Here is a 72,089-nt window from a genome sequence, read left to right on the forward strand (position 1 = left end):
TATATATAATTTCGCACTTCAAAGTAATTGGCTAACTGTTAGAACATTAATCTCTCAAATTATCAATCAACCGCACAAGAAAAAATTCACTTTTTAATGGGATCGATCAAAATTTGGTACTAATTGATGGTTCTTGGAAAATCAGTAGGTTGGATGATACGGATTCCACTGATGTGTCGGACCTAAAAAAGAATTGACAAAAGTCAGAGGAGACCAGGGTGACCGGCCACAAATCCTCCGATGATGAAGTTAGTTTCTTTCTTCTGGATATCTGAAATTTCAAGATTCTAGGAATATTGTCTAGAATGAACTTACCCTTCTTCATAGGAGTAAAAGTGTTTATATAGGTCGATGTAAGCAGTTATTCATCTCATAACTCCCCCTATTATTAAGGAGTCCGTAGTATTTGGAGTTAACTCATGTAACTGCCGTGGGAGTTATGTTTCTTGACTATCGTTTCCATAACGAATTGTTGGAAACGATTCGTCACAAAGAGGCCTAATTTCCTTTGTTCGTGTAGAGCTCGTCCGTCCAAATGCTTCTAAGGACAAACAAGTTTCTCAAGGAAGCCTAGGACGAACGCTACATACGCTTGGTTCGCCCTTGTTGGTCTTTCCTTTGGACGGCCCTAATGGATGAGTATGGAGTTTATTTTCTAACACCATCAGTTGCCCCCTAGTCCATAGGTCGTCTAAGGAAATGTATGTTCTTAGATTACTTTTTGGTCAAACGCATTTATGTCAGTGATTGGACGTGCCACGCGTTATAATTCTGATGGCTATTGGTTGTGTCGATTTATTTTCTTGAGGAGTACGCCATGTGTTATCTTTTGGTTGGTTTGTGTCGTTTCAAGTGCCATGTTGGGCTGTCTATAAATAGTGGAATTTCTCCCCTACCCTTTCATATTTTCTGAAATTTCTTTCTTGACATTTCTCGTCTAGAGCCTCGTCTAGAAGCCCCTCTACGCCTTAAGTCCTCTTCCATCTAGAGCCAGGTATTCTCCTTTTTCCCGTCTTTAGGTTTTGAGTTTCCAAAAAATGTCTGAGACAATTCTTTCTTCGTCTAGTAATAGTATAGAGAAAGCTATAGACAAATATCACGACGACACCAATTATAGTGGTTCTAGTGATGGTAGTCATAGTAGTGAGGGGAATTCTACAGATGAGGGGTACACTTTTGGTGTGCCTGGGTTCCCTGTAGAAGTTATCCAGGAACAACTTAGAAAGGCTTCTGGTACGGAGAGAGTGGTAATGCTACTCCTGCAAAGGATGAGACTACTGCTCAAGATGCAACTGCTGTCCAGGACATTGCTGAGAGTACTACCCAAGATTCTGCTACTATCCAATTGTCAACATGAGTATATAAACAATTTATAAGTACAGTTCAAACCTAACAATAGATTAAATCAAAAGTAAGAACCACTGTTTAAAAACATGTTCTATTATATCATTAGAATAACTTGATATAATTTATTTTACAATCTATTGCAATAACAAATATGGAGATATCATTGCAATAACCTAAAATCAATTATTTTAATGAAAAATATGAAATAATTATCTACTTCAATAAAGATATCATTGCAATAATTTGATTGCAATAAGATTTGTAAAATAATAGTCTATTACTATAAGATATCTGAAGCAATAAATTGTTTATTACATGACATATATATTATTGCATTAAAGTTATCATTAAAATATTTGAATTTTATTGTGTTAATTTTTAGACCCTTGAAAACAATGTGTTTAACCTAATTTAATAGCAAAGTTGTTACTTAGGTCAATTATGTAGATATAGGTTAAACATTCGTCATACATAACATGCAACGACAATATAAATAAGACACAAATATGATGACCTAGGAAAACCAATTAAATAAATCAGTTATTTGGATTCCTTTCATTGTTTAGTTGGGAACAGAGAGCTAAATCCATTTCCCTGGAATTTGTAATCCATTTTCTCAGCCACTCTCTCTAAATCCGTTCAACATCTCTCTCTCTAAATCCATTTCCCTCTCTCTCCCGCCTCACTGGTTCTCTCTTCAACAAGTACTGAGGTACACAAGGATCTCTAATGTTGTGGAGGATTTTACATTTCTATTTAACATGAAGCTTCTTCATTTTCCCAATTCATTGTGTATGATTTTTCGAAATCTATGTGTGCATTAACTTTATTTTTATTAATTAATGAATATAGGTATAATGGGCAACTCTGGGAAGTGCATCCATTACAGCGAAAAAGTGGCAAACATGACCAAGCATGTTCAAGAAACCCATGGTTACACTGCCATTACGGCTCAAAAAAAAAAAAAAAAAGAGAGAAAAAAAAAAAGAAAAAGAAAAAAAGAAGTCATATTATCCTCCCAAGAGCAATGGCATGTAAAGAATAAAATAAGAGATTAAATTGGGTCAGGAGCTGGCGTAAAGGGTAATTCTGGTGCCACACCCTCTCTCACAACTTTTTACACAACTTTCACATGTGGCAAGCCACCTCACCACCTTGGGCCCACCAACATACCACAGCACTTAACTTTAGCTGTTTCAAATTTTCAATTAAAAAATACCACGTGACTTTACTCCTTTCTTCTTCTTCCTCCCAAAGCGAAAAAGCTTCAGCCCCAAAACAAATTGTAGCGGCTGGAGTACGGTGGTGCGAAAATGGAAAACTCACTCCGGAAGACACCATCCCATGCCAGAAAATAAAAGCCCAACCTTGAGAAACATTACCTCTCCTCAGAAAAACCAAAACCCACTACTCCTTGAATCCGCGAAAAGCATCGTCCGTCTCAGATTTGCTTTGCTGGAGTACTGGCACGGTGGCTCGTAAACGGAAATCCCAAGCCAGAAAACACCATCACAAATCGGAAAATGAAAACCCATTCTTGTAAAACATTAATCCATTGCCGAAAACAAAAACCCATTGCTTAATGAGCTTACAAATTTTGTTTGTGTTTTAAATTCCATCCAATGGGTTTTTGTAAGCTCATTAAGCAATGGGTTTTTGTAAGCTCATTAAAACATAGTGGGTCTTTGTAAGCTCATTAAAATTAATTATGTCAAATCTGAGACGGACGATGCTTTTCGCGGATTCAAGTAGCAGTGGGTTTTGGTTTTTCAGCGGAGAGGTAATGTTTCTCAAGGTTGGGTTTTTATTTTCTTGCATGGGATGGTGTCTTCCAGAGTGAGTTTTCCATTTTTGCACCACCGTACTCCAGCTGCTGCAATTTATTTTGGAGCTGAAGCTTTTTCACTTTAGGAGGAAGAAGAAGAAAGGAGTAAGTAAAGTAACGGTGGTATTTTTTAATTGAAAATTTAAAATAACTAAAGTTAAGTGCTGTGGTATGTTGGTGGGCCCAAGGTGATGATGTAGCTTGCCACAGGTGAAAGTTGTGTAGAAAGTTGTGGGAGAGGGTGTGGCACCAGAATTACCCTGGCGTAAAAGGTGTGTTTTACGCCAGCCAATCCTGACCCAACACATCAGCAAAATAATTAAAAAAAAACTTTCTCTCTTCCTCTTCCCATCCCCCTCACTTTTCCAGAGGCCTGAAGCAACGTTGAAGGAGCCACAATCTCTCTTTTTTTTTTTTTTTTTTTTTTCATATCTTCCTCTCTTGTGCAAGATCCTCTGAAAGAACTGCAAATTTTACAAAGAAATCCTAGCAAAAGGGCTGTTCACACACCCAAACCAACCATCAATGGAACTCACAACAAAATACAGTGAGAAACCCATGCCACAAACTTAGATCCACCAAAAAAAAAAAAAAATCAACCCAGCAGTTTCAACTAGCAATTTTACTTCAATCTTGCAATACCCAAGCCACAAAGAACAATATAGACAACAATATTACTAAAAAAAACTCAAAACCACGATATAAAGTAATTTCACTTCACAGGCCTTGCAACATAAAACCTTCAAATGAGTATTTGAATAAAGATAAAAAATTAATTTAAAAAAAAAAAAGATAGAAGAAAAAAGTAACCTGTGAATCTTGAACTAAAGAAGAAAAAAAAAGGACCTAAGAAAAAAGACGAAGAAAAACTGGGTGCTGTGATGAGAGGCGTGAGAGATAAACTAAATCCAACGGAAAACCCATATGAAAAATCCAACATAAACCCACATGAAAAACCCAATGGAAATTAGTCAAATTTGCCGCCGTTGCTGCCACCGGATCTGCCTTGCTGCCGCCGCCGCATCTGCCTTGCTGCCATCGCTAGATCCAACCCAAATGGACTTAGATTGACATGGGTTTGTGTTGAAGTGAAGTTTTTTGGCTTGTTTATGGAGTTTTCTGGTATATTAATGGAGTTTTCCGATGAAGAAAGGAGCAAAAGAAGAAAACTTGACCAGTGAAGAAAGATGAGAAAAAGAAAAAAAAAGAAAGAAAATTCACCGTGTGAGAGAGAGAGTATAGTGTTCAGAAAAACAACGTTGCTTCAGGCCTACCATGTTTCTGGAAAACTGAAGGGGATGGGAAGAGGAGAGAGGCAGAGCGAAATTAGTTTTTTATTTTATTTTGCTGACGTGTTGGGTCAGAATTGGCTGGCGTAAAACACACCTTTTACGCCAGCTCCTGACCCAATTTAATCTCATAAAATAATTAGCATTTTTAGTTTCCACGTTATCATAAAGTTCTCCTCAGCAGCAATAGTAGTCTTCCCACTTGTTTGACTTGCTCAATAAAGAGAGATATGTATATATATATTTTCTTAAATTAAAAAAAAAAAAGTATTGAACCATGAAAATGAGGATCCAGGGAAAGCTTCTTAAATAGTTGTATAGATATAGAAGTGTGTTAATTGTCCCAATAGTTTCATGCCACGTCTTTACCTTTAGATTTTCAAAAGATTCTTCAATCAATCCGCTTACTCAGGCCTGATTGCTAAAAATTTCATAAATAGGACTCAAACCCAACAATAGATTATATCAAAAGTAGGAACCTAACCGTTTGAAAACATGTTCTGTTATATCATTACAATAACTTTATATAAATTATTTTACAATTTAGTACAATAACAAACATGAAGATATCATTGCAATAATCTAATATCAATTATTTTACAATTTATTTCAATGACAAATATGAAATAATTATTTGTTTCAATGAAGATATATCATTGCAACAATTTGATCTTGATTATTTTTGTCAATTATTTGTAATGTATTGCAATAAGATTTGTAAAGTAACAGTCTATTATTACAAGATATTCAAAATTGTAAATTGTTTATTGCAATAACATATATATGATTGTATCAAAATTTTCATTAAAATATTTGAATTTTATTGCAAAAAAAAAAGGTTGTACATAAAGACTAAAACCTAGATAAAGCTAGTCTCAAACACAAACAATTAAAATTTTCCTCTTGCAATTTTCTATTTCTCAATGCATGGACAATATTTTGACCCGTTAACATGATAGATTGCTAGTGGAAAATAATATATATATATATATATATATATATATATATATATAAAAGTTACCAACTCAACAGCAACATATATATATATATATATATATATATATATATATATATATAAAAGTTACCAACTCAACAGCAACAACAAAAAAAAAAAAAGTAAAATTACCCTTCAAAATAACCCATTGATAGAAGACTTTTTCATCTAATAAAAATAAGAGAGCCTATTTTTATTTGAGAAACGTTTTAAAAATTTTATTGAAAATATAAAAAGTTTCCACCAAAAAATATAAAAGTTTGTTAAAAACAATTAAAATATAAACTATACTATACTAATTATGAAATATCGGTCTCGACTATGTTAATAATGACTATTTTAATGTTTTTTTTTTTTTTTTTTTGAGAATAGACTATTTTAATGTTTGATTACTTATTTCATAGACACAAAAATCATTATTCTAATTTATTAAACCAACTCAAGCAAGTAGTAACTTTTATGGCTAAGATATGTGCAATAATAAAAAAATCAATAACGTATTAAAAAAAAGTCATAATGGAATTAATAACACGTGGGTTTAAACAAAAAAGAAATTGAAAATAATAATTTTATATGGTTCACATACCCCACAGAAACATGTTCTTAAACAATTAGTATTTGCTTGGCTACCCCTGTATGATCTAATATTCAAACATGTTCTTAAACATCTGTCTTCTGGACTTTGATAATTTACAGGCTTATGCTAACCTTTAAATTCCACTGCAGGTTTATGTCACTAGAGGTGGGCAGGAATTGACAGGTCAAAGTGCTTATAGGCAATACCGGAAGGTACATCTAAATACCCCTACATTCATGGTTTTGGTTTTCACCAAATGTCAGTTAAATATACATTGAATATACTTGGTTTCAGGAGAGTGGAGCAGGGGGGTTTAGGAAGTCAAAAAAGTGAGCTAGTACCAAGAAGAGAAAAGGCTGAAGCACAATACAAGGATTTTATCCATTTATTACCTGTAACTTGTAGAATGTACTTAGAGGAATTGTAAGTGGTTCTATTCATGAAATCCCTACTTCACTGTAGAAAATCTTTAAATGTAATACTGCCTTTTACTGGAAAATTGCTTCACAATGTAAATATGTTTGAGATGTGTGCCAAAAAACCACATTAGACCATTCTCATTAACAATGCTATAAAATATAGTATTTAGCATCTAAAAAAAGTTACTTTATTCATTTTAACAACTCACTTTACAATACATCTAACATCAAATATTCTATTATTTTATTATTTCATTTAAATATTCTTTTTTTATTACACAGTGGACTGACTTGCAGTGAAATGGTTGCCCAAAAAACATGCATGTCTGAAGAATATTGACTAGACTCACCTCATTTGCCCCACGTGTTTCATTAAACCAATATATATATTTTTTAACATCTTGTTACAGTGGGCTACTAGATATAGCTAGTTGTAAAAATTTATAGCATCTAGCACCTTTCATGTAGTGTGCTTTTTTAAAATTAGATGTTAAAAATAGCATTTATAGCATTTGACATTTTTTATGAGAATGCATTCTTACCGAATAACATTCATTTACTCTACACCAAACCATAGAGTGAGAAATCCATTTTATGACCATTAGGGTTGTTCAACTCTACAAACAAATTGTTTGGCACTAGTGAAACCACACCGAGTTGATCGGAAACAGCAGATTTTTATGTTAGCTGTGGTGATCAGCCATTGATTATTACAGTGACTACCTTCCCCTCCCCTCTATCCTCTCTCTCAAAAAAAAAAAAAAAAAATAGTGTCAATTTTGCAAAATTCATGTACATCATCACGCATTTTAAAAATGTCATGTTACAACCAAAACCCATAGCCAAAATCAAACCCACAGACAAAATCAAACACCAAACCAACACCACAATTACCAAACCACCACCAATATAGCCACCAAACCACCATTTCAACCATAACCTATTGTCACAACCAAACTCAAACAAAATCAAAAACCAAACTACCACCATAGCCACCAAACCCATAGAAAAAAATAATAATAATAATTCAAACACCACCACCACCACCACGGCCATATCAAGAGGAGAGGGAAGAGATGGAGATCGACGAAAGGGGTGGAGAAATTTGGGGTGGCGAGGTGGGTTTGTGGTGGCTAGGCAGGCGAGATCGATGAGATGGGTCGGAGCTGGGCTGGCAACTGGGTTGGCAGTGGAGGAAGAAGAGAGAAAATGAGGAAGAGACGTCGAGTGAGTTTGTCTGATAAATGAGAAACAAGGAGAAAAAAAAACATAAAAAAAGAAAATAAGTTATTTAAATATCACTACTAGTGTGAACACACAAATATATATATTACATTTGAGCTATAGTGTATAGCCAAAAGTAGCTGTGTACTGTAGTTGAGAAGCCCAATTTTGTTTCTTCTCCACCAATGCTATTACTATTATAGAGGGCTTACCTTTTCAAAGCTTAATGAATGGTTTACGTGCTGCTTGAGAGGTGAGGATAAGATGACAGAGTTATTGAGGGAAGTAAAAGATTTGATAGTTGGATGTTAAATTTCTATGAGATGTTGATAGTTTTTAGAGGCATAGCTTTTATTTGGAAATGTAATTGGCATGTAGCATTTATTCTGATTGTTTTGGATAAAAAAAAAAAAAACAAAATCAACAGCTTGTTCGATTGCTATGACATCACCATTTATTCCAAGAAATTACTATTATTTTGTTTTTCATTTACTGTAGTTATTTCATGCCACTGATAATTTCACACTTCTAAGTAATTGGCTAAATGTTAGAACATTAATCTCTCAAATTCTCAATGAACCGCACAAGAAGAAATTCACTTTTTAATGGGATCGATCAAAATTTGGTACAAATAATTTCAATAGTTCTATAATATAAAAAACAAATTCAGAAGAAAATTAAGCAGCATATTTTAAGTAATAGGTAACTCTTCAACATTCAGCTAAAAATATAGAAAGCAACTCTTGAACATTACCATGAACAATAGTTTACGTTAATTTTTTTTTTTTTTTTAATTTGTAAAATACTTATAGAAAGAAAAACCAGCAACTATGAACTAGCTACAATCAAAGCAGAAACTATGTCTTGCTGCACAGAAGCTACAAAAGAAGCGGGACCCATTGACTCAATGCAACATAATATACGTGTACTCAACTATAGAACAAAACGGCATATACATTTCTTTTTTTTTTTTTTTTTTTTTGGTATAAAGGAAATATATTAGAAACTAAACTGAAAACAAAGGAATAGGACAGAGCCTGTTTACAGCCCTACCACAGGCATCATCCTCTATAATATGCAAAAGGTCCACAGGCGGACTATGCAACTCAACATAATCACTAACAATGGACAATCCTAATTTAGCTAAAAAATCGGCACATCTATTAGCTTCTCTATAAATGTGTCTAACTCTGAAATGGGAGATTTGTGTAGCTAAATGTCTGCAATCATCCATAATGGAAGATATAACAGTATTGGAATAGCTTTGCATGGTAAAAGCATCAACAACGGCTTTTGCATCTAACTCAACACAAACAGCTTGTGCTTGAATTTGTAAGCAAAGCAGAAGACCATCCCGAAGAGCCCAAAGTTCCGCCATGAAACTAGTAGTTGTCCCAATCTTTCTTGCAAAACCAATAACCCAATCCCCATTTTCATCTCTGATTAAACCTCCTCCTCCTGCCATCCCAGAAACTCCTGATGCCGAGCCATCTACATTCAAAGTCAGCCACCCCTCTCTCGGCTTCTCCCAGCAGATACTCCTCAGGACCAGCCTTTTAGCAGTTAGTTGATTAGAAGCACAGTAAAAATATTCTGATGCTCGGTCCAATATTTCTTTAGCCAGATCTGGATTCAGATTTTTACTTCTAAAAACAAGCTGGTTCCTCTCCTTCCAAATCAACCAAATAGTGAAGAGAAAAACCTGACACCACGGAATTTTTGATGACCCAAATTGGTGCCCAGATTTTGCATTCAACCTGATCCAATCCCGCATGTTCTGGTTGGAGAAGAAAGCATCTGTCGCTTGCCTTCCCAGCTGCTGCCAGATTCTCTTGCTAACAGGGCAATCACGCAGCGCATGAAAAATGGATTCAGGATCTCTATGGCAGCGGGGACAGCTGGTTTCAACATTAACACCTCTAGCTATAAGACATTGATTAACTCCTATGCTATAATGCATACATTTCCAAACAAAATTTTGGATTCTCGGCATGGTATTCAACTTCCAAATCCAATCCCCCATGAAAGGAGCATCCCCTCTAGAAGCAGTGGTTAATAAATAAGCACTCTTAAGATCAAACTCTCCTTTCGGAGAAAACTTCCAAGCAAGTCTGTCATTCATTCTAGTGGTTAGAGGGGTTGGCGTAGCTTTAAGCTCACTGATAATTTCACTTGGGAGAGTCATCTGCAGAATATTCCAATTCCAAGCACCTGCACAATCTACAACATCCTTAAACTTCAGCTCCGAAGCTTGCCTTGACAAAGGGCCATGAATAACCTTCCTAAGAGGGCCAAGAGTAGACCAACTATCTCCCCAAAAATCTAGCTTGCTCTCAGAACCAGGCAGCCATCTAATACCTTTATCAAAAATATCTTCACCATGCTTTAAGCCTTTCCAAGTTCTGGAACTTGATAGCCGGCTAGCATTTCTGGAGCTTAATCTTTGCCGGGTACAATATTTAAGCCTAAGAACTTTAGCCCAAGGGGCCTTATCTTCAGTGTGAAATCTCCAATTCAACTTTGCCAAGAGAGCCGTGTTTCTTCCTTTTGCGGTTTGTAAACCCAGCCCCCCTTCTGCCTTCGGTCTGGTTACCTTTTGCCACCCCACCCAATGCATTTTTCCCTTGCTTTCATCAGAACCCCATAGAAAGTTTCTGTTCACCCTATCAATTCCATCCAAAACTTTTGCAGGCAGCTGGTTACATTGCATCACATAGGCGGGCACCGCAGAAGAAGAAGCTTGGATTAGCACTACCCTTCCCGCCATGGATAAGAGATTTGCCTTCCACCCCGCCAACTTGTTCTTTACTCTATCCAGCACAAAATTGAAATCCTGGTTGCTACCCCCTTTATGCTTGATGGGAAAGCCTAAATATTTCCCAAAACAATCCGTTTGTTGAAAGCCTAGGATATCACTAAGAGCCTCTTTATCACTTGGGTCGATATTTGGAGAAAAATAGACCCTAGACTTATCGTCACTCACAGTTTGTCCAGATAGACTACTAAAGGTATCAAGCACATCCCTAATGGCCATACAATTTTCTGCATTGGCTTTTGCAAAAAGCATTAAGTCATCCGCAAAAAATAAATGTGAGAAGGAAGGACCGCTCCTAGAAGCTTTGACCGGGTTCCAAACTTTGGCTTCACATTTTTCCTGAATAAGCTGACCCAAAAAGTCCATGCAAAGAATAAATATGTAGGGGGAAAGAGGGTCTCCTTGCCTTATACCTCTGGTGGGGTAGAAAGGCTCAAGGCTTCCCCCATTGAATAGAATCGAGGTAGAGACCGAAGAAATGCAACTCAACACAAGCTCAATAATATTGTTTGGGAAGTTGTATCTCATCAACATACACTTTATGAAACTCCATTCAAGCTTGTCATAGGCTTTCTCTAAATCAATCTTGATCGCCATGTACCCCACTTTTCCATTGGCTTTCCCCATAGTATGGACTAACTCCTGGACAATGACTGCATTATCCACACCCCTTCTACCTGGCACAAAGGCCGTTTGACACGGAGAAACAAGCTGGTCCAGAAAAGGTCTTAATCTGCCCACTAGAATTTTGGAGATAATCTTATACACCGAGTTACATAAGCTGATGGGCCGAAAGTTACTAATGGATTCAGGTCCTTGCTTCTTCGGAATGAGCACAATGTTTGTTTTATTCAGATACTCTGGGATTTTCCTATCCCTAAACACTTGCTTCACCTCATCTTTGACCGACCCGCCCACAATGTGCCAAAACCTTTGGAAGAACCCGGCATGCAAACCATCAGGCCCGGGAGCTTTAAAGGCTTTAAGAGACCAGATAGCTAAGGATATTTCCTCATCTGTGACTATGTGACTAATGCTTTCTTTCTCAACATCTGATAATTTGGCTTGCCATTGCTGGTTGTATACATTTCAATTTCACGCCAAAATGATATCTTTAGAATTCTCTAGCACCACCTAGGTTCGATCCAGCCACATCGCAACTTTTCCCTCGAGCTATAAAAGTCAACATCGTTACCCTCAAAGGAATGAAACTTCTTTGTCTCTAGTGAGAAGAAGACCAAACTTTGTCCACAGAATATAGGAAAGTAAATTTTGTTTTCCATTCCAGGAGTTTTTGCCTTCACAGAAAAGGATGATGAACAACTCAAATAAAACATATGATTTCCCAAATTTTCAACTCTAATCCAGGTCATTTTAGATTCATTCAATTTGAAAACTTGTACCCATTTTCTCATATTACCCACAAATACCGAAAAGAGCTCGCCATCACATTCCACTAGATAATTCTGGTCATAACCACTCATGCATGGTGGTTTAGGTTTAGTAAGAACTTCCCAAGTATTCTCACCATCATCGTTTAACTTCAGAATTCCTAGGTTTCCTTTTTGACCCAAGCAATAAAATGCTCCTCTGTAGAAAATCGGGCTATTGTTATTAAAGGAAAAGTCTGCATCATTAAACTCATTTTCATGCCAATGGTCTAGGTCCTCGTCCAGGTCCTGCCCCAAGCTAGAAGAGTACTCTACAACAAACTTCGCATCAGATTCACGCTTACTCAAATTAACAACCACGCATTCTGAAGAGGGTGGGGAGGAAGAGAAGCCAATGCAAGAGAAATCCAGAGCTCTATCCATATTCTCTGCCAACGGTAGAATGGCTTGTGTGAATGGATTGAAAAAGAAAGTCAATTTTTCACCTAAAAAGAAATGTGATTTTTCCGCTATAGCTACTAGCAACCAACCATCCTTTGAGCCGCAAATTATACCTCCTTTTAGTACTTGTGGCAAGTTGATGATATACTTGTCACCATGTTTTGGGTCAATGAAAGCACAAACACTTTCGTTCTCAAAAAACACCAGCCATGGAGATAATAAAGAAGGGTTTTCCACCTTCTCCATGGCAATCCTCCATTGGATCGGAGGTGCTGCAGAATGAAAGATTTTACAAGTAGTACGAAAATGCAAATAATCAACTAAGATGAGACGCTCGGCAATCACTTTAACCATGTCAAAATGAAGGATAGATATATCATTTGTGGACTCCATGTCCTTTAAATCATTCTCTCTTCCATAAACCTTCCCACTCTCTTGTTCTTCTGTATAACTTTTGTGCTCGTCTTCTTTTAGTGTATTTGTTAACCTATATAAGCACGAACTTATATCAGCAAGGAATAGAAGAGAAATAAATAGATAAAATCAACAAAATCTATGTAGCAAATAAATCACTCAAAGTGTTCAAACATTCAATAGATATAGATACCTTACAAAATTGCTGTTAGTAATAAAAGCATGTGCAGTTTTTTTTATTAACAATACTACTTGTCTTTTCCTTTTTGGATGTTTGTCAACTTTATGTGGTAAATTTTAAGTTCTTCAATTATAAAACTAGTTTGTACGGTACTCATCATATATGAACTTCCATTAGTAACCAAAGATTATTGACAAACAAGTATAGAGTTTGATATATATAATTTTTTTTCCAATTATGATTTTCAATGTGCAAAAATATAGATGTTGACAAACAATTGGAAGTTTCGCAGGTGAACAATTACCTGAGATGAGGCATAATCCAAACCGGACAAGATCGCTGTAGTCTTGGTAGATTTAGAAAAGTTGAGGAAATCGAAATTGTTCCATCTTCTATGTTGTACGAGTACAATTTTTTGTAAGTATCATCACCATTTAAAGTAAAATATACACGATTTGCCACATCCGGGTCAATTACAGGGATGGAAAACGCTTGCTGATCAAGCCTGTCCAAAGGCAAAAAAAATGCGCGGTCCTTAGCAGTTTCTACCTGTACCCACTCTTTGTTAGAAAAATTTAATCTATGGATCCCAATTGCTAAAACGCCTGTCAAACTTTCATCCTTATACTGTATTTCAACTGTGAATAGATCGCCACAAGATTCCATCAAGTGTACTTCTTTGGTAATTGGAAGAGCTGACCGTAGAAAGACATTTAGAGGCTCGATTTTAAGGCCGTCCCGATGAATTTCATGAATTTTTACAAGCTTCCTGCAGCAATCATGATCACTTCCTCCTGGTGTCCATAAAGCATACAAATCACCATCGCAGCAAACAGGGCTAATCAGTAGATGACGCATTGGCAGCATTGATTCTTCCGCCAATCCTACCTCCTTTATAGTTCGTTTCAGCTCATCATAATAACATAACTCGGTCCATTCTTCATCGCCAAGTTCACAGTATAAGATATTGTTCTTGTAGTGAAAAAATAAGATGACCTTGCAACTTGGTTCGCTCGGAGGAGACGTCAAGATGCAATCTTTGATATCTAGCCCCCCAGGCAAACACGGAAGTGTTATTTCATCCATAGTTGCAGGATTCCACAGTATCATTTGGCCGAGATTTCTACAGAAATATAAACACCAACCGTGACAATTAGCCCATAAATACCTATTCCGCAACACTGGGATTCTACGTATGCATGTTTCATTGGGATTTGATATGCTGCAAAATATCTGCCTGTTATTGTTATCGCTAAAGGAATAAACAAGCCAAGGATAGGGTTCAGGCGGAGGCGGACGATGCTGTTCTTCCTTCTTTGCTGCCGATTTCTTCTTCATGATGAAAAGTAGACTTGCAAATTAAGGGTCAAGAATTTAAAGAGTTCAAACTGAATGGTGTTTGAGTTTGAAAGACTCGAAGTCCTCGTTTATATAGGCCAGGTCTAGAGTCCTAAAACTTGAAGGATTCGGATTCCCTTCTGTTCTAGGAAAACCAGGATCTCTCATGAACTAGAGCGTGTTACGCAAGTTTTTTTTTTTTTTTTTTTTCGGTTAGTTACTTCTCTCTATCTATCTCTCTGATTATTTTTTCGAAACTGTAGTTTAATTTTGATTTTTTTTTTTGCTGCTTTGTTTGTTTGGTTAGTGAGAAAATTTGGTGATTGGACTTCAGATTTAGTGGTGTGTGTTATGTTATGGATGCTAGTATTACTGTTACTGTTTTGCTTATTTAATTGAGAAAAAAAAATTTTGAGTTCTGCGTCTCTGTTTTCTTGTAAATTGAGGTATAGATAGCTGGTAGTGTTCGAGCATAATATACTATGGTTCCGTGTAGTGTTTAATTTTTACTCAGTTATAAGCAAATCAGAAAAGCAAATTTGTGTTCTGTGTCTCTGTTTTCGTAGTTCTGTTTTGATGGAAATCTTTCTTGGAAAATTTTATGGCTTTTCTCATCAATTTGGATCTCTAATGAGGAATTCGTAATGAAAATTTTCGGATACGAATGTTAAAGGAATTTCTTACTCGCTGTAGGTTATTTAGTCCCTACATTTTAGTAACAATCAATTTGGTTTCTGCTATTTTCAACTTGTAGTCAATTTGGTCTCCACCGTTAACTTACTAACAGAAAATCCTTACATAACTAATGGTGTACACAGTTGGCACATTTGATACTAATGTGGCAAATAAAATAATAAAAATAATATTTAATAAATATTTTAAAATGCCATGTTGGCATTTCTCCAATTTTAATACAAACAAAAATAGTTTTAATTTTAATTTTGCAATTTTAAAGGTGGAAAACAAAATTAGGAATCTTTAGAAAAAGAAAAAGAGCATACACAGATGGAAACCCTCTCATTTTAGGTTGGAATCTTTTTGTTGAGTCAAATCTAGTGAATTTGATAGGGACAAATCCAACTAAATTTATTCATAAGAAACCCAGATAATCTAGTGGCCGAATTTCCCCTTGAAACCTCAAAAAACCAAATCAAAACACCAAACCCATGAATCTAAAATCAACCTTAAAACTCATGAAAGCACCAATTTTTTAATATCTTAGAGACCTATTTTGAGAATTGATGGCCAGCTGTAATAGGAGTATAAAAGCCTTGTTTTTATATCATAATGAAAATCATCCCAAAGTTACTCATATCCCAACTAAAAAGCTGCCACGGCGAAAATGTATGTCTAAAACCATGTACTTTTGGTTTCAACAATCTCATGGAAGGCTTAAAATCCTAATTTCCCAAACACGTTACAGCATCATAACTCAAAAAACAAACAAAGCTCTAGTTTTCTCAACACCAATCCAAGCAATCTAAACCGAAATTTGGTATTTTTATCTTGAACCCACAAAACTTTTTAACGAATCTAAGCACTACATAATGAACTCATAATAATCATAATCAAACCATTCTCCTTTTCTATGATTAATTTGTTAGTAATATGGATCTTACCTTAAAATTTATTGGTTGGCCGAAAGTCTAGGATCTTTCCTTCCCAAGTTTGTTTTTTTTCACCACCTGCAATAAGAATGAGTGAAGAGGAAAGGATGTGTGTGTTTTCAAAATAAATGATAACTAGTCGCTAACCCGTTCAATGCACGGGCTAGTTGTGAAATTGGATTACTTGTTAAAATTAAATTACCTAATTTACTTAAAATTTATTTATGGAAAATCAATTCTAATTTGATCAAAATTTATTTAGTATTGGTCCTTTTGGATTAATAAATGAAATAATATTCTTGCATTTGTTCATAGTGTAATATGAGGCTTGTCATACCACATCAACCACTTTATTAGGATGTTAAAAAAAAGCTAAGAAAAGAAGAACATTATCAATCTTTTCAATTCAAAATTAACAATAATACTTCAGAAAGGAACTCATAATCTCAGCCAAAGAATAAACGAAACTTAGAAACTCATATGGTCCAGGCATATTTGATAAATCAAAGGATATACATCCCTAAATATGCCACAGTCATGTTTAGTATAGGCCAAATATATAGGTTAAATTTGTTGTGTGGATTCTCTCTAGATTAATTCTTGGAGAAGTACATGCAAGTGAAAAACTCATAAACAACATTTCAAATCGCATGAATATTTTACAGATAAATAAAAGAATCACAATGCAGCATACTATGCAACTTTCCTTTTCCAACATGCATTGATTTAATAACCATTCAAAGCACAAACCTCATTGATTCAAGTGAAAACCAAAAAATTGGTGGCATTAAGTTAGTATCATTCATGTATTTCATACTCACCCTAAAGCTATATTGTTTAGTTGTTTAATATTCAGGGTACCTACCAATCACTCAACTCTTCTACAAAAAATTCAACTTTCTTATCTAAGTTTTATTTGAATAAATTTTCATTGGTCCAGTTAATTGTATACTATATAGATTTTCTATTTACACTGAATGAAGGCCAAACACGGAAAATATAATCTTTCATGACTGAACAAATGATACTACAATTCTATCATCAAATTCCTCCCATTTCCTAAATTATTAAAGCAAAATTTAACAATTATTCAAGTTTTGAGATAAATTAAGGAGGGAATCCTAGAAAACAGCATGAATGGACAACTAATATCTATATAAATGGTAACCACAAACCTAATTGAAGAATCAAAGTCATGGATTTCACTTCCCAGATTTATTGGCAAAAAAATTCATATTATGACCATCCATTATAAGCCCATCATATTCATGGGCAGTAAAAGTAAAGAAATAATTTTTTTTTAAGAACAAAGAAACCATAAAGAATTAATAGCTTTATTGAATTATTCACCTCATACCTCAAAGAATGTTCACAAATTCTTCACTCAGTTATTTCAGGCCTTGTGAAGAAGTAGAATATTGAATGGAGGGAGAGGTATAGTGCAGAAGCCAAAAGTAAGGAATAAGCTCCACCGCCACAGATGGGAACAGAGTTTCAAAGAATAATTGCATGATTTGGCAAAGTGAGATTTTATAAGGACACTTTAGTAGGACATATAAACATGACCATGTTCCTATAATTGAACTGAAAGATATATAAAACAATCCCTACAGTAACTAAATTTTATTTGTTTATTTTTTAAAAAAAGCCATTACAACAAATTGCATTGTTCAAACGTATTATGGTGCAGAGTCCTACATCATACATACACATGAATTTATTTGTTGTTGAAAATGTAACTTGATCTAAAATATAACTCAGTTAAATATGATTATGCAGGATGAGAATGGTATTAGATATTATCTTAAAATAAGTAAGATTGCAAGATTAAATAATTTCTACTTGGCTCAAGACATACCAGCAATATTTCAAGATCAAAAAGTAAAGAAAAATATAGAAGAATCTTGAACCTGTAGAGGAAGAAGCCCAAGTTTGAAAAAAGGGAATGAAAAGAAAAATGCAAGAGTGAGTGAGACGTTTTGTCAAACACATGATGTACAGGTTCTAAATGGGATTGAAAGGACAGTTTATCAGCATGAATTGCTCAAAAAAAATACAAAACTGAAGAAAAAACCTTCAAAATGATCCATTAAAAAAACAAAATCAACATTAGAATGTTCTATTATCGAAGAGTAATCTGAGTCTCACGCAACTGTAAACAATATAAACAATATAAAAATTTTCATATAGTGAGAAATGGGTCATGAAAGACTGGGCATAGAAATTTTTTTTTTTTTTTTTTTGAACAAGATTTTTCCCTCTAATAAAAATATCCCCCAAGTTCAAAACTGAGCTCTTTCTTCCTGTTTCTTTCATGGCGGGATACGAACCTCCCTCGTTCTCCCTAGGACTCGATCTGGGTCTCGATTCGGAGCCCCAAATAGCTCCGGACAAACACCCGACCCAAACACCGGCTCCCCGTGACGAAGATTTCGGACCTGAGGTCATGGATTCGGATCCTGAATCCCGGCCTGAACCGCCTCGGATCCTCAGGCGAGGTCCTACCGCCACCCCGACCACCAAAACGCCGTCGTCTCATGCCTTTGACGATGACATTGAAGATTTCTCCTCAGAAGACGATTTTCTTAAAGGTAATAATCAAGTTCCATTTTTCTTTGTGTTTGTGTGTTCTTTTGTTAGGGTTTATTTTGATTTTGAATTTGATTACCCAGTAAAGTAATTTTGTTTAACTATGATTTGTGATTTGTTGGTTCACATTTCAGTGCTATGATTTTGTGGAGACCGATTTAGTTAAAGAAAAATAGACTTTGAATTTGGCTTAGAACTAAAATCAACTTCTTTTGGGAGTGATACTTGAGAATTTGTGGTGGTGAGACTGTAAAATGGTAGGTTGGGTCCATTACCACAAAAAAAAAAAGGTGAAAATATACCATTGGGTCCCTAAAATTTGAGTCGGATTATATTTTATTCAATGCGATTTGAAAAGTTCATTTTTAGTCCTCAAAAAATTGTGAGATTTATAGAGTTTTAATAGTGGAGCTCATGTGGGTTTGCCGAATTTTTTCTACGTAAGCAAGAATTATGACGACGGAAGGACTAACTTGATATGTTTGCAATCTTTTGAGGACTAGAATGTTTTGAATTTCGGGGACTACAATAGAACCTAACCTAAACTTTGGGGTCCAAACATTATATATTTGCCAAAAAAATGTCATTCCTAAGACCTTTAATTGTTGCTTAGGTACTTCCTTTGACGATGTTTTATGCACTTTGAATCCTGTCGTCTGTTCACAAGATTATCAATGTGGTCACCAGTCATTTCTAAGACATCTTTTATGATCAGCTTTCTATGATGGAATATTCTTTACTAGAAAGTAGCAGCTTCCTTATATCCCAAACTAAGTCATTGATTTATAATAGGAGGTTTGCGTTTAACAGATAGCTGATTAACAATGCTGGATTTACTCTAGGACTGGTTTTCTAATTCTATTCAGGCGTTTCTTTCAAGATGGTCAAATGAAGCCAGACCATGTGCTTTTGGAGCTCCTGAGTCTCTTCTCAACCCTAATCTGTATTTTTATAGGAATAATCATTGCATAGTCACTGAAGTTGATCTTAAGTTATAATTATTGAAAAAAAGAAGTGAATCTTAAGTTATATTTTTCACTCTCCATCTTTGGTTGACCTTTTTTATTATCAAGAAATGATAACTTGAGTTTGAATGTTTTTTTAGTTCTCCTGCTAGACTAATCTTACTAAATTTGTGGCAGATGACATCAGTGGCGGCGCCACGTGCAAGTCAGGGTGTTCCTAGGAACACCCTGACTTGAAAAAAAACCTGAAAAAAAAAAATTTTTTACAAATTTTTTTATACTTGCTCTGTATTATAGGAACACCCTCGAATTAAAAAAAAAAAAAATTTAATTGTTCTGCTTTCAAGCAAAAAAAAAATAAATAAATGAAGAAAGCCCAAAATAAAATTTGGTAACAGAGGAAAGCCCACGGCAACTCGGCAAGCCCAACAGATTACAGAGGCAAACCCACGGATTCTCAAAAAAAAAAAAAAAAAAAAAAAACCAATACAGAGCTGCAGAGCAAATCAAATCAGAACTCACTTCTAATTTTCTAAATCAGAAATCCCTACTAAGGCCTAAAGCAAACCTAAAGAGTATAGACTAAAGACAGAGCAAGCAACGCCTCACTGCCTCAGTCCCTCAGAGCAACGCCTCACTTCCTCAGTCCCTCAAAGCAACGCCTCAGGCTCAAGCCAACTGACAACAGCCGGAGTCACGGAGATCGGATCGGTCATGTCGCTCGCAGCTCGCTCGTCGTCGGAGATCGGTCCAGTCCAGATCGTCATCGTCGCTCGGCTCGCTCGCCCCTCGTCTTCGTCGCTCGTCACTCGCCATTGGCCTCATCGGAGATCGCTCGTCGCCTCGTGACCTCGTCACTGCCTCAGCGGCCTCAGCCTTCAGGCCTCCCTGCTCAAATGCTCCAATGCTTGGCTGCTCCGGTGCAGGTGCTCCCTCCCTCTCTGACTCTCTCTGACTCTCTCACTCTCTTTCTCTATCTGAATGACTTTTTCTGAAATGAAAATTATGACTCTCTCTGTCTCTCTCTTTATTCTTTAATACTAATTTTAATATTTTGTCTTTATCTGATTATGTGATTGAGCCACTAAATTGCTAAGCTTTAACTTTATCTTTATTAATATTTGGCTGATTTTTTGACTTTTTAAATTTGTCTTTATCTTAATATCTTATCTGTTGGTGTTGGTTAGTGTTGGTGTGTGTGTTTGTGTTGGTAAGATATTAAATTATTAATTGTCTTTTTAGTGTAATGTATATTTTGATTGTGAAGTTTTTTGATTGGCAGTTGATTCTTGTAATTGGGAAAATTTAATTAATTGAGGAAAAAAAATAATTAATAATTTAATTAACCAATACATTAAAAAAAACAAACAAATTAAATTATGTTAGACTAAACAATAATTAATAATTTAATAATTAATGAAATAACAATACAACAAATTATAGTTTATAAAAGACAAACAAATTAATGAAACAACTAAACAACAATAATTAATAATTTTATTAATATGTCAAATGAACTTATAGTTTATTGTATAGGTACCTTTGTTCATTTCATTTCATTTCATTTTTTTTTCTTTTTGAGGTTTTTCGGTGTGCAAAATGCAAATTTGTTTTGGTTTTAAGAACTTTTTTTTTTTTTTTAAGCACAAACTTCATGCCGGCCAAATTTTGAATTTCGGCCGGTATTTATCAAAACGTCTCGAAACACCCGAAATAGACCGAAATGACCTAAAATTTTTTCAAAGTGAAATAGGAACACCCTGGACAAAATTCCTAGAGTCGCCACTGGATGACATCCACCGTCACAGTACCAATCTATGTATAGCAGTTCAAAGATCCCATTGCATGGAAGTGGGGTCTTAACCACTAAATCATCTGGCCAGTTAAACACAAGGAAAAGGAAACAGGTTTCTGATACCTCAGCTTCTACGAGTTTGGAGACGAGCCGCAGTGAGTTAATATTCCCAAGATTAACTCAGAGTCCTCTTCGAATGTTCCAGTTAATTGATTCTGACTCTGATGATCTGCCTAGTTGTGACAATGTAAGCGGAGAAGTTCGTAAAATTGGTCCGTTCTTAACAGGACGACAATCTAACTCTGACCATTCTGCAACTTTGAGTGAACAAAAGAGAAAAGAGTCAGCTAACATAAATCAAACTGAGGATTTATGGAAAGATTTCTGTCCAACAAAGAGTTTTGGCATTCCAACACCTGCTTTTGACGAGGTTTTTGAAGAATACTTCCAATCTCTGAAGGATAAGAATGTACCCCAGAGACTGAGTTATGCAGGCACTAGTAACAATGACAGCCATCACGGAAATACAACTAACAGCCAAAATGATGAACAAATATGGGATTCAGATGACCCCCTTCCTCCTGCTCATCACTATTTTTTCCATCATGATCCAAGGATTCAGAACTTAGTCCGCAATCGCTTACCCAACTTTTCTCCACTTGGTGTCATTAACAACAGAAAATATCAGCAGCCTAATGCATCAGCTATTGATTACATGTATATTGCTTTCCATTTCTTCTATTTCTGTTGCTCTTGTATTTTATCAACTTTATTGCTTGTTATATCATAGTATGTCCTTATTGGTACTTCAGGAGACAATTTAACAATGAAGAAGCTTCTAAACGGCAGGCAACTCAGAAACTGAATGTTGATAAAAGCCGCACAAGGGGAAGAAATAAATTGAAAAAATCAAATTAATACTGAAGATGTCGTGCTTGCTTCTGGAGGTTGGATGGACCCCAAGCAGAATGCAACTCAGAAAATCAATGTCAACAGGTCAACAAAGGGAAGAAGTAAATCAAGAAAATCACATGCCAAAGAAGTTTCACAAGCTCCTGGAAGTTGGGTGGAACCAAAAAGCCATGCTAGCACACCAAAGGATGCTGGCAAAAGACGGGTTCAAGCAAATGGCGAGTCTGCAGGTCATTGGTTTACAAACTCAGATGGAAGGAAGGTGTGTTAAATTACTATTGTCTTGTTGATTTGAATGAATTTTATTAGGTTTATCTTTAGTTGCAGATTGGTTTCATGTATTTGCTCAGTCACTTGATGTTTGTCCACATAACCAATATGAAAGTCCTGTGAGTTGATTGAGTATAGGCGGGTTGTTAATGATGCTGTTATTATAATTGAAATCTTGTCGGTAATGATGTTTTCCTGTCAACAATAGAGACCCTGCACTGTCATATAATTACATCTAACATAGAACACAAGATTAGGTTTTTGTGAAATTGTTATGGATGGCTTCATTTTACTTGGTGGTTGGATATTTTGTTTTCCTTTTACATTTGTATAGGAAATAATTGCACACATTGCTGCAGGCATTTTCTTGGCTGTGAACTTGTGAAAATCCTTTCTAGTTGGGTAAATATCAAACCACACTTGGACCTGTTAAACTGTGTTACTATGGTTCACATACCCCACAGAAACATGTTCTTAAACAACTAGCATTTGCTTGGCTACCCCCATATGATCTAATATTCAAACATGTTCTTAAACATCAATCTCCTGGACTTTGATAATTTACAGGCCGATGCTAACCTTTACATTCCACTGCAGGTTTATATCAATAGAAGTGGGCAGGAATTGACAGGTCAAAGTGCTTATAGGCAATACCGGAAGGTACATCTAAATACCCCTACATTCATGATTTTGGTTCACTTAATGTCAGTTAAATTTACATTGAATATACTTGGTTACAGGAGAGTGGAGCAGGGGGGTTTAGGAAGTCAAAAAAGAAAGCTAGCACCAAGAAGTGAAAAGGCTGAAGCACGACGCTTAAGGATTTTATCCATTTATTACTTGCAACTTGTAGAATGTACTTGGAGGACTTGCATTGTAAGTGGTTCTAGTCATGAAATCCCTACTTCACTGTAGAAAATCGTAAAATGTAAAACTGCCTTTTACTGGAAAATTGCTTCACAATCTAAATATGTTTGAGATGTGTGCCAAAAAACCACATTCTTAGATTCTTACTAAATAACATTCATTTACTCTACACCAAACCATAGAGTGAGAAATCTGTTTGGCACTAGTGAAACCACACGGAGTTGATAGGAAACGGCAGATTTTTATGTTAGCAGTGGTGATTGGCCGATGATTATTACACTGACTACCTTTCCCTCCCCGCTATCCTTTCTCACAAAAAAAAAAAAAAATAGTGCCATTTTTGCAAAATTCATGTACATCATGATGCATTGTAAAAATGCCATGTTACAACCAAAACCCATAGCCAAAATCAAACACAAAACCACCACCATTTCAACCACAACCCATAGTCACAACCAAACCTACAAACAAAATAAAAAACAAACCACCAACATAGCCACCAAATCCATAACCATCAAATGATTCAAACCACCACCAAACCCATAGGAAAAAAAAAAAAAAATCAAACACCACTACCACTAGCATAGCCATATAAAGAGGAGAGGGAAGAGATAGAGATCAGCGGAAGGGGTGGAGAAAGTTGGGTTGGCAAGGTGGGTTTGGGGTGGCTGGGCAGGCGAGATTGGCGGGGTTGAGGGGAGATCGGTGAGATGGGTCGGCATAGGGGTGGGTTGGATCAGGGCTGGTGGCTTGGCAGCGAGTGAGTCTGAACTAGCAGCTAGGTTGGCGGTGGAGGAAGAAGAGAGAGAATGAGGAAGAGAGGTCGAGTGAGTTGGGAGAGTGTGCAGGTCCGTGAGGTGTGGGAGCATTCCTGGGCTGATGTGAGGAACAAATACCAGTCTGTGAAGAATATGTGGGACCTCGTAAGTATTATGAAGGCTGAAGGTAAAAATGTAGAGGTGTTCGTAATGTCGGCTTGGCTTATTTGGATGCGGAGAAACAAGTTGCGCTCAAATGAAGCTACTCAGCCATGTTCAAAAATCGCTCAGCTAGCCTCATCCCTGTTGACTGAGTTTCAGCAAGGAAAACAGGGGCGGGTTGCAGAGAAGCATGTTGGCCTGGTGCGATGGCAGCCTCCGGCAGAGAACTCCATTAAAGCTAACTTCGACGGGGCGGTATTCGGGGAGGAGCAGGCAGCCGGTATCGGGGTGGTGCTACGCGACAGTGAAGGGCAGGTGCTGGCAGCAATGTCGGAAAAGGTGAGGCTGCCAGCATCAGTTGAGGTCCTTGAGATGTTGGCGGCACGAAGAGCAGCTCTGTTTGCAAGGGAACTTGGTTTTGGCCGGGTTTGTTTTGAAGGGGATGCGGAGCTAGTGGTGAAATGCTTGCAGTCGGGGTCGGTTTCAAATGCTTTGACAGGCCACTTAGTAAAAGACTTTATGTCTATAATGGGGTATTTTCAGTCCTCCTCTATCATCCATGTAAGGCGGCAGGGCAATCATGTCGCCCATGCGCTAGCTAGGGATGCTAGGTTTTCCTTTCCTTTAAGAGTTTGGATGGAGGAAGTGCCTCCAAATATTCTCAGCTTTGTTGTAAAAGATTTGCAGTAGTTATGTTATTCTCTCCCTTCCTTGAGTAGGGAGGTTTCTCAAAAAAAAAAAAAAAAAAAAAAAAGAGGTCGAGTGAGTTTGAGGAGAGAGAGGGCAATGGGACGAATGAGAAAGAAGAGGAAAAAAAAATATAAAATAAAATAAATTATTTAAATATTACTACAAGGGTGAACACACAAATATAAATTTATTTTTTATTTTTTACATTTGAATTTCAGTGCATAGCCATATGTAGCTGTGTACTGTAGGCTGTAGCTGAGAAGCCAAATTTTTTTAGTTCCGTCTCCACCAATGCTATTACTATTAGAGGGCTTACCTTTTCGATGCTTAATAAATGGTTTACATGCTGCTTGAGAGGTGAAGTCAGGATGACAGAGTTATTGAGGGAAGTAAAAGATTTGATAGTTGGATGTTAAATTTCTGAGATGTTGATAGTTCTTAGAGGCATAGCTTTTATTTGGAAATGTAATTGGCATTTAGCATTTATTTTAATTTTTTTGGATTAAAAAAATAAAATAACAAAATCAACAGCTTGTTCGATTGCTACAACATCACCATTTATTCCAAGAAATTACTATTATTTTGTAGTTATTTCATGCCACTGATAATTTCACACTTCTAAGTAATTGGCTAACAGCTGTTAGAATATTAACCTCTCAAATTCTCAATGAACTGCACAAGAAGAAATTCACTTTTTAATGGGATCGATCAAAATTTGGTACAAATAATTTCAATTGTTCTGTAATAAAAAAACAAATTCAGAAGAAACTTAAGCAGCATATTTTAAGTAATAATTAACTCTTTAACATTCAGCTAAAAATATAGAAAGCAACTCTTGAATATTACCATGAACAATAGTTTACGTTATTATTTATTTGTTTATTTTTAATTTATTTTTAACTTGGAAAATATTTATAGAAAGAAAAACCAGCAACTATGAACTAGCTACAATCAAAGCAGAAACTAGGTCTTGCTGCACAGAAGCTACAAAAGAAGCGGGACCCATTGACTCAATGCAACATAATATACGTCTACTTAACTATAGAACAAAACGGCATATATACTGTATACATTTCAATTTCACGCCAAAATAATCTCTTTAGAATTCTTTAGCACCACCTAGGTTCGATCCAGCCACATCGCAACTTTTCCCTTGAGCTATAAAAGTCGACATCCTTACCCTCAAAGGAATGAAACTTCTTTGTCTCTAGTGAGAAGAAGACCATGCTTTGTCCACAGAATATAGGAAAGTAAATTTTGTTTTCCATTCCAGGAGTTTTTGCTTTTACGGAAAAGGATGATGAACAACTCAAATAAAACATATGATTTCCCAAATTTGCAACTCTAATCCAGGTCCTTTTAGATTCATTCAATTTGAAAACCTGTACCCATTTTCTCATATTACCCACAAATACCGAAAAGAGCTCGCCATCACATTCCACTAGATAATTCTGGTCATAACCACTCATGCATGGTGGTTTAGGTTTAGTAAGAACTTCCCAAGTATTCTCACCATCATCGTTTAACTTCAAAATTCCTAGGTTTCCTTTTTGACCCAAACAATAAAATGCTCCTCTGTAGAAAATTGGGCTATTGTTATTAAAGGAAAAGTTTGCATCACTAAACTCATTTTCATGCCAATGGTCTAGGTCCAAGTCCAGGTCCTGTCCCAAGCTAGAAGAGTACCTTACAACAAACTTCGCATCAGATTCACGCTTACTCAAATTAACAACTACACACTCTGAAGAGGGTGGGGAGGAAGAGAAGCCAATGCAAGAGAAATCCAGAGCTCTATCCATGTTCTCTGCCAACGGTAGAATGGCTTGTGTGAATGGATTGAAAAAGAAAGTTAAATTTTCACCTAAAAAGAAATGTGATTTTTCCGCTACAGCTACTAGCAACCAACCATCCTTTGAGCCGCAAATTATACCTCCTTTTAGTACTTGTGGCAAGTTGATGATATACTTGTCACCATGTTTTGGGTCAATGAAAGCACAAACACTTTCGTTCTCAAAAAACACCAGCCATGGAGATAATAAAGAAGGGTTTTCCACCTTCTCCATGGCAATCCTCCATTGAATCGGAGGTGCTGCAGAATGAAAGATTTTACAAGTAGCACGAAAATGCAAATAATCAACTAAGATGAGACGCTCGGCAATCACTTTAACCATGTCAAAATGAAGGATAGATATATCATTTGTGAACTCCATGTCCTTTAAATCATTCTCTGTTTCATAAACCTTCCCACTCTCTTGTTCTTCGGTATAACTTTTGTGCTCGTCTTCTTTTAGTGTATTTATTAACCTATATAAGCACGAACTTATATCAGCAAGGAATAGAAGAGAAATAAATAGATAAAATCGACAAAATCTATATAGCGAATAAATCAATTAAAGTGTTCAAACATTCAGTAGATATAGATACCTTACAAAATTGCTATTAGTAATAAAAGCATGTGCAGTTTTTTTATTAACAATACTACTTATCTGTTCCTTTTTGGATGTTTGTCAACTTTATGTAAATTTTAAGTTCTTCCATTAGTAACCAAAGATTATTGACAAACAAGTATAGATTTTGATATATATAACTTTTTTTCCAATTATGATTTTCAATGTGCAAAGGTATAGATGTTGACAAACAATTAGAAGTTTCGCAAGTGAACAATTACCTGAGACGAGGCATAATCCAAACCGGACAAGATCGCTGTAGTCTTGGTAGATTTAGAAAAGTTGAGGAAATCGAAATTGTTCCATCTTCTATGTTGTACGAGTAAAATTTTTTGCCAGTATCATCACCATGTAAAGTAAAATATACACGATTTGCCACATCTGGGTCAATTACAGGGATGGAAAACGCTTGCTGATCAACCCTGTCCGAAGGCAAAAAAAATGCCCGGTCCTTAGCAGTTTCTACCTGTACCCACTCTTTGTTAGAAAAATTTAATCTATGGATCCCAATTGCTAAAACGCCTGTCAAACTTTCATCCTTATACTGTATTTCAACTGTGAATAGATCGCCACAAGATTCCATCAAGTGCACATGTTTCGGACGAGCTGACCGTAGAAAGACATTTAGGGGCTCGATTTTAAGGCCGTCCCGATGAATTTCATGAATTTTTACAAGCTTCCTGCAGCAATCATGATAATTTCCATACGGTGTCCATACTGCATACAAATTACCATCGCAGCAAACAGGGCTCATTAGTAGATTAGGCAGTGTCGGCTCCATCGTTTCTTCCGCCAGTCCTACCTCCTTTATGGTTCGTTTCAGCTCATCATAATAGCATAACTCGGTCCATTCTTCATCGCCAAGTTCACAGTATAAGATATTGTTCATAAGGTGAAAAAATAAGATGACCTTGCAACCTGGTTCGCTTGGAGGAGACGTCAAGATGCAATCTCTAATAGTTACTTCGGGCATGCGCGGAAGTGTTATTTCCTCCATAGTTACAGGATTCCACAATATGAGGCAGAGATCTCTACCCAAATATAAACACCAACCGTGACAATTAGCCCATAAATACCTATTCCGCAACGCTGGGATTCTACGTATGCATGTTTCATTGGGATTTGATATGCTGCAAAATATCTGCCTGTTATTGTTATCGCCAAAGGAATAAACAAGCCAAGGATAGGGTTCAGGCGGAGGCGGACGATGCTGTTCTTCCTTCTTTGCTGCCGATTTCTTCTTCATGATGAAAAGTAGACTTGCAAATTAAGGGCCAAGAATTTAAAGAGTTCAAACTGAGTGGTGTTTGAGTTTGAAAGACTCGAAGTCCTTGTTTATATAGGCCGGGTCTAGAGTCCTAGAACTTGAAGGATTCGGATTCCCTTCTGTTCTAGGAAAACCAAGATCTCTCATGAATTAGAGCGTGTTACGCAAGTTTTTTTTTTTTTTGGAGAATCAATTACCCAAGTTGTTTTATCCTTATTATATGAGATTACATAATCTAACTCCATAGGACGGCTTTTCTATAAATAAAATAAAAAACTCTATAGCGGGCGGCTCAACCATAGCTAAAATAAAATATATTATATTTTCATTGTAGTATTGCAAAAAAATAATAAATAAATAAAAAGTAAGGCCTCCCACCTAGCCGAAAGAAAAATATATTTTCTATTGGCCAATAAAATATTTTGTTAATTTTTTTTACATTATAAAAAATTTAATCAGTGCCCCAAAATTTTAAATTTATTTTGATACTAATTGTTTAGATTTATCTTTTGAAATAAAATTTTTAAAATATATTTTATATAAGTAGATGAAAATAGCCCAATTAACGTATTAAATTATATAAAAATGTTAGATTCTTTTCTATTGCATGTTTTACTTATAAAATATTAACTAACAATACATTTTTGTTAAAGCCAGAAAAAATTATCCAAAATTAAAATTAATTAAATCCTATTTAAAATTGATTATGTCCTAAGAAAAATTAAGTAAATTAGCGATAATATCAATTGAAGGATTTGACTTATCTCTAATATTTTTTAACTAGAATCTCATTTTGATTTAATATAAGGAACTGTCACATCATCCACTAATTACTAAATATAAGAAAAAGATTAAAATCTCACTAACACTTGTTATTATATACTTAAAACAAAAAGAGATGTCCAGTTGAAAAAAGTACTAAAGATATAAGTTAAATCACCAACTAAAAAGAAAATTTTAGTGAAACTATGTGGAAATTTATGTGGAAAAAGAAAATAATATTTTATTTTGACGGTTAATCACATCAGCTTTTTCCATCCATTATTTAATGTAGGGATTATTTTGATGCAATACTAAAAGGTTAAGACTAAACTAACACATGTAGCTGTTTAGGGACCAAATTGACTTATATCCCAAAACCGAGGGACCAAATGTGTAATTTACCTAAGAAAATATCATATAAAGACTTAGTTATTAGGACTATTAAATGATTTGCTTTTACAACCCATATAAAATATGCAAAACACCATTTTAATTCTTACATTTTGGTGTCATAGTCAATTTGGTCCCTACATTTTAGTAACAATCAATTTGGATCCTGTTATTTTCAACTTGTAGTCAATTTGGTCTCTACCGTTAACTTACTAACAGAAAATGCTTACGTAGCTAATGGTGTACACAGTTGGCACATTTGATATTTAATAAATATTTTAAAATGCCATGTTGGCATTTCCCCAATTATAATACAAACAAAAATATTTTTAATTTTAATTTTGCAATTTTAAAGGTGGAAAACAAAATTAGGAATCTTTAGAAAAAGAAAAAGAGCATACACAGATGGAAACCCTCTCATTTTGGGTTGGAATCTTTTTGTTGAGTCAAATCTAGTGAATTTGATAGGGACAAATCCAACTAAATTTGTTTATTAGAAACCCAGCTAATCTAGTGGCTGAATTTCCCCTTGAAACCTCAAAAAACCAAATCAAAACACCAAACCCATGAATCTAAAATCAACCTTAAAACTCCATTTTCCAAACTCTAACACATAGAAAAAAATCCATTGCACAAGAAAGCAATGAGATCTCCGTTTGGCATTGGGATTGGTTGGTGACGATGCAAGACAGGAATGGAAATGCCGGTGCAAGGTAGGAATGATCGAATCTTCTTAGGTTGGAGCAAGCATAGAGCTTCGATTGGTGTCACGGTGTGGTTGGTGAAGCCCGATGCAAACCCAGATAACGAATTTGTATCGAATGACGGAGCATTTCTCATTGATTGGGCACAGTGATGATCAAGGGATTTATCTTAGCCTGTTTTGTCAGTTCAATAATTCCACAAAAGGTGTCGACGCACACCTAGTTTTTTTTATCGAAAGATACATTTTCTTGAGGAAAACCGCTTACAATGAAAAATATTGTCGTCCATGCTTTCTTATTAATTATCTAGTAACCTAGAAAATTATTCCTATCATAGCCATTACAGAAAATGGCTCTAGCTAGCGTGTGGGGTTTTTTGGTCTCTAAGTTTGTTTATGGGGTTTTCTGAAATTCAAAATTGGTTTGGTGATAATAGAGTGGGTCTATTGGCAATAGCTTTGGTTGTTTACATTTGTAATTGAGATTGTGAGGGATAAATTATGTTAAAAGGTTTATGAATGCTATGGTGTCTCAAATGAACTAAGTCTTTGTGTTGATTTACAATCTAATATATGTATTTTTGTGTTTGGTGCCAAGAAAGTACATGAAGTTACAAAGAAAATCTGATATTTTCATTTTCATTTTTCATTTTTAAAATTGAAATTCTTTTTATTTTATTAAAATGGGGAAATGCCAACGTGGCATTTTAAAATATTTATTAGACATTATTTTTATTATTTTATTTGTCACGTTAGTATCAAATGTGTCAAATGTGCACACCGTAAGCCACGTAAACATTTTTAGTTAGTGAGTGAATGGTATGGACCAAATTGACTACTAGTTGAAAATAATAGGAAACAAATTGATTGCTACCAAATTATAGGTACCAAATTGACTGTGAGCCCAAAATGTAAGAACCAAAATGGTGTTTCTACCTATAAAATATTATGGTTTACTTTTCATGAACATCTAGATACAATAAATATATGTGTAGATTGTAGTTAGCTCAACCGGTAAAAATCTTTGATGGTTGAATAAAAGATCTGGGGTTCAATCCCCACTTATACCAAAAATCAATTGATATATAGTCTGATGATAAAAAGCTATCATTAAGAGCGGGTGCCATAAATTGAAACTCTCTAAAAAAAAAGATAAAATAAATATATGTAAGTTAAAAGGGGGACAAAAAAAAGGGAAAGTAGAGTTCTCATTCTCTCACCCCAAAACATCCCGTTCTCTTTTTTACATCTCATTCATTCTTATAACTAGTCGCTAACCCGTGCATACTTATTTGTGAGTTAAACTAAAATAATTTTATAAAATCTTAAATTGATTAAGAAATTACATCTTTGCATGATTTGCTCTTGTATGACTTCAATTTGTGTTACAATTTGGTGAAGAAGCCATTGCTTGAACATGCAATGGCTTACAAAAAATTTGTCAAATAGTTTCAGATACTGTAAAAAATTAACTCAAAAAATTAGATATTAAAACTTCTGAAAGACCAAAAAATATTAAAGAATCAAATGATTCACTGCTTAGAAATTATTTAAATAAAACAAAGAATCAAATGATTCACAGCTTAAAAATTATTGAAACAAAACAAAATATATATTACTAAAAAATAGAGAAATATAAGAGAAAAATGGATTATATTCAAAAGAATAATTCATGGCTATAACTATTGAAAGGAATCAAAAGATTCAAAGCTTACAAATTATAGATAATATGTGTGTGTGTGCGCACGTGTGTGACTATACAAATTCAAATGTTAAAACTTCCAAAATGCCAAAAAAGATATATAATTAAAGAATAAGTTATTGAAACAATTCAAAATATATATCACTATTCAAAAGCAAAATATAAGAAAAAAAAAGTACACGAACCCATAAAGTAATAATTTTTAAATTTTAACGGGTCTAAACTTTAAACGAACCTTATCAGCATGTGGCTAATGCTAAAAAATGTTGAGTAAGAGCCCATATGGAAATAATGAAAACCATACATCCTCTTAATATATCGAATATAAGCTTTCAACTCAATAAATTAATATACTTTCATATCGTAAGGTGAAGTAAAGACATATGCAGTAGCAACAACCTTAAATTTCAATTAGTGCAAACTTTTTTATCTTGTAAAAAATGGATAAAAAGAGTTTAGTGGTTCATGTACGAAAATTATTTTTTTAAAAAATATGTGAAAAATCATAAAATAATTTTTTTTTTAACAAAATAAAGGAGAAGAAAATAACAGAAGAGGAGCTCATACCTCGACTCGACTTAAAAAAAAAATATTGGGATTTTCATTGATTTTATAGTATTCATGATTAGTCTTGCAAATTTGGAGATAATTATCAACGTTTAAGTTTGAATTTAAATTGGACTTGTTAGAGAGATAGAATTTCACTCCTAACACTACTGATGAGAAATTAAATCCATAGAAAAAAAGGAAACACATCTATTCATAAGTATATGATATAAATGCTTAACCCTTCAAATCCATTAAGACAACCACGAAATAGATCCAAAGCAGTACTCAAACTCCACTTTTAGTCCATCAAAAACCTCTATGTCTTAACTACATGATTACCCAAAATGACATGCAAACGATCTTTAAGCTTCCAAAATAAGCTCCCATCACACCCTTCTAACCCCAATCCTAAAGACCAACTAAATAAAGTCTTAGAATGTGTCTTTGGAGTTCAAATACGGTTTCTGTCGGTCGAGGACGTTGCCAAGCATGCTGAGGACGTTGCCAAGCATGCCGAAGACGGCCAAGGACGTTGCTTGCATGCCTAAGACGTTGCCAAGCATGCCTAGGACGTTGCCAAGCATGCCTAAGCATGCCTTAGGTACCCACAAGTACTATTAATGGAAGAAATTAAATTTAATAAGGAGTGGTGTAAATACCTCTTTTTACACCAATTAATCAAATGGTGCCACCTCAGTTTTTTAAACTTGATTTTACTTAAAAGATTACATCCTAACACACATAATTACTATACCATTTTTTTTTTTTGAAAGGGAAATTACTATACCCTTAAATATATTCAAATATTAATTTTATAAAAAAAAAGATAAAACAAAAATTTCAAATCCAAGCAACCGGAGACTTCACTAGAGTAAGGAGCGGCCACCGTCAATAATGTCGTTCATCCCAGCCCAAGAACAAATCTTATAACCAAAAAACAAAGAGAAACTTCACACACGCAAGAAAGCAACTAACTTTACTTAGTTGATCAAATATATCGATACCCAGATCAAAATTCAAAGAACCCAGTTGAGGTATGCAAAATTTGAAAGAAAAAGATGGAGGACTTGAGCTTCTAAAGGAAAAAAGTTGACCAATCAAGAGAAAAAGTATACATGGAAACTAAGAATGTGATGGTGAAGAGAGAGAGTTGAAGAAGGAATTTTTTTGGGTTTTCCATAAAGAGGCGGCAATTGGAGAGGACGTGAGTGTCAGTGGCGGCGGTTGCGGTGGCAGCGAGTGTTGTTCGGTGATGATGGTGTAAGAGATGTAGTGGACATAATAGAGAAAAGGACAAGGAGACAGAAACACATTTCTTTTTTATAAAATTAACTAGTCGCTAACCCGTGCGATGCACGGGATAGTTAAATAAAAAAATAATTAATCAACCTCACAGTAAAAGAAAAGGCTAAAGGAATTGAGAAGAGGTTGATTTTTCCATCAAAAAAAAAAAAAAAAAAAAAAAAAAAAAAAAAACCCCTATCTACAAAGAATTGCAACTGTTTGTATGTTTACCTAGCTTGGCTCAAAGCCAGAATCCAAATTTTAATTTTGCAACAATAAAAACATACAACTTCATATTAATTGTAAATCAACCTCACTACACGAATCTAATTTTCGCTCTACTGTATTGTTGGAGATCGTGCTCCTAAACATTCAATGCGTCAAGAATTTCAATAAACACTATTGCCACATCTATCTTTTTTCTAGACATTTAATTTACACATAAGCCAATAGCAACTGCAATTAGACAATTTTGACCCAAGCTTTCTCCTTCTAAAATCTCATTTCTTTCCTTTAAACCTGCACGTCAAAAGTGATTTCTAGTAAATATTACATTTACACAAAATCTAAGCAACCTAACTCACCTTACATCTTATAATTAAGCTGATAAAATCTTATAATTTCATTTTACAACTATAGCGTCTTGCTCATTAAAATGCATATGAGTAGGTTTTGCCTTTCGTAGTTGTGTGCTCTTACTATGCAGAAAAAAGAAAAATAAAAATAAAAACACCTTAGCTTTCTTGGATTTTGACATCTTATAACATTGCACATCATCAAACAAAATCAGCATAAGATAATGTTATTTCTATGAAGTGAACAAATCTGAAACAAAATTAATGTGTAAAATTCTAAATAGAGTTACAATTCAACCGAGCATCAATAATTGCATGAATTAAAAAAAAAAAAAAAAGATTCAAAAGCAGAACTCAAAGCTTTTTGTTATATAATCAAAATCACAAATTCTCTTTTTAAATAACCCGCATTTCCTACATTTGTTTACAATAATTGAAAGAATAAAAAGAAAAAAAGCTCTAATTTATTTTGATTCAACTACATGCTAGGAGGATATTATTCTTAGTAATATCATGGTTTACAATTTTGTCAACATGATTCACACACACACAGGCGAAAAGAAAGAAGTGAAAGGATGGTAGTCATATCCATAAAAAATAATGTGATCACTTAATTTAGTGCCATTGAGCACCCATTCTCTTGCAATAAATTCATCAAAAAACTGATATGCATCTTCGACTAACATTGTTCTTTTCAAAGTAAGGAAAATAACCTCCAAAGACTTTATATGCTTTCTCACCAAAGCATCTCTAATGATGCTAACACAAAATGTGCAGAAAATTATGAAAGCATTAAATGATTAAGAATGATCCATGCATGCTAAGAACTACAGTAATATAGAGAAACAAAAATGTCCATATTTAGCTGGGATATTGCAAGCAGAAAAACAGAGACAAAGGCAAATGCAAAACTCAAATGATATGATCAATACTGGCTAAGAACTACAATAATTCTTTGCATCGGAGTGGTAAAGGTTGAGCATGAGAAAATCAATTCATAGGTATAAATAATTATAGATATAAACATGTTTGGAACTCTATTTTAAAAGAATTCAGCCACAGAAAATTACAAAAAGGCTACAAATATAATTCCTATGTCAGTATTTGTTGTTGAAATTGTAACTTGGTCTAAAATATAAGTTATATAACTCAGTTATATATGATTATGCAAGATGGGCATGGTATTAGATATTATAAATTTGAGGAAGAGATTCAGAGAGAGGGTTGAGAGAGACTTAACAAATAGCAAGCCTTAATGAATGCCTCTATCATTATGCAAAATCAAATGGCATATTACATATTTTTAAATGAATTTTAAGTTGGATGAAAAAAAAAAAAAAATTTTCAATACCAATGATGTAAACTTTTTTTTTCCTGCAAAAGAAACAAAAACGTTGAATTTATGGCTTGAGTGAAACTTACAAAATACAGATTGTGTTTGAACAAAGTAAATTAGCCAAACAAACTCTTAGAATCATAAGGAAGAAAGGACAAACACAAGCATCAAATCATCAACAACAGGTTATTAGCTTCCAAAATTAAAACTTTAACTCCTAATCCTTTACAGCTAAGACATAGGCATAAGTCCACGCTAATCTCAAAAAAACCTAAGTACAAAAGCTGCTGCTCTTGGCCTAATATGCGGAGCACTTATCCTAAAATAAGTACGATTGTTGAAAATAATAATATGTAGATAGTCTTTCAATTGAAATTCTTACCTCGGGTTTAGAATTTGCTCTTCAAAGAAGGCTGGCTTCAATTGCAGATTCTTTGATTTTAGCGCTGGGATTCAGATTTTGCTCTCCAATCTCCATTCTTTGATATAATAACTACACTAAAATCACAGAGGCAAATGTTACAATTCAAATTGAGAGAACACTAAAATAGTTAGAAATAAAGCAAACGAATACAGATGTGCTAAAAAACCTAGATAGCAAAATAAAACAAAACCTGAAGGTAAAGCAAAACCGGATTGTTGTCAGATTTTGAAGGTTGGGAGGCTCTTCAATACATCTCCACTTTCTTACAAAACCTGTAGAATTTTAATTTCTATGAGTGTTTCCCTGAATTCAACAAAAAAGAATAGAGAGAAAAAGGGGTTAGGAATTGAAATCCCTAAATTGACAAAAAAAAAAAAAAAACCTAATTAAAGACGAAATCCTTAAATTGACAAAAAAAACCTAATTAAAGACAATAGGAAAGCCACGAAATCGATGGTCTGAAGAAGTTTGTGGCAAATCGGTGGTCAGTTTGTGGATCGGGAAAGGTAGGCCGGATGGGTTGGGTGTAGGAAAGCCACGAAATCGATGGTCTGAAGAAGTTTGTGGCAAATCGGTGGTCTGAAGAAGGTGTCTGTTGGGTCTTGCCGTGGAGAGGGAGAGACAGAGGATCGGGAAAGGTAGGTTGGATGGGTTGGGTGTTGAATTGCCGTGGGTCTGATTGGCTTGCCGTGGGTGTTATTGAGGAGGAGCTGATGGCAGAGTATTCGTGAAAGGGAAAGCATGGAAAGAAAAGGCATAGTCGGGTAGGGAATGGGTTTTTGACCTTTTTGTTTTTGGTTTTGGTTTTATTGTTTTTTGTTTTATTATTTTTTTTTTAATGCGTGCTGACGTGGAAAATTGTGGAAACTTCAAAAGTTTCGGTTTTATATATATATATATATATATAGATTAATAATTGAATATATTTAAGGGTATAGTAATCATGTGTGTTAGGCTGTAATTTTTTAAGTGAAATCGGGTTTTAAAAACTGAAGTGGCACCATTTGATTAGTGGATGTAAAAAGGAGTGTTTATACCGGGAGCGGCTCCTCTCCCGTTTGCAAGTCTCCAGTTATCTCCATTTTTATTTTAGATGAACGACACGTGGCTATTAAACAATCTAAGGGTCATAACATAACCACGTTAAATACAATTTAGACTGCATTCTTTTTCGTTCTCTCTCTCGTCCTTTCCCCTTTCTGTCTCTCTCACTTGAATCACCAAGCTGCTGAGATCGATCTAGTGGTTTTGTGAGTGAAACAACTTGTCCACTCCTATCAATTCAGGTTCTTGTTTCCTGCCATGACTGAGACTTGTACTCCGTGATCAAATTTGCTATTGTTATATTGAAGATTTTAGGATTTAGGCTTTCTGATTGTTCACTTTTAGAAGAAAAAAAAATCTAATTCTAGGGTTAGAGGGAGATTTAGAGCAAAATTTGCAGACTATTCCAATGTGATTGAATAAATCTTTTGGCACTGAGCCACAGACTAAATTTGGCTAAGGGATTTACTAATTGTGGTTATTGACTTTGCTTAATTTCCTTTCTTGATGTTTTGTAGATTCTCTGCACTGGTTTTGCTTTGTTTCCTTTGTTGATGTTCTGCAGATTCTCTCCACACTTGTTGTAACTCTCTTCTTCTTCTTCTTCTTCTTCTTCTTCTTTGTTTGCACAGTAGCTTGGTAAACTAAGGTGAAACTGAAAGAGACAGAGGGGAAAAGGAGAGAGAGAGAAGGAAAAATAATGTTATAAAAATTGTATTTAAATTAAGTTGTTATGTTCTGACCCTTAGATTGATTAGTAGCCACGTGTCATTCATCTAAAATAAAAATGGAGATAACTGGAGACTTAAAAACGGGAGAGGAGCCGCTCCCGTTTATACCATGATCTTATTTAAATTTAATGGAATCAGAAGCAATAGAATTAGAGCCGAGTAAAAGCAGGTTGATTGAAAGTGGGACCACAAACACTCTTTTGTTTATCACGTGTGTGGCTGGCAGTCAAGTAATAATAATAAAAGCCTAAAAATTGCGTAGGTTAGATTAGAGAGCAGAGGTTGTCGTTTGTCGAACCAAAAAAAGAAAAGAAAAGAAAAGAAAAGAAATCTATCTTCCTGGCTGCAGCCTCCAGTGTTGGATCTCATCCACTCTCTCTCAATCGGGTCAGGATGGGGATCGAATTTCATTACTATGGAAGGTTTGATCAGTTTATTTTCATACCCGTGTTTTCATAGCTGTGAAAAGTTTTGATTTTATTCAGATCTAGGTTACTATGCATAGTCGAGTAATATTGATTCCTAGAGATGTTTTACCTATCAAATATATATATATATTTGATTCCTATAGAGATTTTATTGTACGATTTTGCTGTTTTGAAGTTTTACATGAGAGAAGTTTTTGCCTTCTGTTTGGTGGTATTTTATTTGATTTGTAAGGATGGTGCTATAATTCTGGCGATTTTGTAGTTTGAGGGAACCCAGTTGGAAAATTTCATGAAACATGAGGGAATTGGAATTTTTTATATGTATGTCTACATGAGAGAGAGAGGGTTGGTTTGGGTTGTAATCTCGCAACCTTTTTATTTTTTATGCAGAGATCTAAAGTTTCATTTTACAAGCTTTGATTTCCAGAGCTTTTTTCTGTAGTTTTTGTTGAATTTGGCCCTTCTAATTTGATTTTCTTTTTCTTTTTCTCTAATTAAAAAGGAAAAAGACTTTGATTGGTAGATCTTAACTTGTACAGAACTATTGACCAACAAAGGAGGATGAAATTCAACATGCTATGACTCCTTGGCCACTATGAAGGACTAACTCAAACCATAATTCCTAGTTCATAGCTTTCCAGGTGATTCTCTAAATTCTTGATTTTGGGTAGTTCTAGCCGTCTAGGTCTGATATTTTTATGCTATATATATATTTTGACTTTTGGTGCTAACTATTGTCTGGAGAGTGAGAATGATAGATATATACAGTCTTGCTTATTACTTCATATTTATATTCAGGAATTTCAGATTGTTATCTTATTAGTGGGCATTTGTATGGCTTGGTGATTATCATGCTGTTATGTGACAATATGACTAGTTCAGTCAATGAGTTCTAGCTCAAATGGAACCTCCTTCCTTTGTAAGGAACATGCAAGTGACTATGTAACTTAAAGATTTTTTGGTTTAAAAGTAAAAGTTATGGTCTCTCCTCACATAGTATTTGTGGATATAGGGCTTTGCTTTTTACACGTTCCTTTCTCTCCAAAGAGTCCACATCAAACAAGAAGGAATAGCCCCCAAATTACTGAATATGCCTTTTTGCCACAAAAATCTGACCATTTTCTTAGTAAATCACACTCCATCTTAGGCATAAATCCCCACCAGTCTTACACATACTACATCAATCCATAGTAGCAAACAGCTTTTCTCAAATTATCTATTGTTAAAACTTTTTATTGATAGGTAAGTCAATTTTATTTAAAAGAAAAAGGCACCATACAGTATGATATATACTGTAGATGCATGGACATGAAAAGTACATGTATCAATGTTTAGTGACCACTAAGTGAAGTCATCCCACCAAACAGAGTGCGTTGCTCCATGATTGAGTTCCACCTTTTTGAAAAGTAAGTAAATTCTATTCAAAATAAAAAGACACCATATGGTAGATGCACCATACACATACCACATCAATCCCATACACTGTAGACGCATCAAGGGTCATGAAAAATACAAGTAACAATGAAATCCATTAAGCTAGTCATCCCACCAAACAAAGTATGTAAAAGGATGCTTATTAAAGAAAATAGAAGGGTAAGTTTCATTTCCACCACAAATTGTTCCGAGCCTACAATAGTCTTTAAATCCTTTCTTTCCACAAAGTTCCCATGACACAAAGAGGCGTAGATTTCCAATTAAGCACTGCACCATTTCAAACAATTAGTCTTTTCCAATTAAGACATTTTCAGTTGGTAGATGGATTTAATATTTGAAATATAAAGAAGTATTGGAGATAGATTAGAAACTTTCTTTTTTCTTCATTTTTTTTCATTAACTTCTTTTAACCTCAATCTAATTTAACTATTTGAATCTTGGTGTTTGCTTTGCATGCTATGTATAATTTTTTTTCTGCACTTGTAAGATTTATAAATCTGGTATATCTGCTTGACAATTGTTGTGCTGGCATCTTGTTTGATTGCTTTTCCTTGACATTAAATCATTGACCATCCTTATGATTGTTTAGGCCATGTTTGGTTAACCCATATCCCATATCTCATAATTCTTAACTCACATTTGTTACTTAATTTTGTCCTAACTCAGACATGGTGTGATTGGCACTCCAAATCCTATATATTTTTTTTCTCTTACAAAAACAACTTGTAACACTTTTGCCTATTGTGTGTGTCAGAACGATAATGTCTTCTTTTGTTATTTCACCTGCGTGATTTTCTCAAAACCCACAAACAGCAAAGGAAGGGAAGGGAAGAACCCAATAAAACGCTCTCTCGCCTTCTCTCTCTCGATCCGTCTCCGTCTCCCCTGGATCCTGCAACTATACAACCAACCATGGCATCAAACACAATAAGACTACTACAATATCCTGCCTAGCTCCCAAGAATCCCATAATACTCTTTTTTTAAGCACCCACAGATTCCTAACCTTGCCTATGATGCAATCCTGACATAAAGGTTTCAAAGGAGAAAAGCAAACCCAAAACAAATTTGAACCTAAAGGACAGCACTTCTTCAATAACAAATCCAAAACGGCAGTATCTTCTACAAATGCTCTTCCCAATCTGTAGAAACCAACGCCCTATCAATCGTGGACATTGAAGGATGATCAGTGCCACTAAACCAAGTAAATTGCCCTCCCTCAAGAGGCAAGTCAATCAAACTAAGATCCTCAATGAATTGAGAGAAATCTAACATGGCCAATAAAAAACTAGTACAACCCAGCCTCTCACTTGGGAAACGAATTACGTCAAAATCCCCAATACAACACCATGGAATATCCCAATGGTGACGTATCTCAACTAACTCATCCCAAAGTAAACCTCCTGCTATCATCGTTCGGTCCATACACCCCCGAACAAGCGCAATCAAACCCATCTTCCACTCCCTTCCTTCTGGTAGAAACTGAATGAGAACCCACCATATCTTCCAATCTCTCAACCACCCTTCTATTCCACATAACCAGAATCACCAGCTGTATCATCTGCATCCATAGCAATCAAATCCATATAAGAACAACTCCATAAACTACTCTCCAATTTCTGGTCTATTCCACTCAACTTTGTCTCTAGCAAACACACCACATCACCCTTCCACTCTCTCAATAAATTATTTACGACTAGATGCTTTTTGGGGTTGTTTAAACCCCTAAATTCTTTGAAATAAGTTTTAATTTCATTAATAACTAATCATCCAACTCCATCACCCTTCCACTCTCTTAGTAAATTCTTTACGACTAGATGCTTTTTGGGGTTGTTCAAACCCCTAATGTTCCAAGAAATAAGTTTTAACTTCATTAATAACTAATCACCCATCCCTATAAACCACCAACCACATGAAAACACAATCTTACTTCCCATCATTATTGACCATGGAGATCAGATTTCTCAACTACCTCCCTCCGTTGGACTTTGCTCTCACCCTGCGACAAATGGTGCCCTCATCTCCTTTGGATACCTTAGCAGCTGCCATCTCCCTCTCTATATGAAGTAGCATGGCTATAACAAGCCTCCAATGACGATCCAACAACAGCCCAACCAACTTACAAAACCCATGAATTCTATATTTGACCCATCTAGACACCTCCAAATTCCCGTGAAGAACCTCTGATACTGCCACATCCAACACAGTGGACTCGGCCTTACACAACATAACAATTGACATATCAGTGGGCTCTCCTCCTCCTTCCCCGATTCCAACAACCCAATTGAGCCAACTTATAGGAATGGCAACAGGTCTGGTTCGGGCCTAAACCCGTTACCCGAACCCGGCTCGTTTAATAAACGGGTTTTTTTGTTGCCCCCAAACCCGCCCTGTAGGGCCCTGTCTAGCCATGCCAGATTTGGGCCCAATCTGCTGCCCAAATCGTGGCCCAAATTTTTTTTTTTTAATAATTGAAGCCTATAACATGGCCCAGATTTGCCCAGATACAAGGTTCAAGCCCAGATTTGCCCAGATTCAAGATTCAAGCCCTATAACGTGGCCCTAATGCCAAATCAGTCCAAATCATAGGACCAATACAAACCTATAAATCATAAATTAATAAATCACCTGTTAATTATAAATCTATGAATCAATAAATCATAGCTAAGATCATAAATCAATAAATCACCAAGCTAAGATCAGCTAAGATCACCTGCTAAACATAAAAATAAAATAAATCCAAACAAGTCCAAGAACCAACAAGTCCAAGAAATTAAAAGACTACAAAATAAATCCCTCAAGTTTAGGATTATTACCAACCATCAACTTAATCCAACAAGTCCAAGAAATTAAAAAGCTACTAAATTAATATAGCAAGTCTAATTCTCCAAAGCTGTGACTCAACTCCCATCCTCTTCATTAGGCTCCCCATCATCAAGAATTGATTGAAGAGTACAATCTCCTACCATTGTTGAAGAACCTACAACAACAATGATTTAAAAAATGGAATATACTTCATCAAATTATAACTAGCAAATATAAAAAATACAATTTTGATTTTATCCCTGCATTCACAACAAACACAAAAAACAATAGACACAATTTCTTCCACTGCATTCACAACAAGCACAAACAAGATCATTAAAAAAAAATGTCTGTTACAATTTATTTTTATATAGCTTTAAAAAATTGGTTTAACAATTTATTATCTTCTTCACTTTTAAACTAACAATTTATATTGTTGATATAGCTTTAACTTCTGGGCAAACAAACAATTTATTTTTATATAGCTTTAACTTCTTCACTTTCAAATTCAAAACAGAGAAATAATTTTTTTTTTTTTATAAATTTAGTATATTGTTGATACTGAAATAGTCAATCTGTTTCTTTTTTCTTTTTTATCTTATCTATTTTTCGTAGCAGATCTGTTTGTTTGCCTAGAAAATAGAGGAAAATAAAGGAAAACCAAAAATACTTAACGTCATCTCCTTATCTTTTCTCAGCGGTCAAACAAGTCATTAAATGAAAACCAAACCAAAAATGAAATCCCTAGCTCTAGCCTCTCACAAAACAATCACATTCCTAAATTTGAATCTAAACAAAACAAGCACAGTGAATCAAATCTTTCAGGAAACAACAAACGGTTTTGAGTTTACGTTTTTCTGCATTTTGTTTTTTAGAAACAACAAACAGAGCCTAAATGCTTATAGCAAGTCTGTTTGCCTCACGAGAAAATTGAGGAAAATAAAGGAAATCAAATTCTAGGCCAGACGGACACAGTAGCGTTAGTAGAGTATGAAACTTTGATGAGCATGGGCCGGCGGTAAGATTGAGTGACGGCTGGCAGTGATAGAGCTTGAGGTTGAGGCTTGAGAGTGAGTGAGAGTGGGAGAGGAGACCGGCGGCTAGGGTTGGTTGGCTGAGTGAAATGAGAAAAATTTAGGGTTTATAAGTTCATATATATGCTAGGGTTTTTTGGTAATTTTTATTTTAAGTGGGCCGGGTCCGGGTATGGGGGCATTAGAGATATGACAAACTGATGCGGGCAAATAGCCTACAAATGGAATGTATTTTATGTATGAAGTAGATGACTTTATTCTCAAAAATCTATCGTTATCAATGATATCATGAGCTTTATATTCTTTGTTAACAATCTCAGTGATAAGTATACGTTTGACAAATTAATCACAGTGGCTAATCAGTAGAGATTTGTGGGCTTTGAGAAAGCGTAGGTCTCACCAATATCTATGTACTCCTTCATCTAGACTTCCACTTGATCAAATTAATGAATTGTTAGATTTTGTTTTCTTCATTCTCATATACATTTAGTGTTTATTTCACCTTCTTGAGTCATAATGGGCTCAGTGCATATTATGCCATCAAATATCTATTCAGTTCAGGAGGCTTTAGTTAAATTGACTTGGTTTTTCCTTTTTGCAGTTGGTGTGATAAAATTACCACCACTGGTTTTTCTGGACTTGTGCAGAATTGCCATTCACTAGAGACACTAAGATGCAGGTACACTCTTGTGCTTTAACTTTTTTAGCTTTTAGAAGTTTCAGTTTGACTAATTCTAAAGTCTGAGCTTCGTTGCAGAGCCTTTGATTATTTGTGTCGTTTTAGGATGCAACTAAATTAACTGCACTTCTTTTTCTTTTCATTTCATAACAACTGAGAGTAGAAGGTACTAATTTTAGTTGATCTTGGTACCTGTTCTAAGGTGCATTGATGCTCGAATCTGGTAACAAGATCTTTCTATAGTTTTTTCAAGAAAAAAAACTGTAAACTATTTTATATGTGGACTATATTCGACGAAAAATGCTTTGTTAGTATGTTGGTGCATCATGAAACTTTAAAAAAGTAGAACATAGGAAAAGAACTTGTTTTGAGTTCCTTAAGGATGCGAGAATTTAAGATTTGGTTGAAGACTCCTACGATATGGAATTAGCTTCATGAAATAAAGATCTGTGATTAATTTTGTAATCATAAAACTTTTGATTTGAAAATTCTCTATTGATTTCATCTGGCCAGGTATTGCCAAAACCCGGACCCGACCCGGACCTACTTCGGGTTTTATTTTAAAAACCCAGTCCCGACCCTACTGCTTACCGGGTCAGGTACCAGGGGTCGAGTAACAATTGCCATCCCTACCAACTTCCACATCAACCACCTTATTGTCACCCATGTTTGTTTCGAAATTAGTCAACGCCAACACATCCGAAAGCTACCTCTGATCTGATCCACCCTGAGATTCAAAACCCACAAATTCTGACACATATCGAATCTGGGTGGTCACTCCAGCCACCAAATAATCGGTTTGCACCATCTCCCCATGCACCAAACTCCTTAAATGAAGAGAATTCACCTTTCTGCTGGTAACCAACACACATAAACTCAGAACATAGGGATCTGCCCATACTCTTTCTGGCCTAGTTATTATCGCCAGCCACCAGAATTTTGGCGTCAGTCTGTCGAATTCTGTCATCATCCCAAATGCATTACCTCCACCCACAAGCAAAGTGTGATCTGTTTGTTTGGTCTTTACGATATGTTGTTTACAAAGCCTGGTTTGACTCAACCCTGTTTTTGGGCTTTCACCTAACTCTCAAAAACCATGGTCTACACAAAGGCTTAGGTTTATATTAGTGGCTCCACCAAATCATTAAGGCCCACCAAGCCCAAATCTGCTTCTGCCCCTTTCTGCCCATACTCTTGGTCTATAAATGAAGTAGCTTGGTTAGTGGGCTTAGTTTCTAAGCCCACACCATCCTTTTGCTCAAGTTGCTCATGGCCCATTATGGGCTGGATAACTGGATGATTGGCCCGGTAAATTTGTTTGACTCGACCTCTTTGGAAAACCCAAGAAACTGCCTTTTACTTCCCTCATTAAGCACAACAGTTACACCTCTCTTAAAATCTTGAGGTTCCCATAGTTTCTTTTTGAATTTGAACCAAACTGTAACAGCGATCTTTTTTGAAATGATCCTGCTGATTTGGAGGGGATATTAATGCCTAGACCTATCCCAGCACCACCGCCCTTTGCTATCCCCTCCGCTGCACCTTCCTTCATCCTGCCATTCTCACCACCATCTAGCTGCTTCTGTTTCTCTATATTCTGCACCAAGGAGGCCTCAACCTTAATGGTTGTTTCCCCTTATTAAACAAAAGCTTCGGAACAGACACATCCACTCCCTTCCATTGATCCCCCTTAACCACCGAGGTGAAAGAATGAGAGGCAGGGACATTGGCCTGCTGCATAATCTGCACCTTACCCAAAACCCCTCCACCCCCCACCCCCTTTCCGGAATAATCGTCAATCTCCTATGTCCACCGGCTTTGAGTTCAGTCTCAACAATATACCTTCCAAAAGTATTTGAACACCATTAACGTAAACGCAATATCACCCTCTCTAAACGTAAAGAAACGTTTGGGATTGCTTCCTAACACCGTTTGTTTAATGTTATCCAGCAGCCATTGGGTTGCCTTCTTTCCCATAAACACTGATTTCAGATACTACTTAACCCACTCATAACTATGTAATATAAAAAAGGTTCCCCCTCCACCACATGTTGCAAAAACTTGAATTTAATATAAAAATTACAAACACCCCCATCTAAATATGACAATCAAGAAAGGGTATATACAAATCAAAACAAGTATTGGAGATGGAGATGGAGATGGACTAAAAACTTACTTTTTTCTTCACTAACTTCTTTTAACCTAAATCTAATATAACTATCTGAATCTGGTGGTTGCTTAGCTTGCTATGTATAATCTTTTTCTGCACTAATAAGGTTTATATTTCTGGCACTTGACAATTGTCGTGCTGTGCTTCTTGTTTGATTGCTTTTTGTTGACATTAAATCATTGACCATCCTTGTGATGGTTTAGTTTTTCTATTGTTGGATGAAAAATTTCAAGAATTTTTTACCAGATAAAAATGACAAATAAATTTTTTGAAGACATGGGGGAATTGGAGGAGATTGATATACAGTAAAATAAAATTGAGTGGGGAAAGTGTATTAGGATTAGAGTGAAATCACAAAGCCATTGATGAACGGAAAGATGGTGAAGATTGGTTCGAATAATCTGGTGTGGGTTAATCTTTGTTATAAGAAACTCCCGACATTGTGAGGGACCAACATTCCAATATTACCCTTTCATTTCAAACAAACCATTCTTTTTTATCCTAGTATCAAGGTCTGTTTCTTTTACAAATAATTCTTTCATGAGAAACTTTCAGTTTTAACAAACCCATCTGTCTCTCTTTCACTCTATTTTTGAATCTTACATAGGTCATAACCTATACTCAGTGGTCTAAGAAATAATAATCATCATTTTGTGGGAGAATTTTGAGCAGTTGTTTACAGGGAAGTTAATTGGTGCTTCTCCTTATTTTTTCTTTTAATTTTTTATAAGGTAATCTCTATGTCTAGAGCTATTGTACTTCATATATATTCTGATATAATGCCAGTATATCCATACAATCATGCTAAAATGCCATTTGAGCTAAAAGTTAGTGGCTAATGACTAATGATACGAGGGTAAAGTTTAGCTCCAAACTTACAATACATGTATGCATACATGCTACTATACAAACATATTGGCTAATGGGACAGTTCATTTATGCAATACATGGTAACATATAAAATAATTTTTTGCATCCAATTGATACTTACTATTTTTTTGCATCCTTCAGGTTGACAGCAAGAGCATCATCCTGGGCAGCCGCAGTGTTTTCCTCAGCAGCAATAGTAACGTTCCCACTTGTTTGACCTGCTCAAACAAGTGCACACATTAACCGGACTATTTTTCTTAAATTAAAAAATAAATTGATTTATTGCATGAGTAGGATATTTAAACCTTTTGCTTCAGCAATGTGTCTTGTTATTCCCTTTGAATTACCTATTAGTGATAATTTTAATGGTTAGAGATTCTTTATAATGGATGTCATATCTTAGAATTTAATGACTAACATGGAAACTAAAAAAATGATAATAATTTTATCGTTTACATACCGGTACCACAGCTCTTGGCAGGATGATATGACCTTTTATGTTTCTCAGCCTTAATGATGTTATAACCGTGTTCTTTCCTATGTGTGTTCATGTTTGCCACTTGTTCGCCGCAGATGATGCACTTCCCAGAGTTGCCCATAATGCCTATGTTCATTAATAAATAAAAATAAAGATAATACGCACACAAATTATCAAAAAACATACGCAATGAAAAACGCATCAAAAGGAAGATCCGTACACTTTGGTATGTTTTATATATCTATTAACTGTTTTGCCTAGACACTTTCCTGAATTTTTCATCCTATATTAACAAACTAATATGAGTTAACCAACTAAATGAGAAACTAAAATGTAAGATCCGACTTTTTGGAATTTTTTATATTAATTAAAAAAAATACCCTAAGGCCTTAGAATGTCAGATCTGACCCCTTGGTATATTTTATATTAATTAATAATTATTAAAAAAAAATACTCTAAGGCCCTAGAATGGCAGATCTGACCCTTTGCTATATTTTATATAATTTATAAAAATTAAAAAAAAAAAAAAAAAGGCAAAAGCAGATGAATAGTTGAAGCAATTAAAAAAGAGAGGCGGATGAACCTGTACGGACTAAACTAAAATGAACAGTTGCACCAATTAAAAAAGAGAGTTGAACCAATTAAAAAAGTGAGGCAGATGAAAAGGAGGAGAGAAAGAACACCTGTACAGAGCTGGTCGGAGAGAACAGAGATAGCAAACGCCAAGTTCTAGGTAGGTGTGTAACGCGTGTTTGATTGGGATGTGTTTGGGATTGGGTTAAAAGGTCAGTTTTTTTATTATTTATCTTATTTTTATTAATATTTAGTTTATTTTTACTATCATTTATAAATTATATATTTTTTTGATATTATTTATGAGCCTTATAATACTATTTTAGTAATTTTTTAGCTTTATCCACAAAATTTTAAGAAAAAAATTTCAGTTTTAATTAAATAAACTGGATTCCAATTGGACTTTATTCTTTTCTAAGTTATATGTATAATATCTTAAAACTCATTTTAAGGTATAAGTATATTTTAGTATAACTTTTGATTTTATATCTTTTTTTTTTTATAAGAAACTTAATACACTTCAAATAAAAAGTTTATCAAATGAAAATATGTTCGCTTATTTTTATTAAATACTTCTCAAAAAAGAAAAAAATTTATTAGATTAAAATGATAAAAATGCCCTCTATTTATTTTGAAGATTTATTATTTTATTTTCTTCAATTGAGTTGGAAAATTTACACGTCTTAGTGGTGGGGCCCACATGTCAGTTAAGTAAATATATTGACATTAGTCCTATGAGACACATGAGACTTACGTATCAATAAGACACGAAAGGGTATCACTTGTTTTGGGTGTGTATGACATGTCTATTAGCATCTGAGAGAGATGGCATAAACACCAACATATAAACAATATACATAATTTTTCATAAGACACAACATGGTATATCGTGAAACATAGTGGGACCCACGTATAGTGAGAAATGGGTCATGAAAGAATGGGCATAGAAATATATATATATTTTTTTGGAACAAGATTTTTCCCTCTAATAAGCTGTCCAAAATAAAAATTTCCCCCAAATTCAAAACTGAGCTCTTCTTCCTGTTTCTTTCATGGCGGGATACGATCCTCCCTCGTTCTCCCTAGGACTCGATCTGGGTCTCGATTCGGAGCCCCAAATAGTTCCGGATAAACACCCGACCCAAACACTGGCTCCCCATGACGAAGATTTCGGACCTGAGGTCATGGATTCGGATCCTGAATCCCGGCCTGAACCGCCCCGGATCCTCAAGCGCCTCAGGCGAGGTCCCACCACCACCCCGACCACCAAAACGCCGTCGCCTCGTGCCGTTGACGATGACATTGAAGATTTCTCCTCAGAAGACGATTTTCTTAAAGGTAATAATCAAGAGCCATTTTTCTTTGTGTTTGTGTGTTCTTTTGTTAGGGTTTATTTTGATTTTGAATTTGATTACCCAGTGAAGTAATTTTGTTTAGCTTAATTGTTCTGTTATTTTATATGAATATGATTTGTGATTTGTTGGTTCACATTTCAGTGCTATGATTTTGTGGAGACCGATTTAGTTAAAGAAAAATAGACTTTGAATTTGGCTTAGAACTTCTTTTGGGAGTGATACTTGAGAATTTGTGATGGTGAGACTGTAAATGTTAGGTTGGGTCCATAACCAAAAAAAAGGGTGAAATTATACCATTGGGTCCCTAAAATTTGAGTCAGATTATATTTTATTCAATGAGATTTGAAAAGTTCATTTTTAGTCCTCAAAAAATTGTGAGATTTATAGAGTTTTAATAATGGAGCTCATGTGGGTTTGCTGAATTTTTTCTACGTAAGCAAGAAAGACTAACTTGATATGTTTGCAATCTTTTGAGGACTAGAATGTTTTGAATTTCGGGGACTACAATAGAACCTAACCTAAATTTTAGGGTCCAAACATTGTATATTTGCCAAAAAAATGACATACCTAAGACCCTTAATTGTTGCTTAGGTACTTCCTTTGATGATGTTTTATGCAGTTTGAATGCTGTCTGTTCACAAGATTATCAATGTGGTCACCAGTCATTTCTAAGACATCTTTTATGATCGGCTTTCTGTGATGTGATATTCTTTCCTTAAAGGTAGTAGCTTCCTTATATCCTGAACTAAGTCAATTGATTTATAATAGGAGGTTTGTGTTTAACAGATAGCTGATTAGCAATGTTGGATTTACACTGGTTTTCTTATTCTGGTTAGGTGCTCCTTTAAGGATGCTGAATCTCTTCTCAATCATAATATGTCATTTTATAGGAATAATCATTGCGTAGTCACTGAAGTTAATCTTAAGTTATAATTATTGAAAAACAGAAATGAATCTTAAGTTATATTTTTCACTCTCCATTTTTGGTTGGCCTTTTTTATTATCAAGAAATGATAACTTGAGTTTGAATGTTTTTTTAGTTCTGCTGCTAGACTAATCTTACTAAATTTGTGGCAGATGCACATCCACCATCACAGTACCAATCTATGTATAGCAGTTCAAAGATCCCATTGCATGGAAGTGGGGTCTTAACCACTAAATCATCTAGCCAGTTAAACACAAGGAAAAGGAAACAGGTTTCTGATACCTCAGCTTCTGCGAGTTTGGAGACAAACCGCAGTGAGTTAATATTCCCAAGATTAACTCAGAGTCCTCTTCGAATGTTCCAGTTAATTGATTCTGACTCTGATGATCTGCCTAGTTGTGACAATGTAAGCGGAGAAGTTCGTAAAATTGGTCAGTTCTCAACAGGACGACAATCTAACTCTGACCATTCTGCAACTTTGAGTGAAAAAAAGAGAAAAGAGTCAGCTAACATAAATCAAACTGAGGATTTATGGAAAGATTTCTGTCCAACAAAGAGTTTTGGCATTCCAACACCTGCTTTTGACGAGGTTTGTGAAGAATACTTCCAATCTTTGAAGGATAAGAATGTACCCCAGAGACCGAGTTATGTAGGTTCTAGTAACAATGATGGCCATCACGGTAACATCCAAAATGATGAACAAGTATGGGATTCAGATGACCCCCTTCCTCCTGCTCATCACTATTTTTTCCATCATGATCCAAGGATTCAGAACTTAGTCCGCAATCGCTTACCCAACTTTTCTCCACTTGGTGTCATTAACAACAGAAAATATCAGCAGCCTAATGCATCAGCTATTGATTACATGTATATTGCTTTCCATTTCTTCTATTTCTGTTGCTCTTGTATTTTATCAACTTTATTGCTTGTTATATCATAGTATGTCCTTATTGGTGCTTCAGGAGACAATTTAACAATGAAGAAGCTTCTAAACGGCAGGCAACTCAGAAACTGAATGTTGAGAAAAGCAGCACAAGGGGAAGAAATAAATTGAAAAAATCAAATACTGAAGATGTCGTGCTTGCTTCTGGAGGCTGGATGGACCCCAAACAGAATGCAACTCAGAAAATCAATATAAACAGGTCAACAAAGGGTAGAAGTAAATCAAGAAAATCACATGCCAAAGAAGTTTCACAAGCTCCTGGAAGTTGGGTGGAACCAAAAAGCCATGCTAGGACACCAAAGGATGCTGGCAAAAGACGGGTTCAAGCAAATGGCGAGTCTGCAGGTCATTGGTTTACAAACTCAGATGGAAGGAAGGTGTGTTAAATTACTATTGTCTTGTTGATTTGAATGAATTTTATTAGGTTTATGGTTAGTTGCAGATTGGTTTCATGTATTTGCTCAGTCACTTGATGTTTGTCCACATAACCAATATGAAAGTCCTGCAAGTTGATTGAGTATTGGCGGGTTGTTAATGATGCTGTTATTATAATTGAAATCTTGTCGGTAATGATGTTTTCCTGTCAACAATAGAGACCCTGCACTGTCATATAATTACATCTAACATAGAACACAAGATTAGGTTTTTGTGAAATTGTTATGGATGGCTTCATTTTACTTGGTGGTTGGATATTTTGTTTTCCTTTTACATTTGTATAGGAAATAATTGCACACATTGCTGCAGGCATTTTCTTGGCTGTGAACTTGTGAAAATCCTTTCTAGTTGGGTAAATATCAAACCACACTTGGACCTGTTAAACTGTGTTACTATGGTTCACATACCCCACAGAAACATGTTCTTAAACAATTAGCATTTGCTTGGCTACCCCCATATGATCTAATATTCAAACATGTTCTTAAACATCAATCTCCTGGACTTTGATAATTTACAGGCTGATGCTAACCTTTACATTCCACTGCAGGTTTATATCAATAGAAGTGGGCAGGAATTGACAGGTCAAAGTGCTTATAGGCAATACCGGAAGGTACATCTAAATACCCCTACATTCATGATTTTGGTTTTCACCTAATGTCAGTTAAATTTACATTGAATATACTTGGTTACAGGAGAGTGGAGCAGGGGGGTTTAGGAAGTCAAAAAAGAAAGCTAGCACCAAGAAGCGAAAAGGCTGAAGCACGACGCTCAAGGATTTTATCCATTTATTAGTTGCAACTTGTAGAATGTACTTGGAGGACTTGCATTGTAAGTGGTTCTAGTCATGAAATCCCTACTTCACTGTAGAAAATCGTAAAATGTAAAACTGCCTTTTACTGGAAAATTGCTTCACAATCTAAATATATTTGAGATGTGTGCCAAAAAACCACATTCTTAGATTCTTACTAAATATCATTCATTTACTCTACACCAAACCATAGAGTGAGAAATCTGTTTGGCACTAGTGAAACCACACTGAGTTGATAGGAAACGGCAGATTTTTATGTTAGCAGTGGTGATTAGCCGATGATTATTACATTGACTACCTTCCCCTCCCCGCTATCCTTTCTCAAAAAAAGAAAAAAAAAAAATAGTGCCATTTTTGCAAAATCCATGTACATCATGACGAATTGTAAAAATGCCATGTTACAACCAAAACCCATAGCCAAAATCAAACCCACAGACAAAATCAAACACCAAACCACCATTTCAACCACAACCCATAGTCACAACCAAACCCACAAACAAAATAAAAAACCAAACCACCAACATAGCCACCAAATCCATAACCATCAAACCACCACCAAACCCATAGGAAAAAAAAAAAAAAAAAATTCAAACACCACTACCACTAGCATAGCCATATAAAGAGGAGAGGGAAGAGATAGAGATCAGCGGAAGGGTTGGAGAGCTGGGTTGGCGAGGTGGGTTTGGGGTGGCTGGGCAGGTGAGATCGGCGAGGTTGAGAGGAGATCGGTGAGATGGGTCGGCATATGGGGTGGGTCGGAGCAGGGCTGGTGGCTCAGCAGAGAGTGAGTCTGAACTAGCAGCTAGGTTGGCGGTGGAGGAAGAAGAGAGAGAATAAGGAAGAGAGGCCGAGTGAGTTTGAGGAGAGAGGCAATGGGACGAATGAGAAAGAAGAGGAAAAAAAAAAATTTTTAAATATTACTACAAGGGTGAACACACAAATATAAATTTATTTTTTATTTTTTACATTTGAGTTACAGTGCACAGCCAAATGTAGCTGTATACTGTAGTTGAGAAGTCAAATTTTTTGGCTGTCTCCACCAATGCTATTACTATTAGAGGGCTTACCTTTTCAATGCTTAATAAATGGTTTACATGCTGCTTGAGAGGTGAAGTCAAGATGACAGAGTTATCGAGGGAAGTAAAAGATTTGATAGTTGGATGTTAAATTTCTGAGATGTTGATAGTTCTTAGAGGCATAGCTTTTATTTGGAAATGTAATTGGCATGTAGCATTTATTTTGATTTTTTTGGATTAAAAAAATAAAATAACAAAATCAACAGCTTGTTCGATTGCTACGACATCACCATTTATTCCAAGAAATTACTATTATTTTGTAGTTATTTCATGCCACTGATAATTTCACACTTCTAAGGAATTGGCTAACAGCTGTTAGAATATAGAATATTAACCTCTCAAATTCTCAATGAACTGCACAAGAAGAAATTCACTTTTTGATGGGATCGATCAAAATTTGGTACAAATAATTTCAATTGTTCTATAATAAAAAAACAAATTCAGAAGAAACTTAAGCAGCATATTTTAAGTAATAATTAACTCTTTAACATTCAGCTAAAAATATAGAAAGCAACTCTTGAATACTACCATGAACAATAGTTTACGTTAATTTTTTTTTAACTTGGAAAATATTTATAGAAAGAAAAACCAGCAACTATGAACTGGCTACAATCAAAGCAGAAACTAGGTCTTGCTGCACAGAAGCTGCAAAAGAAGCGGGACCCATTGACTCAATGCAACATAATATACGTCTACTTAACTATATAACAAAACGGCATATATACATTTCAATTTCACGCCAAAATAATCTCTTTAGATATCTCTAGCACCACCTAGGTTCGATCCAGCCACATCGCAACTTTTCCCTTGAGCTATAAAAGTCGACATCCTTACCCTCAAAGGAATGAAACTTCTTTGTCTCTAGTGAGAAGAAGACCATGCTTTGTCCACAGAATATAGGAAAGTAAATTTTGTTTTCCATTCCAGGAATTTTTGCTTTTACGGAAAAGGATGATGAACAACTCAAATAAAACATATGATTCCCCAAATTTGCAACTCTAATCCAGGTCCTTTTAGATTCGTTCAATTTGAAAACTTGTACCCATTTTCTCATATTACCCACAAATACCGAAAAGAGCTCACCATCACATTCCACTAGATAATTCTGGTCATAACCACTCATGCATGGTGGTTTAGGTTTAGTAAGAACTTCCCAAGTATTCTCACCATCATCGTTTAACTTCAAAATTCCTAGGTTTCCTTTTTGACCCAAACAATAAAATGCTCCTCTGTAGAAAATCGGGCTATTGTTATTAAAGGAAAAGTCTGCATCACTAAACTCATTTTCATGCCAATGGTCTAGGTCCAAGTCCAGGTCCTGCCCCAAGCTAGAAGAGTACTCTACAACAAACTTTGCATCAAATTCACACTTACTCAAATTAACAACCACGCATTCTGAAGAGGGTGGGGAGGAAGAGAAGCCAATGCAAGAGAAATCTAGAGCTCTACCCATATTCTCTGCCAGCGGTAGAATGGCTTGTGTGAATGGATTGAAAAAGAAAGTTAATGTTTCACCAAAAAAGAAATGTGATTTTTCAGCTACAACTATTAGCAACCAACCATCCTTTGAGCCGCAAATTATACCTCCTTTTAGTACTTGTGGCAAGTTGATGATATACTTGTCACCATGTTTTGGGTCAATGAAAGCACAAACACTTTTGTTCTCAAAAAACACCAGCCATGGAGATAATAAAGAAGGGTTTTCCACCTTCTCCATGGCAATCCTCCATTGGATCGGAGGTGCTGCAGAATGAAAGATTTTACAAGTAGCTCGAAAATGCAAATAATCAACTAAGATGAGACGCTCGGCAATCACTTTAACCATGTCAAAATGAAGGGCAGATATATCATTTGTGGACTCTATGTCCTTTAAATCATTCTCTGTTCCATAAACCTTTCCACTCTCTTGTTCTTCTGTATAACTTTTGTGCTCGTCTTCTTTTAGTGTATTTGTTAACCTATATAAGCACGAACTTATATCAGCAAGGAATAGAAGAGAAATAAATAGATAAAATCGACAAAATCTATATAGCAAATAAATCGATCAAAGTGTTCAAACATTCAGTAGATATAGATACCTTACAAAATTGCTATTAGTAATAAAAGCATGTGCAGTTTTTTTTATTAACAATACTACTTATCTGTTCCTTTTTGGATGTTTGTCAACTTTATGTAGTAAATTTTAAGTTCTTCCATTAGTAACCAAATATTATTGACAAACAAGTATAGATTTTGATATATATATAACTTTTTTCCAATTATGATTTTCAATGTGCAAAAGTATAGATGTTGACAAACAATTAGAAGTTTCGCAAGTGAACAATTACCTGAGACGAGGCATAATCCAAACCGGACAAGATCGCTGTAGTCTTGGTAGATTTTGAAAAGTTGAGGAAATCGAAATTGTTCCATCTTCTATGTTGTACGAGTACAATTTTTTGCAAGTATCATCGCCATGTAAAGTAAAATACACACGATTTGCCACATCTGGGTCAATTACAGGGATGGAAAACGCTTGCTGATCAACCCTGTCCGAAGGCAAAAAAAATGCCCGGTCCTTAGCAGTTTCTACCTGTACCCACTCTTTGTTAGAAAAATTTAATCTATGGATCCCAATTGCTAAAACGCCTGTCAAACTTTCATCCTTATACTGTATTTCAACTGTGAATAGATCGCCACAAGATTCCATCAAGTGCACATGTTTCGAACGAGCTGACCGTAGAAAGACATTTAGGGGCTCGATTTTAAGGCCGTCCCGATGAATTTCATGAATTTTTACAAGCTTCCTGCAGCAATCATGATAATTTCCATACGGTGTCCATACTGCATACAAATTACCATCGCAGCAAACAGGGCTCATTAGTAGATTAGGCAGTGTCGGCTCCATCGTTTCTTCCGCCAGTCCTACCTCCTTTATGGTTCGTTTCAGCTCATCATAATAGCATAACTCGGTCCATTCTTCATCGCCAAGTTCACAGTATAAGATATTGTTCATAAGGTGAAAAAATAAGATGACCTTGCAACCTGGTTCGCTTGGAGGAGACGTCAAGATGCAATCTCTAATAGTTACTTCGGGCATGCGCGGAAGTGTTATTTCCTCCATAGTTACAGGATTCCACAATATGAGGCAGAAATCTCTACCCAAATATAAACACCAACCGTGACAATTAGCCCATAAATACCTATTCCGCAACGCTGGGATTCTACGTATGCATGTTTCATTGGGATTTGATATGCCGCAAAATATCTGCCTGTTATTGTTATCGCCAAAGGAATAAACAAGCCAAGGATAGGGTTCAGGCGGAGGCGGACGATGCTGTTCTTCCTTCTTTGCTGCCGATTTCTTCTTCATGATGAAAAGTAAACTTGCAAATTAAGGGTCAAGAATTTAAAGAATTCAAACTGAATGGTGTTTGAGTTTGAAAGACTCGAAGTCCTTGTTTATATAGGCTGGGTCTAGAGTCCTAGAACTTGAAGGATTCGGATTCCCTTCTGTTCTAGGAAAACCAGGATCTCTCATGAACTAGGGCGTGTTGCCCAAGTTGTTTTGTCCTTATTATATGAGATTACATAATCAAACTCCATAGGGTGGCTTTTCTATAAATAAATTAAAAAAACTCTATAGTGGGCGGCTCAACCATGACTAAAATAAAATATATGAGGGTGTGTTTGGAAATATTTTTTATTCTCTAGTTTTTGTTTTCAAAAATAATTTTTTATTTATTTTTGAGTAAAACACTTATTTGATAATTTAAAATGAACAAAAAACAAAAACTGTTTTCAAAACTCAATTTGTGAAGGAAACTGAAACTGTTTTAGTTTCTAATTTTTAAAAATCAATAAAAACATGCATTTAATTTAATGAATCTGTATCATTTAAGAAGATAGCCTTAGAGTTCAAATCTTAATAACAATGTGGGGCCAGGGAACTTATGATCCGGCCCACGCTCTACTAGGGCCCAGGGCCCGTGCCGAGGAGGGTATTTGCCGAGACGAATGGGGAAAGGCCGAAATGCCGGGGGCACAGTCGAGGATGACCCTATCCTCGGCACTCCAAGACTTCGAAGGGAAGAGCAACATCTCGTTGAAGGCTGCCCCCAAAAAGCCCCCTGAAGGAGATGCGAGTAGAATGGGACCCACGTGGGGGTACGGTGTGAAACTGGTTCAGGGTAAATACGTCCCCTCCGCATTAAATGCACCCGCCAACGTCCTAACCATGTTAATGAGAAAAGACGCTTGGACAGGGTGACTTCGATCATCGCAACTAACGAAAAGTAAGGAGGGACAGCTGATGGGACGGGTACTGAAGTAGGCACCTGCTTGATCAACAAGTGGAGGGCTAAGATCAACCAGGAATGGCTATATAATGTGAAGGTTAATGCCCCAAGAAAGGGGCTGAGAAAAAAGGCCAAGAACCAGAGCCTCCCAGACCGCCTCAAGGAGAAAGATTCCTCAAGCGAACACGGCCTAATTCTGTACGAACAAGACGATTAACCCTCACCCGGTGACCAAGACTTAGCCTTTCAAACCCACGCTCTATAAGTGATATTGTTTTGGGCCTTTTTACGTGCGAACCCAACATTATTATGGGTCGTTACAAATTGAGTCCTTACAATTGGCGTCGTCTGTGGGAAAGGCTTGTGTCTGGGCACAGGTGGTGGGTTGAGACAATCCCTCACATCATTTCCAATAGCCGGATGTAGTGTTCTAGCGTAAAGTTCCACTAGGGGCTACGTTTCTTCACTAGGGGCTGCGCTTCGTAACGTCAGCAGCACGGATGGTTCTAGGGGCTTGGCCGAGGAGCTAATCCCCCTAAACCAAGGTCCCACGCCATAGCCGAGGGGTTAATTCCACCAACTACTTAAAAATCAAGTTTTGGACAGAACCAAGGTATTGCATGGTCCTCGGACTCAAACCTATGGGGAAACCAACTACTTAAAAATCAAGTTTTGGACAGAACCAAGGTATTGCATAGTCCTCGGACTCAAACCTATGTGGAAACCAACTACTTAAAAATCAAATTTTGGACAGAACCTAGGTATTGCATGGTCCTCGGACTCAAACCTATGTGGAAACCAACTACTTAAAAATCAAGTTTTGAACAGAACCAAGGTATTGCATGGTCCTCGGACTCAAACCTATGGGGAAACCAACTACTTAAAAATCAAGTTTTGGACAGAACCAAGGTATTGCATGGTCCTTGGACTCAAACCTATGGGGAAACCAACTGCTTAAAAGAAATTTGGACACCAAGTTGGTCCTAATGACACATATGACATTTCAGGTGATGCCTATGTACCCGCTGAAATAAGTCCAGACACGAGTTCAATACCCTATGGGGGTGGGTGTGCTAGTATTCTGAAACAGGATCCTAAATATGTCATATGTGCAACCATGCATACATGTTACGATAATTAGTTCAGAAATCATAAACAGTAGTAAGTATCGACGAGGGCAACTGACAAGTAACCAAAAGGAAAAAGGAAGAAAAGAATTTCATATATGTGGTCAACAAGTTCAAACTACCAGCAGACTACAAAGTTTTGTCAATAAAAAAAAAAAAAAAAAAGGGAAACTAGTTGATCATTAAACTAAAAACAAATACGGAGCCTGGCCGAGGTTTCTACTTCTTCAATTTTGCGTCGGCCACACCCTGGGAAGGTGGAACGGGATCAGCTTCGACGCCCTGGAGGACAGTCCCTTCTGGGGAAGACTGAGCAGGATCGGTGTTGGTGCTCTTAGGGACCACAACGAGGGGAATTGCCTGTAGGGGTTAGGCAAGTATGGCTGGCTTTTCGGCATTAGGCATCTGAGCGCCGACCACAGGCTCAGCAACCTCTTTAGGTACCTCGGGATCCATATGCTCAGACGCTTCTATCACATCCTGAAACTCTCCCCCTTTAAGCGGCTCGCCAGGAGAGGCGCCGACCTGTACAGCTTTCGACTGAGTGACCCCTCCCTCATATTGGTTACTCACAGCCTCGGAGCTGGTGGAGGTGGCCTCACGGATGGCTGTAGGGTAGAATATGTTCTCCACTTTCCACAAATCAGACGAAGCATCCACCCCAGCTCGCTTCAAGGCCTTTTCCCAAACCTGGGAGCAGTAAAGCCTGCATACTCCGGGAATTTGGGCTTTAAGGGGGGCTTGGGTGTCAGCTACCCCCGCGTTGTAACCTTTATCCTCGGCCGTTTCCTTAGCAGCCTCAGCCTCGTTTCTGGAAAACTCAGCCTCCCGCTTGGCCCTCATGACTTCGTCCCGGGCATACTCCGCCACACCTTTGTCATTCTCTACCAAGATCAGTCTTTTCTTTAAATCACTGATCTGCTTCTTTGCTATTCGCAACTAGTCCTCGGCTTCGAGCAGACGTTTTGTCTGTTCCTCAGCCTGTTTTTGAGCGCCAGCTAAACCCGCCGAGGCGCTATCCCTATCTCAGATAACTTCTGTTAAGGCAACCTTGGCCTTGGCGAGGTCGTCCTCGGAAGCTTTGAGAGTCCGCGTGGCCTCTAAGCGCTCGGAGCGTTCATTCTTGGCCGCCTTACTCTGCTTGTTCACTTCCTCCTCCATCCTATAGTTGGCCTGGAGAGCCTGTCAAGGGAGATAAATGCATCGTGAATGACCGACCGGGAGTAAGAGTTAATAAAGTTTTAGGTTTCAAGAGCCTTACCATGCCCAAGTACCTCTTCGTACTGAGGAAAACCTCCTGCATCCTCATTTTCTTCAACTCATCCACGTCGGTGGGAAGTAGCATGGTTCTCCCTAGTGCGTCTGCCACATAACCACCCTCGCCATCTCCAAGGTCTCTCATGGACGCGGTTTCCAGCAGTGGCCCCCCGTGGAGCATTAGGGCGGGAAGCCAGGCGCTTGGCAAGGATTGGGCCTCGATCCCCTTTCCCTTGCCTTGGGCAGATTGGGTTTCGGTCTCTTTACCCTTGCTTTGGTGCCCAATCTTCAATTGTTTCGCACGTGGGGCTTCCTCCCTCTCCTTAGAAGGTTGGGATTTTCCCCCATCCATGGTTTTCTTGCCCTTGGGACTCTTCTTTCTCTTTGAATCAGAGGTCTCCGGCCGAGGAGGCAGAGCTGGTTGGGGAGGAGCAGGAAGTTTGGGGCGGGGGGATTGTGGCTGTGACTTTGTGGAGGATGACCTAGTCTGGATAGTCTGGGGCTGAGATGGTGGGGACGGAGCATTGGATTGCGGCGTTCCCTGCGCACCCTTCCCCGATTGACCCTCAAGGAGGTCGAATAAGCTGGTCGGGGGCTTTCTTTTAAGTCCCATCTCGGTTTGGGAAGATGTGCCTACTGATGACAATTCCGCCTCGGACAAGGCTGGGTCACCTATATCACTAGAAGGATCCTCGGATTGGTCGGCTAGGTCAAATACCCCAAATCCCTCCTCGGACTGATCTAACTCGCCTTCGTCCTCCACTCCTTGATGAGATGAGGAGAGGTCCACTAGTGGGATGCCCTCTGGGACAGATGATTTTTCGGAGATTAAAAATCCTGACTTGACCATGGTAATTTTTGGAAGCCGAGGACGGCTGTCGCTGATCACGTGCCTAGGGTCGGCGAATGACTTCTGAAAGGGAGTGTACCCTAATATTTTGTGAGCGGCTCGGACTTGACCATCTCCGTCATTTACGAAAACTGCCGCTTGTAGAACAGTCTCCAAGTCCACCCGGTTAACTAGGTGAAAATGCCGTTGAAAAGTGTGTGGATCTGCAAAAAAAAAAAACACATACGCATGGTTAGTTACCGAACCACATTAGATTAGAATGGTGCAAAGGGTCGGCGCCCTTCCATTTCCTATACCCCACCTGGTTCTCCTTCTACCATGGGGCACGGATTGCCATCATGCCATTCACCGGAGACGATAAGGAAATCCTTGTTTAATCCCTTGTTGGAATCAGGGAGGCATTGAATTAGTCGAACCCTTTCGTCTCTCGTCTTCATGTAGTAGGATTTTCCCCTCAAATTTTGGAGATTATAGCACCAATTCACGTCATGGTGGGTTAGTCTTAGCCTCATCTTTTCGTTTAAAGCATCCATACAACCCAGAATCCTAAACATGTTGCCGGTGCACTGGGTGGGGGCTAATCGGAAGTGCCTGAGGTAACCCTTCGTTACCGGCCCCATAGGGATTCTCATACCCCCCTCTACAAAGGCGAGGACGGGAATTACCACCTCGCCCGTTTCCCTCTTATAGTACCACTCCCCCATCTTACAATGCCTCAGACTTACGTTGGGAGGAATCCTGTAATCGGCGATGAACTTTTTCATCGCCTCTTCAATATCGACTAATTTCCTCAGTCTCAATTTAGCCATCTCTACGATTTACTAAACAAACTCAACCAGCGACGGGAGAAGAAAGGGAACCAAAGAAAAATAAACCTAGAAAAGAAAAAGTACGAGTTAATGGAGGCAGGGAACTTACAGAAAAGAGGAAAGACACTTTGGACAGGCTTTTTGTGCTGGAGATAGACTTGAGTTTGGACGAAAGTTCAAATGAACCCAGGGTATACGCACTAGAACTCTTAAGTGCAAAACTAAAGAGACAAATTCGTTCCAAAAAAACATTTATGTTTCCTATTGAGAGTAACTGCACGAATTTTCCCGCCTATAAAGGCCAAGGAATCCCTACCGTTAGATCTCCATCATGCCGTAGAACGTGAGAAACACAAAGCCGCCCGCATTTAATGAGGCCACGCTTCACCTTCCAAAGTCTCTAGGAACGTGTCTCGGGCAGACGAAGAGTCTCGGGAACCGATAGGTGATAAGGATTGACAGGCATTGACAGATGTTTGATGTCATCAAAACCCTCCTATCCGTCCGAGGAGCCGGATAGTAGGATTTTGAGGGGCTATTGTGGGGCCAGGGAACTTATGATTCGGCCCACGCTCTACTAGGGCTCAGGGCCCGTGCCGAGGAGGGTATTTGCCGAGGACGAATGGGGAAAGGCCGAAATTCCGGGGGCACAGCCGAGGATGACCCTATCCTCGGCACTCCAAGACTTCGAAGGGAAGAGCAACATCTCGTTGAAGGCTGCCCCCAAAAAGCCCCCTGAAGGAGATGCGAGTAGAATGGGACCCACGTGGGGGTACGGTACGAAACTGGTTCAGGGTAAATACGTCTCCTCCGCATTAAATGCACCCGCCAACGTCCTAACCATGTTAATGAGAAAAGACGCCTGGACAGGGTGACTTCGATCATCGCAACTAACGAAAAGCAAGGAGGGACAGCTGATGGGACGGGTACTGAAGTAGGCACCTGCTTGATCAACAAGTGGAGGGCTAAGATCAACCAAGAAGGGCTATATAATGTGAAGGTTGATGCCCCAAGAAAGGGGCTGGGAAAAAAGGCCAAGAACCAGAGCCTCCCAGACCGCCTCAAGGAGAAAGATTTCTCGAGCGAACATGGCCTAATTCTGTACGAACAAGACGATTAACCCTCGCCCAGTGACTAAGACCTAGCCTTTCAAACCCACGCTCTATAAGTGATATTGTTTTGGGCCTTTTTACGTGCAAACCCAACATTATTATGGGTCGTTACAAATTGAGTCCTTACAAACAACATATTTTAGTATTTTCTATTTTTTTTTAAAAACTATTTTTTTTTATTTCAACTAACCAAACAAGTTTTTTATTTCAAAAATACAAGAAAATTATTTTTTATTTATAATATTGCAAAAAATGTTTTAGAAAAAGTATTGCAAAAAAAAAAAAAAAAAAAATTAAAAAGTAAGACCTCTCACCTAGCCAAAAGAAAAATATTTCTTCTATTGGCCAATAAAATATTTTGTTTATTTGTCTTACATTATAAAAAATTTAATCGCTGCCCAAAAATTTTAAAATTTAATTTTAATTTTGATACTAATTGTTTAGATGTACTTTTAGAAATAAAAATTTTAAAATACATTTTATATAAGTAGATGAAAATAGCTAAATTAACGTACTAAATTATATAAAAATGTTAGATTCTTTTTCTATTGCATGTATTACTTATAAAATATTAACTAACAATACATTTTTGTGAAAGTAAAAAAAGTTTTCCAAAAAAAGTAATTAAATACTATTTAAAATAGATTATATCCCAAGAAAGATTAAGTAAATTAGCAATGGTACTGTAGGGTCAATTTTTGGGGCCCAGGAGGTAGGTGATTCTGGCACAAAGAGCCCTAGATAATGAATTTGTAGAGAGTGGGTTACAGAACTAGGCCCTAACGAAGTGAGTGTTAGTTAACTTTGGGCCATGCAGTGATTGAACGTAAGAATATCTCCTTCATGTCCACTGGATGCTCGGTCCGAGGAGACGTGTGGGTGCACTTCTGTTCCTGATCAAAGGTTATGGCCTTTCTCTCTCTCTTCTATTCTTTCTTCCCTTTTTTTTGCCGATCCCCTCTTTATGGGGATTCCCTTTTCTTATATAGCCTCCTTGAAGTCATCAGAACCTTACACTTGTTGATCATCTGGACCTTCACTTGAGTGCCCGTCCCATCGGACATCTCCCCTACCTTTCTGTGAGTTGTAGTGGCCAAGGTAACAATGTTCGTCTGTCCTCTCCATATTAATGCGGCCAGAAAAGTAACTTCCCTGCATTTAATGTGGCAGCTGTAATCTCTCCCTTGACATCCTATGCTCTCTTCCTTCTCCCGAGCTTGTGAGGCTCGTCCTTGCTACCAATATTCATTGGAGTGATTCCTTATTGCTGGTAGGGTGCATGTTTGGTCCATATTTGGCACATCCGAGGAGACATTCTTCCTCGGACCACCTTTTAAATAAGTTTAGGCTCATAAGAGTTGGGCTGGATGTCCTTTTGGCGCCTCACTTTCTCCTCGAACGTGGCTGGACTCTGTATGGGGCCTAAGGCCCATTGTTTGATTTGGGAACTTTACCCCTACAGGTACCATTTGAAGGGTTTGGCTTACCTCCAATATTTTTTATATAGAATCTCATTTTGTTTTGATACGAAATTGTCACATCACCCACTAATTACTAAATAAAAAGTGGAGATTAAAATTTACTACCACTTCCCATTATATAATTAAAATAAAAAGAGATGTCCAGTTGAAAAAAAGTACTTGAAATATAAGCCAAGCCCTGAATTGAAAATAAAATTTTAGTGAAACTATGTGGAAAGAAAATAATATTTTATTTTGACAGTGAACTACATTAGCTTTTTCCATCCATTATTTAAAATTAGGGATTATTTGATGCAATACTAAAAGGTTAGGACTAAATTAACACGTGTGGCTAGTTAGGGACCAAATTGACATATATCCTAAAAATTAGGGACCACATATGTAATTTAACCCAAAAAAAAAAAAAAAATCATATAAAGAGTTAGTTATTAAGACTATTAAATGATTTGCTTCTATAACCCATATAAAATATTATGTTACTTTTCATGAATATCTAGATAAATTAAATATATGTAAATTAAAAGGAGGACAAGAAGAAAAAAAAGGGGGAAAGTAGAGCTCTCATTCTCACCCCAAAACATCTCGATCTCCTTTTCACATCTCATTCATCTATATATTACTAAAAGCTGAAGCGTAGCGTTTAATGTTGTTGTTCTCACGTTGCACCACATCAGCTGCCACGTCATTTTAAAAAAAAAAAAATTTGTCCTACAATTTTAAAATAGTTTTTACAATTTTCGGCCTTATAAATGCAACCCACTACTTATTTATTTTCTTCCACTATCACTCTATAATAAATCCAGCCCACTACTTATTTATTTACTTCCACTATCATCCTATAATAAATCTGTATAATTAATCCAGTCCACTTCTTATTTATTTAGTTCCACTATCAAGTCCAACCCAAAGCCTTTTAAATTCAGTTTTAGGGTTTTGTGTGAGCCTTTTCAGCTTAAAGGAAGAAAAACAAAAACAAAAACGTTGAAGCCTTTCAAGCTTTAGGGTTTTTTCTTTCTTTCTTTTTTTTTCTTTATAATTTTTCTATAATTATTTTTAACATTTATTTTTTTAATATTTACACTTCTCCACCTTTTCTCTCTCCCTTACCATTTCATCTCCCCACTGCTTCTTCAATCTTTTTCCCTCCCTTACCTTTTCATCTCTCCACTACCCTCTACATTAATATCATTCTTCCTCTTTTCCTTCATCTTCCTTTATTTTTGTCTTTTCTTATTCACACCCTTTTACTATAAATTTGTCATTATCTCTTCTATTCTATGCATAGTTTTCCCTCACAAAAAAAATAGTTCTCTCTCTCTCTCTCTCTCTCTCTCTCTCTCTCTCTCTAAATTTTTTGGTGGATTTTTTTTTTTTTTTTTCTTGCATCTCTACTTTAGGTTGATAATTTTTTATAGTCTTTAAAACTCTATTTTAGGTTAATGCGATTTAGTTTTGTTTTTTAAATTGTTGTTGTTGTTGTTTTTTTTTTTTTTAATTATTTTTTTTATTCTCTTTTATTGTTAAATGTTATCCTATTGCATTCTAAAGAATTAAATATAGCATATAAAAATATAATATTATTCTATTACATAGCATGATTTGGATAATTTGGTATTTATTCTATTACATATCATTATTTTTTATAGTGCTCAATTTAGATGTTAAACTATGAGACTTTACTAATTTTTGTTTATTTTCTAATCTTTTGTGGTGGACAAAGTACTCTTAATAGTTGTATTAGAAGTACTCTATAATGCCATTCATTTAAAGAAAAGCAAAAGTTAGCCAAACAAAAATAATTAGATAGGTGACAAATTTTAACTTTTGCAATTTTATTTTAATTATTATTATTTTATAACAATGCATGTATAGAAATTTTGATTCTTAGATTTTGCTAATAATTGTTTATTTGATAATATGTTTTGGGTGGCCGAAATTATAATTTCTACAAAGAAAATAACTTTAATAGATTATTAAAAACAAAATTTTATCCTAATATTGGTTCAATTAATCATTGTTAAGTTTTATTAATTTTTTTTAGTTTACATTTTTTTGGTGTTTTGGATTGTTCCTATATTACATTTATAATTGTTCCTATAATACATAAAAATATAATTACGAAATACATTACTCTTATCAGATTAGTTTAAATTGTAAAAAAAAATTTAATAAAACCATCATAAAATTAATTATCACGTGCAACGTGCGAGTTTGCGGAAAGACTTTGTAAGGCAGCCAGGATCTACCAACACCCAGGTGGTTATTGCTGTGTTTCGAGAGCCAGTGCAGCAAGTGCTGGCGAAGATTAAGAACGAGTCGTTCTTCAAATGGTTAAACAAGATGGCAGGAGATCCTATGAGACACAACCAGAACCTTTATTACCAATATCACCAGGACCATGGGCATACCACCGAAGATTGTAGAAACTTGTGGGACCATTTAGACCAACTGGTCCGGGAAGGGAAACTGAAGCAACTCCTGCATCATTCCAGTGGACGAAGAAGCCAAACGAGTTCAGAATTTCGGGGAGATGCTTCTTCAAGACTTCCTCTCGGCACAATAAATGTCATATTTGTTGCCCCAAGGAGAACCGGATCTTGTCCCTCTAGGGTAATGTCGGTGTCCCGTTACCCAACCGAGGGGTCTAGTTCAATGCCAAAGAAAATCAAGATGGGCATCCCATTGGTGTTAGGTTTTTCAGATGAGGACAAACTTGGAACCATACAGCCACATGATGATGCTCTAGTGGTCACACTCAGAATTGGAGGGTACGATATGAAAAGAGTGATGATTGACCAAGGCAGCGGAGCTGAGATAATGTATCCAAACCTATATAAGGGGCTAAATCTGAAACCTGAAAACTTGACAGCCTACAGTTCTCCTTTGGTGAGTTTTGAAGGTAAAATGGTCGTGCCGAAAGGTCAGATCAGATTACCCGTACAAATTGACCCAGATGTGGTAGAGGTGGACTTCATTGTTGTAGATGCTTTCTCTCCCTACACAGCCATTATGGGCAGACCCTGGCTTCATACCCTGGGGGCCGTCTCCTCTACTCTTCACCAGAAGATGAAGTACCCATCCGAAGGCCAGGTTTTGGAGGTAGTAGGAAATCAGTCTACAACCAGACAATGCCTGGTAGCGGCCATCCAACATTGACCTGAGGCTAAAATCTCAACCACTGCTGATAACGGCTTATAGCAATCAGAAACTCCGGCGTTGCCCATCAATGGACCAGTCGACAAAGCGAAATGTGAAGATTTAGAGAAGGTAGTTGTTGGCGATGATCTGGAAAAGTTCTTTCAGGTTGGAGCTCAGCTGCCTATGCAGGAGAGGGATCAATTGGTTGAATTCTTTAGGAAAAATGTTGATGTGTTCGCATGGAACGCGTATGAAGCCCCGGGTGTAGATCCAAGTTTCATTTGTCATTATTTGAATGTTAACCCTTCTATTACCTCGAAGATACAGCCACCTCGATGCCCGTCAAAAGAGCACGCTGAGGCTGTCAGAAATGAAGTAACCAAGTTCAAACAGGCAGGGACTATCAAAGAAGTTTTCTATCCTCAATGGTTAGCTAATACGGTGGTGGTGAAAAAGAAAACTAGGAAATGGCGTGTGTGTGTGGATTTCACGAATTTCAGTAAGGCCTGTCCCAAAGATCCTTTCCCTATGTCTCGGATAGATCAGTTGGTGGATGCGACGGTAGGTCATCCTCGAATGAGCTTTTTGGACGCCTTTCAAGGATATCACCAAATACCGTTAGCGTTGAACGATCAGGAAAAGACAGCTTTTGTCACTCCCATTGGAAACTATCACTACAAAGTAATGCCCTTTGGTTTGAAAAATACGAGGTCTACTTATCAGCGGATGATGACTAAAATATTCGAACCACAGCTAGGCAGGAGCATCGAAGTCTATATCGATAATATGGTTGTAAAGAGCAAGGTAGCGTCGCGGCATGTGGAAGACCTCACAAACGCCTTTGAAGTTCTAAGGAGCATAAGTTGCGACTAAATGCATCCAAGTGTTTGTTTGGTGTAGGTTCGGGAAAGTTTTTGGGTTACATGGTGACTCATAGGGGAATTGAAGTAAATCCAGATAAGATCAAGGCCATCAACGGCTTACGAGCACCTCGGAATCCCAAGAAGGTCCAAAAACTGACCGGGATGACTGCTGCTTTGAACCGATTTATATCCAGGTCAGCAGATAGGTGCAGACCCTTTTTCCTTTTACTGCATAAGTGGAAAGGATTCGAATGGACCGAGGAGTGTACTCTAGCCTTTCAACAGCTTAAAGAGTACCTATCTCGACCACCCATCATGTCCACTCCCGAGGTGGATGAGATTCTATTTGCTTACCTGGCGGTAGCCTCTCACGCGGTAAGTTTTGTGTTGATACGAGTAGACGGCGGTATCCAAAGACCAGTCTATTACATAAGTAAGTCGCTTCACGAAGTCGAGGTTCGGTATTTATCACTGGAGAAGGCCATTTTGGTAGTAGTGCATGCTACACAGAAACTCCTCCACTATTTTCAGGCGCACACCATGATTGTTCTAACTCAATTACCGCTCAAATCAATACTTCAGAGCACAGATTATACCAGGAGGATTGTTAAATGAGGCACAATTCTAGGAGCTTTTGACATTAAGTACATGCCTCGTACCTTTGTAAAAGGCCAAGTCCTCACCGATCTAGTGGCCGAGTTTGCTAAATTTCCTGAAGAAATAGATGCGAAGCAGTATGGCATGGATGAAAAATTAGTTGGCTTAATCTCCGCCCAATATCCCTCACCCTAGAAAGTATATGTGGATGAATCAGCAAACCAGCGGGGATCAGGAGTGGGGCTGGTTCTGATATCCCCTAAAAAGATCACCATTGAAAAGTCCTTGAGGTTGGGATTCTCGGTTACAAACAACGAAGCGGAATATGAAGCTTTATTGGTAGAAATGGCAATGGTCTAGAAGATGGGTGGAAAGGCAGTGGAAATGTTCTCAGATTCAAGACTGGTCGTAGGCCAGGTAAAAAGGGAATTGGAAGCTTGGGATACAAGAATGCAAGAATATTTGGGTCAGGTTAGGCGTATACAAACGAAATTTGAATTCTTTGATTTATCGCATATCCCCAGAAGTGGGAATACCCATGCAGACTCTTTGGCTACCCTTACGACTTCCTCGGCATAGGATTTGCCCCGAGTGATACTTGTCGAAGACTTATGCACCCCTACCCCAGCAAAGAAAGATTTGCTTCAGGTCCATCAAGTCAAGCTAGGATCAAGCTGGATGGATCCTATATTGCTGTTCCTTGAAAGGGATATATTGCCTGAGGAGAAAGCAGAAGCTGAGAAAATACGAAGGAAAGCTCCTCGGTTTTGGTTGTCCGAGGACAAAAAGTTGTATAAACGTTCTTTTTCTGGGCCATATTTGCTTTGTGTACATCTCGAGACATCAGAGTCACTCCTAGAGGAACTACATGAAGGAATCTACGGAAGTCACACAGGGGGAAGATCCCTATCTCACCGGGCCATTACTCAATGATACTAGTGCCCAGGTATACAGAAAGAAGCACAAGAATATGTTAGAAGATGTCATCAGTGTTAGATATTCGCGCCAAACATTCACCAGCCTGGAGGAGTTCTTAATCCTCTTTCCAACCCTTGGCCTTTTGCTCAATGGGGTTTGGATATTGTAGGTCATTTCCCTAAAGCACTAGGAAATAAAAAGTACCTGCTAGTCGGCATAGATTATTTTACCAAGTGGGTCGAAACTGAACCTTTGGCTAATATCAGAGATGTAGATGTCAAAATATTTATCTGGAAGAATATCGTTACTCGATTCGGGGTTCCCCATACCCTCATCTCGAATAATGGCCTTTAGTTTGATAGCAAAGCCTTCAGGCAATACTGTTTTGATCTAGGGATAAAGAATAGATATTCCACTCCAGCCTATCTATAAGGAAATGGGCAAGCTGAAGCTATCAACAAGGTTATAGTGAATGGACTTAAAAAGAGGTTAGATGAGGCAAAGGAAAAATGGGTGGAGGAATTACCACATGTCCTTTAGACGTGAACAACGCCTCTACGGTCAACAGGAGAGACCCCTTTCTCAATGACATATGGAGCCGAGGCTGTAATCCCTCTGGAAATAGGTTTCCCGACGTTAAGAACAAATGCATTTACCCCGGACGGTAATGATGAGTTGTTGGAAAAAAGTTTGGACTTGATCGAAGAGCGAAGGGAAAACGCAATAATCCAACTGGCTTACTACCAGCATAAACTCAAGCAATGTTACGATACCAATGTAAAGCTAAGGTCGTTGGCCGTAGGAGATTTAGTATTGAGGAAAGTTTTGGAAACCACCAAGAATCCAACCTGGGGAAAATTGGGGCCTAATTTGGAAGGACCGTATCGGATAACTTCGGTAGTAGGAATTGGTTATCTCCTCAAGCCTGAAAGTGGCTTGGACAGCCTAAAAGAAAAGGGTCAATAACATAACAAATAAGAAATATATATATATATATATATATGATAATTATAAGTAAAAAAAAAAAGGGGTTAGCATCATACCATGCCCAAATATCTCTTACAATTGAGGAAAACCTCGTTCTTCCTGATATTCCGCAATTCGGTCATATCCTTTGGAAGTAACAAAGCCTCCTCCAAGGTCGAAGCAACGTGGCACCCAATGCCCCCGTTGAAGTCCCTGAGTGATGCATCATCTCTTAAGGGCTCACCGCCGAGCATGGGTGCTGGGAGCCAAGCCTGAGACTCTGGAGGTTGAGTATCTGCCCTTTCCACGCCTCGTTGCAACACATGGCTAACTTTTTGTTGCTTCGTAGCTCGTTGAGCCTCGTCTTCACGAGTAGGACGAGATCTCCGGTCTCCACCACATCTTTACCTTTCTGCTCTCTCTTCCTCTTCGGATCAGCAGGTTCAGGCCTAGAGGGCAGAGATGGCTGAGGAGGAGGGAGAGGAGATTTGGTGGGAGGAGGAGGAGGAAGTTTAGGTTGAGTGGACTTCCCTGATGCACCTCTTCCAGGTTGGTCTTTTATTAATTCCATCAAGCTCCTCAGGGATTTCCTTTAGAT

General features: G+C 36.8%; 2 protein-coding genes and 3 long non-coding RNA genes across 7 annotated transcripts; 3 read left to right on the top strand and 2 right to left on the bottom strand.

The window, feature by feature from the left end:
- Positions 1-17,931: 17,931 nt before the first annotated feature.
- LOC126694611 (uncharacterized) lies at positions 17,932-49,874 on the bottom strand. Its single transcript, XR_007645811.1, has 2 exons — positions 49,731-49,874; positions 17,932-18,300 (listed from the first exon to the last, which is right to left on the bottom strand). It is a non-coding gene; the product is annotated as an uncharacterized LOC126694611 (long non-coding RNA).
- Positions 18,166-53,626, top strand: LOC126694607 (uncharacterized). 2 transcript variants are annotated; one of them, XM_050390974.1, is made up of 6 exons: positions 18,166-18,300; positions 49,731-49,892; positions 50,987-51,701; positions 51,797-52,154; positions 52,760-52,822; positions 52,905-53,626. In XM_050390974.1, the coding sequence occupies exons 1-6, from the start codon at positions 18,177-18,179 to the stop codon at positions 52,968-52,970; spliced, it is 1,488 nt and encodes a 495-aa protein (XP_050246931.1). In that variant the 5' UTR covers positions 18,166-18,176; the 3' UTR covers positions 52,971-53,626. The 2 variants fall into 2 exon arrangements, with proteins under 2 accessions (XP_050246931.1, XP_050246930.1); XM_050390973.1 differs by lacking the exon at positions 18,166-18,300 and having other exon boundaries at positions 49,505-49,892.
- On the top strand, positions 21,639-23,312 carry LOC126694608 (uncharacterized). The gene is made up of 4 exons (XM_050390975.1): positions 21,639-21,928; positions 22,024-22,385; positions 22,991-23,053; positions 23,134-23,312. Exons 2-4 carry the CDS (start codon positions 22,164-22,166, stop codon positions 23,188-23,190), a joined length of 342 nt encoding a protein of 113 aa, XP_050246932.1. The 5' UTR covers positions 21,639-21,928; positions 22,024-22,163; the 3' UTR covers positions 23,191-23,312.
- LOC126694612 (uncharacterized) lies at positions 34,251-36,949 on the bottom strand. 2 transcript variants are annotated; one of them, XR_007645813.1, is made up of 4 exons: positions 36,730-36,949; positions 36,500-36,612; positions 36,268-36,383; positions 34,251-34,493 (listed from the first exon to the last, which is right to left on the bottom strand). It is a non-coding gene; the product is annotated as an uncharacterized LOC126694612 (long non-coding RNA). The 2 variants fall into 2 exon arrangements; XR_007645812.1 differs by lacking the exon at positions 36,730-36,949 and having other exon boundaries at positions 36,500-36,707.
- LOC126694610 (uncharacterized) lies at positions 37,581-47,893 on the top strand. The gene is made up of 5 exons (XR_007645810.1): positions 37,581-37,595; positions 37,872-38,506; positions 39,052-39,153; positions 44,386-44,463; positions 47,645-47,893. It is a non-coding gene; the product is annotated as an uncharacterized LOC126694610 (long non-coding RNA).
- Positions 53,627-72,089: the final 18,463 nt, after the last annotated feature.

Source organism: Quercus robur, chromosome 8, assembly GCF_932294415.1.
Source record: "Quercus robur chromosome 8, dhQueRobu3.1, whole genome shotgun sequence".
Classification (NCBI taxonomy): domain Eukaryota; kingdom Viridiplantae; phylum Streptophyta; class Magnoliopsida; order Fagales; family Fagaceae; genus Quercus; species Quercus robur.

Bases quoted from the DNA above. Each gene is read 5' to 3' on its own strand.
- LOC126694608 (XM_050390975.1), top strand. From the start codon at position 22,164: ATGGACCCCAAGCAGAATGCAACTCAGAAAATCAATGTCAACAGGTCA. The intron at 22,386-22,990 runs GTGTGTTAAATT...ATTCCACTGCAG, and splicing joins CAAACTCAGATGGAAGGAAG to GTTTATATCAATAGAAGTGG. The intron at 23,054-23,133 runs GTACATCTAAAT...ACTTGGTTACAG, and splicing joins CTTATAGGCAATACCGGAAG to GAGAGTGGAGCAGGGGGGTT.
- LOC126694607 (XM_050390974.1), top strand. From the start codon at position 18,177: ATGGCGGGATACGAACCTCCCTCGTTCTCCCTAGGACTCGATCTGGGT. The intron at 18,301-49,730 runs CTGAGGTCATGG...AAGATTTCGGAC, and splicing joins CCGTGACGAAGATTTCGGAC to CTGAGGTCATGGATTCGGAT. The intron at 51,702-51,796 runs GTATATTGCTTT...TTGGTGCTTCAG, and splicing joins GCATCAGCTATTGATTACAT to GAGACAATTTAACAATGAAG.